We start from the raw sequence: 72,089 nt of genomic DNA on the forward strand, positions 1-72,089 counted from the left end.
TCCTCAGTTAGGTTACTAGTGCATTATAATCACATATCATAACCCGGTTCAGAGTCATAGAGACATATATACACACAGCACTTGTTGAGCCTCCCCTCAACTCCCTCTCTGCTCCTCCCTTTCCTGTTGATGACATTGAGGTTGGCATTGATAACTGGTATTTTTGTATATGTACATTGTGTCCTTTGAAGCATTTCCTTCACCAGCTCTCTCTTTCCACCAATTTCCCACCCCTAGGCACACTCCATCTTTCCATAAGACATAAATTCCTTCAGCTTCTGTTTGTCATGGAAGATTTTTATTTCCCCATCTAATTTGAGTAATAGTTTTGCTGGGTAGAAAATTTATGGCTGTATTTTTTTTCTTTCAGAGTTTGGAATATGCTACTCTAGGCCCTTCTGGCTTTCATGACTCGGTTTGGGAATTCTAGCATGATTCTAATTGGTTTGCCTCTGAATGTCACTTGGTCTTTTGTTTTTGTTTCCTTTAATATTGTCTTCTTGGCTTCTACATTGGTCAGTTTGACTATTATGTGGCATGGGGAACCTTTTCTCTGATCTTGTCTAAAGGGAGTTCTATAAGTTTCCTGTATCTGTGTATGAACCTTTTGCTCTGTTTGGAAAATTTTCTGATATTACTTTTTTTGGAAAGATTGTTGATCCTTTGCATTTCACCTTCTTTTCCCTCCTCTATTCCAATTATTCTTAGGTTAGCTCTTTTAAAATAGGCCCATATTTCTTCAGTTTCCAATTAATGCTGTCAAATTGTTTTTTCTAAGTTATATACTATGCGTTCATTTTTGGAGTGATCATCTTCTAGGAGCGAGATTCTATCTCCATGTGGTCTAATCGATGATTTATAGTTTGAGTTGATGCCTTCACTTCAATGATTGCATCCTTTATTTCTGTCAGATCCTCTCTAAATTGTTTTCAGAAGTCCTGTATTGTTTCTATAGTTACATTCCTGATTTGAACTTCTGGAGATCCCTGCAATTCTGTGTCATCAGGTTCCATAATTGTGGTTGTGTGGGTGCTCATTGCTTTGTTGTTATTCCTCCTCCTCATGATTTCAGAAGTTTGTATCTGTTGCTTTTGATAGATTTCTCTCAGTCTGTAGGTATCAACTAGTATATCCAAGAGCAAGTTGTATTTAACATTGAAGGTTGAGTGTGGAGGGAAGTAAAATCGTAAATGGAAGAATAGGGCAAAACCTCAGATAGCATTGAATAGAATAATATATTGGTATCATTGGTAAGGTAGTATATATAAGAGATTAGAGACCATGAAAATATAGTAGTGTTCTAGTAACCAATGTAGAGTTTCTGGTATAGTGATATGAAGTAGATTTAATATAAGACAAGTAAGAGAGAAGAAGAGAGAAGGAAAAGAGAAAAAGATAGAAAAGGGATAGAAGAGAGTAGGTATGTACAAGGGAAGAAGTTTGGAAAAGGGTTTGGGAAGAGGTTAAGAAACAAGCATACACAGTCACATTCAAAAAAAGAACAAAAAACTCCAAACAATTCTGACAACAAATTAATGCAACTGTACAGATAAATGACTATTCAGCAGACAGGACCTCTGCAGTCTCTCTGTGTATGCAGATACCAAGTGCCACTGGCACCTTTCCAGCTATAAGCCTGGTTCCCTGAGTATTTCTCAGTCTATGCAGATGGTTGGTATCACAATGGGGCTGGATCTAGTGTTAAGCACAGGTCACCCTCCATGCTATCCATAGATTTGGAATTTCAGTCTCTCCCTGTCTCCATAGGTTGTGTATGCATCTGAGACCAAAATCAATGTAGGAGTCTCTGTTCTCCACAGTTAGGGCTGGTGTGGTCTAACTTCTTCCCATTCATCATGATTGGGTGGTCTGTGGTGGTCCTGGAGATCCCAATAGTTAGGTCAAGTGTTAATTGTAGGTTCCACCTATATTTTCCACTGATCAGAGCCTGAATCTGTCTGAACCTCTGGTATCTCCAACAGCAGACTCTTCTTCCACCTTCTCCAGATTGAACCACAAAGTCTCAGACCCAGGGAATTTATTGTGGCTGCATGAGTTCCTGAGGGTGCCACACTGGGCATTCTCCCATGGGAACTATGACTTCACTTATGGTGTTACTGAGTGCCACTCTGGATCTCTGGAGGGTGTGGAAAGCTCAGCCTCTACTGCTGCAGATTGTAGACCCTACCCCCTCCTTCAATGAGTTGACCTGCAAAGTCTCAGACCCAGAAAGTTTATCATCACTGCGTGAGTCCCTGGGGGTGCCATGCCAGGTGCTCTCCCGTGGGTACAGTGGCTTCACTTAAGGTTTTCATGTGTACCAGTATAGATCTCTGGAGGGCATGGTGGGCTCCACCGCCACTGTTCCAAGTTGTAGCCAGTGCTTGCATAGGAGAAACTGATGACTTACAATTCTGATGATATATAGCTGCCTACTTCAGGTCCTTAGATGTTTTCCTGATTGTCCCTGGAGTCCGGCACAGTGAGGCAAGATGGCACTGCCATGGTACCCTTGGCACAAGATGGGTGGGTTTCTTTTCTGGTATTGAACTCTGCTCTGGATTCCAGGAGGATGGGGTGAGCTTAACTGCCACTGCTGGAAGTTGTAGCCGATGTTTGTGCAGGAGGAACTGGTGGCTTACAACCCCAGTGGTCTGCAGCTGCTCTCTCTCAGGTCCCCTGTTTTCCTTTTCATCTCTGGAGTCAGGTGTTATGAGGCAAGATGGCGCTGCCATGGTGCCTGCTGCAACAAGGTGGGTGGGTTTATTTTCTGTTCTCTGATCAGACTTCTAATCTTCTTTTTCCCTGTCCCTTGTGTTTATCATTTTTATTCCTCTGGCTTTTTAGAATGCTATTTTTGAGACAATGGAGATCAGGTGTCAGCAGGACTGGTATGTGCTGCTTTCCTTGATCACAATCTTTCTGGAAGTCATGAGTTTACTGTTCTTTGTGATGAAAATCTTATAAAGAAAAAAATCTTTTCTATAATTGTTACTATACATCTTTTATTTTTAAAATGTTCCCCTGTATTTAAAGGCGCTATATTTCATTAGCTGAAGTACTTATTTTCCAATTGGAATAGTAAGCCAGAGGAATTATTTTATACCAACAAAGTTTTTACTTTCTTTTCTTGCCTAGAGGTACTCTGGTATATTTCATTTATTTTATGTTTACAGATTTTAAACATATAATAGGTAAAACATACTCCAATGCATTTTTCCTGTGCTTTCCTCTTCTTTAGAGCAGTTTTCATTTTTTTTTATATTATTAAGCCAGTGCAAACTCAGTTTTGCTTTCATTTCTCCAAACCTTGGATAGTCAGTAACTTAAATGTTTCTCTAACAAAGTAAGGTGTGTGTGTGTGTGTGTGTGTGTGTGTGTGTGTGTGTGTGTGTGTCCTATATTATTTTGGATCATCCAGGAACTAGATGTTGGTTTGGGATTGGAGAGGCAGTATCTGATCTTTGCTGGTAAAAGCAGTTACAATTATCTCAATGTTTCCATCCTGTGGTGGAGAGCTGTCTGATAATATGTGTCAGGTGTTTGAACAGTATTTCTTTCCCATTTCTGCTTGTCCTGAGTTCATCATTTATTAGGATAAAGCTTAGGTATTATCTCTTTTACAAAATTTCCTCATTATGTCCAGGACATCTTTTTTCCATCTGCTGTATTCTCATACCTCCTGGTACACTTATCCTTATGGCATTTATCCTGACCTAAATTATAATACATTTGCCTGTGAACATGTTCAATTTCTTCCACTAGATTATTAAACTTCCTCAGCAATGTAAGGATCTCTAATCTGCCATGCGAACTCTCAAATCATTAATTATATATATATATATATATATATATATATATATATTAGTCACTTAGTATAGGCTTACTGAATGAGTAAAGGATGATCAAAGAATTTCAGGTAGAATTTTTATTTAATTAGCCTGTATTTGTAAATTTTTTAAGAATAAAAATAATAGCCAGGCATGGTGGTGCATACATGTAACCCCAGTACTTAGGAAGCTGATACAGGCTGATCATGCATTTGTGGCCAGCCTCAGCTACTTAGTGAGGCCCTCTACAACTTAGTGAGACCCTGTTTCAAAAAAAAAGAATAAAAAATAGGGCTGAGAGTATAGTTCAGAGGTAGAATGCCCCTGGGTTCAACCCGCAGTATGCCACAAAAAAAGAACAACAACAAAAAAAGATGACATTTCAATTACCCTTGTAGCAATTGTTCAAAACCTTATTATCATCCAAGCAATTGTAACCTACATGAACACCAGAACTCTAATGGCCCATTATCAGTATGTCCCTTTTTTCTTTTTCTTTTCTTTTCTTTTTTTTTCTTTTCTTTTTTTTGGTGGTACTGGGGTTCCTGGAAGCCCTTCTACCTCCGGGCTACACTCCCAGACCTATTTTTATATTTTTATTTGGAAACAGGGTCTCCTAAGCCAGCACGCGTGGCTGGCTTAGAACCTGCGCGATCCTCCTGTCTCTGCCTCCCAAGCGTGGGGATTACAAGCGTGCACCACCATGCCCAGCTCAGTATGTCCCTTTTAAAGAAGCATCTGTCTGATCCTGAAAGCTGTGAAATATCTGGTAGAATTTTAATGTATCCTGAAGTATGTAATGGGAGTTAAAAAGACTTTCTAATAAATAGTCTACATATCTCTTCCCCAAGATTTCTAATTCATGCGTTTAATAATCTTTCACAATTAGGATTGCCAGACTACTTAGTTTCATTTGTGCACATCATTAGTTACATGAAAAACTGCCTCTGGAACTATGTTAGGTTCTGCTTTGCTTTGCAATCCTTCAAGTCCCCACCCATTCATCCCTTTTCTACATCATGTTGCTTGCACACAAATCTTCTCACACTTGACTCAGCCCTCTGCAACCCCTGGGAAGTACAATTCCTTGCCTTGGCAGTTTTTCTTTTAAGAATTGATGTGCCCTACAATTCTGATGAATAAGAATCTCCACTGAATTAAAAAAAAAAGCAATTATGTGTAATAGTCAACAAAGCAATTCTCCAAAACACCATCCTCAATTTGCTTTCTTATTCTTAGCAGAAACAACTGACCATTCTTTTATACTTGATACTTGAAGACTTACTGGGTACTAAAAAATATGTTGCATCCTGGAAATAATAAAACATTATACTGCCCCTATTGTGTGTGTGTGTGTGTGTGTGTGTGTGTGTGTGTGTGAGTGTGTGTGTGTATTGCTGGGAACTGAACTGAGGAGTGTTCAACTACTGAGCTATGCTCTCACTTCTATATTATTTTGAAGCAGGGTCTTGATAAGTTCCTGAGGCTGACCTTGAACCTGTAATCCTCCTGTCTCAGCCTCCCAAGGACTGGGATTACAGGTGTGCCTCACCATACTCAGTTATTGCTTTTAAGAGACTTAAAGCCCAATTATGGAGGCCAAAAAAAAAAAAACCCAAACCCAAACAAACAACACACACACACACACACACACACACACACACACACACACACAAAACCAGTCATTTGTGATGAGTACTGTAATGAAAGTGTCAAGAGGCTTTTATCTACATATCATGAGTGGAAATACACATGAGCAAACTTACTCAGGTATGCAGAGAGAGAGCGAGAGAGAGAGAGAGAGAGAGAGAGTCAGTCAAAGCATTCCAAAGAAGTTATGAAAATTTACTTAAATGATTACACCAGCTATAGTTTTAGATGTCTTGCAAAGAAGTATGGATTTTAACCTGAAAGAAATTTCAAACTATTAATGACTTATGCTTGTACCTGGCATAATCAGTTTGCTATTTGAGAAAGATTATTCTGAGTAAGGCAGGAATAAAAAGGTCAAGGCTCAAATAAAAAAACATCTAATTAGGAGATACTAGTAGTTATTCCTATGTAGAATGCCCCTTACACTGGTGAAAAGAAAGAATTGCTAAGATTAGGTGCTCGGTATGAGAGGTGAGAGAGAAAAAGTCAAGATTATCCCCAGTTTTCTAGCTGTCTTCTACTGAGATGAACATTTGGAAAAAGCGATCCTCATTCTTCCCTCCCCTCCTTCCTCCCTAACCCTCTTCCACAATTTTATTGTTTTCTCTTCTCATTTAACTGAAGTATCTTTTGATTCCTATTTTTGTTTTACTTCTACATAGTAGAGAAACCACATGACTCAACTTTCTGAGACTGGTTGGTCTCACCTAGCTTAGATCCATCTATTTAATTTCAAATGACATAATTTTCTTCTTTATGAGTAGAATTCTATTTTGTGTATACACCACGTTTTTATTATCCATTCATCTGTTGATAGACATCTAGGTTGGTTTCATGATTTAGTTATTGTAAATTGTGCTGCTATAAACATGGGTTTGCATGTATAGCTATAATATTCTAACTTTAATTCCTTTGAAAATATACTGAGGAGTGGTATAGTGGCTGGGTCATATGGTAGTTCCCTTATCAGTCTTTTGAGGAACCTCTGTACTGATTTCCAAAGTGGCTGTACTAATTTACAATCCCACTAACAATATAAGAGTTCCAGTTTCTCCACATCCTCACCCTCATTTGTTGTTTGTATTCTGGATTATTTCCATTCTAATTGGAGTTAGAAGGAATTTCATGCTAGTTTTAATTTTTTTTTTTTTTTTGGCTTGGGGACTATTATCCCTAAGTAAGAAACTATATATCATGAGTCAGGAACAGGAACAGCTCATGAGTTTCTTGGTTTTCAATAGGCAGGATGTGATTTAACTGACTTAAACCTCTGCCAGGTTAAGATTTTTATAACTTTCCATTTACAAGCTGCAGAGTCTTTGGCCCAATACAATCAAACAGTACATGGTGAACTAAGAGTAAAAAATAACTCCAGCAATTCTAAAATAATTGAAATTACAAAAGTTGACAATACAACCTATCCCTCTGCTGACTCAAAGGTTGTATTTATCTGATTCACATGAAATCAAATTCATCTAATTCTCTTGACTTCATACCACTGCTGAATTCCAAAGTCTAAACACCTAGCATTCTTTCCTAGTTACCAATTCATTAAAATGGGGACTATGCTGCCTAACAAAATAGAATTGCCACTTGTTCTTTTTAAAAACATATTTAAAAAATATATAATTGTATCTTATTGGTGCACTTGTAATCACACATCATGATGAAGTTCAGAAAGATCAGATATTTTTCCTCATATGTGGAAGCTAGGGAGAAATTGGGACACCGATGGGACTCCAGAAAAAAGGAAAAGCCTTGGTGGAGGTGACCTATAGGAGAGCGGCAGGAGGGGGGAGGATGATTTGAAGAAGGAAACACTTCAATGGACATGGTGTACATATACATGTTTACATCCAAGTCAATCTCTAAGCCAAACAAGAGAAGGAGGGAGGGGGAGGGAATGGGTGGGAATTGGGGAAGGGCTAAATGAGTGATGTGTGCATGTCTGCCGCTACTGTCTTGTACCCCATTAAGATGTGTGCCTACAATACACCAACAAAAAATTAAAAAAATAGAATTCCCAGAGCAGAAACCCATCATTTGTCTAAAAGCTCTGCATAGTACTTGTCAAATACAGAGGAGGAGCTTGTTCAAATGCAAATTCAGTGAGCCCTCCCCCCAGTTCCCACCCCATCCTTTCCCCTCCCCACCTTCCCATGCATAACAGTGTGAAAAACATAATTTAGAGAAAAACTTAGTACTCCTGGTATTCTTAAAGATACTAAGAATAGAGATAACCAAAGTTATTATATAAAATTTATATTGGAAAAATACTTTTGAGAAAATATAAGGGACCATATCAGGTCAGCCGGTGAGAGACTCGGATTAGAGCAATTACTGACAACCATACATTTGAAATTCATGTCTAAAGCTATTTTTATGACTTAAGATGTTGACACAGTTGTTAGTGGCCCTAATATAATTATGTGTATGTGTGTTCATTGACTGAATTCTAGACTACCCCCACTTTTTTGCAAAATGCATTTTAAATATTCATACTGTTATTGGAGTATGAGAAAATCAACCTGGGAGGACATAAGATAGGGATAAGTAAAGACAGGTTGAAGATGTTCCATACCTGGAAAATAAAATAAACACCCCTAATTTGCTATGTTTGTAGAAAACAAAATAAAGAATATACTTATAGTATTGCATAGATGTTATCTAAATTTCTGTCACTGTCTGAAGTCCAGTGTGTCTCATATACCCAATGATATGACACATATAACAAGTTATGAACCATGCATAGTGGTGCATGCTCATAATCTCAGTATTTGGGAGACTGAAACAGGATAATTGCAGGTAAGTTACCATGGTAACTTAGACCCAATTTCAAACAAAATTTTAGTTACAAAAGGGCTAGGGGCATAGCTCACAGGAAGATATAAGGATGGAGCACATAGATAGAACACCCTTGGGTTCAATCCCCAGTGCCCCTAAAAAAATGGCATGCAGCCGGAGTGGTGGCACATGTTTGTAATCCCAGTACTTGAGAGGCTGAGACAGAAGGATCCGGGTTCACGGACAGCCTCAGCTACTTAGTGAGGCCCTTTGCAACTCAGTGAGACCCTGTTTCAAATTAAATAATAAAAAATAGGACTGAGGTATAGCTCAGAGGTAGAATGGCCCTGTGTTCCAACCCCAGTACTGCCAAAAATAATGGCATCCAGGGTTTTAATTTCCAGTATCAAACATTTAAAGTTTAGACTAATCATGCAAACTATTCATATAATTACACAAATATTAGTAAATGAACTAAAATGTTGAAGATTATGACTTTGACCTGTATGGAGATAATCCTTGCTATAATGGAAAGGCAAAATGTTTGTTTAGCCCCTGAGGATAAAAGTAAAGATGCAGCATATAAAAATATTTCATAAATACATCATAAAGAGCATAAATTATTTAAAAGTTAATTGAAAGTAAATACAAATTTTAAAAAGCTGTCCACAATCTCTCTTGAGTAACTCATATATTTTAATATATACTTTTGTTTAGTATTTCCCACTTTGTTGACATAGCTTTCCCAAGTGCCTTAATCCTTTTCATTTCAACATTTCTACCCTGTAATTCCTGGCATTAGAGATGCTTGTGTCTATGGTAGTTTTTTTTTTGTTTCATTACTCTGTGATAGTCAAGCCAATTATGGGTTTTACTGTAAGCTTAGGCTCACCATTTTGCTGAAATGTGACTTCGTGTTCTTCAGAGTTTGGGGCTTTATTCTCACTGTATTGTTATTTAGGCCTGCCATTAATTCCCTAACCTTTTTTCTTTCTTTAGCTTTAGTTCCTTTTGTAGCTTTCTTTCATTGTAAATATAGTTTTTGTAGGGTGTCTTCCAGGATTCTAGTAGAATTATAATCATGCTTGCTTTGTCTAACCTTTTGACTGTAATTCCTACTTGGGCCTCAAAACATGTCTACTGACTTTTCCTATCAGTATTATTGGATGTTACCTCTGAACTCTTTGGCTAGAGAATAAGTCCCCTCTATCTACATGAATGTCACCCTGATTTGTTCAGATAAGAAACTTTTCCAAGAGGGACAGATGTTACAGAGGTTCATCTATAGACTACACATTTTATGTAACAGCATACACAGGCAAATTACATTTATACTTTTATTTTTTTTTTTTTTTGCGGGTCTGGAGATGGAGCCCAGGGGCATTTGACATCCGAGCTACACCCCCTGCCCAATTTTGTATTCTTTATTTTGAAACAGGGTCTCACTGAGTTGCAGAGGGCCTCACTAAGTAGCTGAGGCTGTCTGCAAACCGCGATCCTCTGGTCTCAGCCTCCCAAATGCTGGGATTACAAGCGTGCACCACCATGCCCGGCTTATACTTTTTTTTTTTTTGAAACAGGATCTCTTAAGCCAGCACAGCTGGCTTCGAACCTGCGCGATCCTCCTGTCTCCGCCTCCCAAGCACGGGGATTACAAGCATGTGCCACCATGCCCGGCGGCAAATTACATTTAGACAAGTATGTATTTAATCCAGAGCTGACAGTGTGTACCACAAATATTTGTGTAGCCAACAGAGATCTAGCTATGCAAGTAGTTGCTTTGATAAAAGTGTCATCAATGATGATCATATCTATAAGAACTAATTGTTTTATATTTTTGAAGCTACAGTGTTTTTAGAAAAGAATGATTTTTGACAGGAAGAAGTGAAGCCATTCAGAAAGGTCTGGTAGTGAAGGGTGCTGGTTACCAGCATGAACACTAGAGTCCAACTGTGAAATCAACTGCCAAGACTTTAATTATAGACGCATCAAATTTAGAAAAGTTGCTTGATCTCAAAAATCATTCTTTTATCATCAAACTCAAAGAGGTCTTTCCAAATATTAACTAAAATAATAAATAAATAAATAAATAAATAAATAAATTTCTTAAAACTATAACCGGCACAGAGTAAATGTTCAGTTAACAATAAAACACCTGACATTTTCTGTGTGCCTAATCTGGACCAGATAGCACTCTATGCACTTTTAATAGTTAAATTCAACTGATCCTCACAATGATCCTATAAAATCAGAACTGTTATATTGGAAATGAAGCAGCTTAGTACAGAGAAGCTAAGCAAATAGTCTACATGGTAGAACTAGAATTTAGCTCTTAGCCTATGGCTATTGCTTTCACAGTCTTAAATGTTTCACAATGTTGAGTCATATTAATATTAACTGCAATTATTCCAATCTGGGGACTTATAATTTTTTGAAAATAAAATGTCTAGTTCGTTGGTCTTGAGTCTACATTCATTACATTTTGGGGTCTCCTGAGAATAGCTTTTTTTCCACTGGGGTTTGCTTGTCTCTTGCCTAAGTCATTGACTTCTTTTATATCCTGAGCAATATCCACACATACCCTCCTTGGTACTATACATGTCAAAGTCTGTGTGAGGATGATCAGTGCTTGTCCTAAGTGATATTCTGAGTGCCTTGATAGGAAATGTAGAAACCACCAGTGCTGTCCTGAGCTGAAAACACATTACACCACCACGATACTTACAGATAGATGCTTCTGTAACTAGTGACTTAAGATTACCTTATATACAATATAGCAAGTTTATAGACTTGCATGAATACATAAAATATTTCCAAATGCATTATTTAATACATCTTCTGACGAGGCTCACAGACATTCTAGCTTTTCCTAATTACAGTTCTCATTAAGCAATAAAGAACAAATTGATCTTTTTGTGTTTGGCATGAATATGAATTCAGCCATGCCTAGAATACTGTCCCGACTCTGGCTCTTATTTTATACCTAGCTGCCAAAGGAACCCGGAAAGTAGATTCTCCAGGAATCTGACAATCTAAATTATTTATGTTTCCCAGCATGCTCTGCTGGCACAGTGAGGGTGCAACAGCTTGAGCTGTGAACCTTGATGCACACTTATTAGACTATCTTTAATTTCCAGAAAAATCAGTAATGCGTGAAGGAACATTCAGCTGAGACTGAGACCTTTAGGCAGACCAAGTCAGAGTCTCTATAGTCTTAGCCTTGGCCTATTAACACCTCTTTAGAGTCTACACCAAAGACTTCTTTTATGCCCTGAGGTCCTTACTTTTATTTTTGTATTCATTTATTTACTTACTTATTTTTATTGGTGTATTGTATTCATACACCATGATGAAATTTGGGGTGATAGAGGCATACATGGATGCAGCACTTGTTGAAGCCTCCACTAGTTACCACCCCATTCCCTCTCCCTGCCCACTTTCCCATGCATGCCACTGTGATTGGCATTGTAAAGTTTAGGTGTGTACATCATGTCCATTGATGTGTTTCCCTCTTCAAGTCTTCCTGTCCCCCTTTCCTTAGTTAGGTCCCTTCCTTCACTGCACTAAAGTTTCTCCTCCTTTGTCTGGAATCCCTCCTGTGTCCTAGTTTATCCCTAGAATCGACATATGAGGGAAGCCATCTGACTTTTCACTTTTTGTGACTGGCTAATCTCACTTAGCCTAATATTTTCCAGTTTCATCTATTTTTCAGTTCAGTTGTGTATATATCCCACAATTTTATAATGCATTCATCTGTTGATGGACCTCTCAGCTGATTCCATTGCTTTCGATATCTCAGATTGGCAACTTTTATTCAGGCCAGAGGAATGGATCATCACATATGTTCAACAATATGGAGTTAATAATTTTAAGGCATTTTAGAGAATATCTATGTGTGCTGTCATATTAACAATGTTGTTAGGACTGAAATATCAGGTTTTTTTTTATTACTGGAGGAGGGTTCTTTTTTTTTTTGCTTTTTATTAAACCAAGAGATAGAGGGAGGTGTATATCCCCTGTAGATAAAGGAGGCATCCTTTCTAGATGAGAATATAGGAAGAAGACCATAAACAATTTTAATTCAGGAGGTCAATGAAGAAATTTGAAATGCCCCCTTTTTAAAAATATCACTTGTCCTGTTTTATATGTAGTAAAAGCAATGTTCAACAATATTAAAAGTCATATTAAAAGTCAGAATATATATACATTTACATATATATGTGTGTGTGTGTGTGTGTGTGTGTATGCAAAAGGAGTCACACAAAACCAAATATAGAATCCCTTTTTCTATTAGAAGAAAAATTTGTATAGGATTTATTATTAAATATCCAGTAATCCTCAAAATTCTATGAATTAGGAGGATTACTTTTTTATTTCTTATCCCCAAGTTGGTAGACACTCAGTGATAAATGTGTGGTCAGATTGTGTAAAATATAAATTGAAGTCATTATCCCAAAAGAGAGGTCATGGGGAAACAATTTCTCTATTCAGAAATCTTAAATAACAGAAAATTGTAGAGCCTTTGCTAATCCTGGTACATAAATCTCTTATAATCATTATCCATGTGAATGAATATCCAGAAAATAAATGATCAGGAGACTACAGACCTAGTCCTAGGCCTCATGGCATATACAAGTAGGACTTGGTAACTTCATTAAGACACAGAATGATCTGAGCTTCACTAATTTGAAGAAAATATTTACCATTTGGACAAACCAGAATTGAAATTTGCCTTTTGAAATGAATTTGAAAAAACAACCAGGGCAGCTTTTTACTACTATCAAAACTAGTCTTTTAAGAGCTTATAGTAAAAAAAAAATCTGAAACATTGAACACAATGTCATTAATTTCCAGAGGAGAGCATCTTATAAATACAGAATTTAGGAGCCAGGAGAATTAAAAAATTATCCTGTTTATATATGTTTCCTCCATTTGAGCTTTGGAACTAGATAGTAAGGGAAGTAATCTCGATTTTATTACTTACTATCTATGAAGAAAATTACCCAGTCCCTTTAAGCCTCAAATTTTCTTATCTGAACTGTGGGGAAAATCACCCAACTTTCTTCTATTCTTGCCAAGTGTGAGAAGCAAATAATGTGATGCCTGTTGACCACAGTAGATGGCATATTATCAACTATGCAGTGAGAGCCCTATAAATGTTAACCACCTTATACTTCTGGTTGCCAGCCTTTACCTGTATTAGGTAGAACCTCCTCCTTATAGTGACAAAAACCAGGACTGGGATTCAGTCACAATGCATAGGTTTCTGTAGGACAGGCTTTCTCCTAGCAGTTTCTTTTCTGACTGGTTAGTGTTTTGATTATTTGGTGCCCCCTGTACTGGTTGTCAAATATTTTCAATATTTTTCTTGAAATTTGAATTGGATAATTTCAACTAGCCTAAGCAGAAGAATAAATGTTTTGATTTTCACAGTAGTACTAGAGAGAAGTAGAGTGGAGTTGGTTCCAGGGGCTCCAATGTTCTCACCTGGCTGCCTTTCCTCTCCATCAGTGCTGCCTTCTCTGTCTTGGAGGTGCAGTGGACTACCTACTACCCATGTCCATACACCCAAAGTAGCTTAAAAGTATGTTGGAAAGGAAACATGTCTACCTGTCTTCCATGCTTGCTATCAATATTAGGGCAGAAATGGCAGATGGGAAGAGGGAAATGTCCTCTTTGGCCCTATTGTTCAGTTCAGATTTATTTGCTAATCCTCATAAAGTCTGGAGGTTTGGTTATTAGACTATGTTGATTCGAAACAAAATAACCCAATCAAGAAATGAGCAACTTAACTGAATAGACACTTCACAAAAAAAAGAGATACAAATGACCAATAGATACATGAAAAGATGTTCAACATCACTAGCCATCAGGGAGATGCAAATCAAAACTATGCTGAGATTCCTTCTGACCCCAATCAGAGTGGCAAACATAAAGAAATCAAAGAACAACAATTGCTGGTGAGGATGTGGTGAAAGAGGAACTCTTTTACACTGTAGGTGGGAGTGCAAAGTAGTTCAGCCACTATGGAGATCAGTATGGAGATTCCTTAGAAAATTGGGAATAGATCCACCGTTTTGTCCAGCTATACCACTCCTGGGTATCTTTCCATAGGGGTTGAAATCAGAGAACTATGTTAACATATGGATACCCATGTTTGTAGCAGCATAGTTTGTAATAGCCAAAATATGGAACCAACCTAGATCTCCATCAACAGATGAATGGATTGCAAATTTATGGGAAACACACACAATGGAATTCTATTCAGCTATAAAGAAAAATAAAATAATAGCATTTGCAAGAGGATGGAAGGAATTAGAGAACATTATGTTAAGTGAGATTAGTCAAACACAGAAAGAGAAGGGATATATGTTTTCTCTAATAATGTTCAAGCTAGGGAGCAGTGGTAATACCAGAGGGATTCCAGATGATGGAGGAGAAATCTCAGCAAAGCTTGAATGGAAGGATAGGAGATGAAGAAAGCTGAGGTTGTTCAATGGAGGAGCTACATACGAATATGTGTAATAGCATAAATACAACATGACTAACCTGGACACTCTACTGGGGGGTGGGGGAGGGAAAGGGAGGGGGAAGGGCATGAAGCACAATGTAAATGTACACCACTCTCAATATGTTCCACTTATAAAAAAATAAAAATTAGATGAAAAACTAAATATATTGGTTTATAAATATATGTAAAATATATAAATGTAATTAATTATGTAAATAAATAAATCACAAACTCATTTGAGAACATAGATACTCAAGTAGGTGTGTGTGTTCCAGAGTACCTAACATACGTGAGTTTCACAGATTTTACTAAATAATGACCCTTGAATTAAAAAAATAAAGGTCATTGAAAGATTAATGATATTGATTGGTTGCAAAAAATATCACTGACGCCCAAAACAGCACAGATATGAATATATAAAGACTCTGAAAAGAAGCCATAGCATGTATTTAAAAATTTGGCTTAGATGGGAAGCATTTTCTAGCAAAAAGTAATGTATTTACTACTGATAAGAATCACAATACTAAATAATGATGAATACTGTCAGAACATCTGGATGTCTTTATGTACTTCTATTTTATTCTTCCAAGGGTCATTTTTATGGCAAATGAAATAAGATAGTGACAGTCAGTGCAAATATTACACTTATTTAAACATTTAGAAAATGACTAGAAACTCGCCCCTAGTTCTTGATTACTTAATTACCACAGTGTGAAACTGTAATGAAGTGCTGGTAAGCCTCATATTGATTATAAATTTCACTTATTATTCTACTGTATCTGTTAGGAAGAACATAACGTACCCAAACCTGTCTCAGTGTTTTAATGAAGAATTATATTTGGTCAGATTCCAGAAGAATAGAAATTATGTTGAACATTCTTCTTGCTAATAAAACTTGTGCACCCTAAGAAGGGCAAAAGACAGAACCTGAATGGAGGGGGTATGAAGAACATGTAAAAACACATATTTATTAATTTCTGTATCTACTTCCTAAGGTGTGTGGGTAATTGTAATCAAGACATAAGAATAATGGACGTTATTTTACTTATCGTAATTTTACAGATTAGTGATTTGTGGGTGGAAGTTCTCATGGCATTCAAAGCAAAAGGAAAATACAGCAAAAATAATAACTCCTGATGTGCTGCAGTAGAATTGCATAATTGTGTACTGGTGCAGCTCCATGGGTTTATAGCATCTACATCGTGGAAACCATAGCAACAGCAGCAGCCTCCTCTGTAGCAGTGAGAATGCAAGTCCCTGGTGCCACAGCTTCATTAGAACCAATGAGATGACTCATTTTATTTTTTAAAATAGATACATAAATCTTTTAAATAACCCACAGCCCAAATAACGATAATGTTCCTCATTAGAGGTCCTTCAGTATTATTCCATGGTATCTGTGTCTGTTTGAGACTCATCGGATTTAGTGTTGCATGCCCATTTCAACCCCTCCAAGTTCTTCCCATTCCTCTAGGTGCTGGGTCCAGGTTCGAGGTGGAGTTCATAGAAATGGGCACTGTCATTCAAATGCAAGCTATGTGAAGTCTTTGCCCACATCATCATCATCATCATCAACATCATTTTTTATTATTCATATTTGTAGCCTTTTGTTACTTGTTGAGCTTGAAAATCTCTCTTGGTCTTCTACCTGTCTGTAATCAAGGAAGAATGATTCCAACAGAGACAAGAAAAGATAGCAAATGAGTTCATTTGAGAAAGTCTCATTGTTCAAGTTCACCACAGGCAACCAAATGAACAGAGATTCATGAATTTTTAGTTTGAATTTTTTTATTGATTAGAGACAGAATATTTGAAGCCCTTGAGAGAAGTTGGTTTTACTATCTGATTTATTGCCCTATGAAAAAGTATAATTTTTTTAGCCAGGTCTTGTGGCATATGCTTGTATTATAGTACTCAGGGGGTAGAAACAGGAAAATTCTAGGTCTAGGGTACCTCAGCAACATAGCAAAACCCTCAAAAATTTAGTGAATTTAATGATAGTGTTTCAAAATAAAAATAAAAAGTTCTGAGGTAATAGCTTAAAGATAGAATGCCCCTGGGTTCAATTCACTGTATCCAAAAGACATACTTACATATATAGATATAGATATAAATATGTAGATATATAGATATGCATATATATGCATGTACATATATATGTGTACATATATATGAATGTATATGTGCATATACATATGTATAATTTTTAAAATCATGTTTAATGTTTAAATTATGTTTAAGATAAAATTATATATTTTATAATATTTAGATTAATATATAAAAATCATATTTTTGTATTTTTTGAAAGTACTGGGGATTGAACCCAGGGGCATTCTACTTCTGCGCTACACCCTAAACCCTATTTTTTATTCTTGATTTTGAAACAGGCTTTCACTAAGTTGTGCAGGTCCTCACTTAGTTGAGGCTGGGCATGAACCTGCAACCCTCTTGGGTCAGTCTCACAAGTACTGGGATTACAAGCATATGCAATCATGCCTGGTAAAAATTTTATTATTTAATTTTATTTAATTTTATATGTATTTTAAGTATGTATATAACATATAATTGTTAACTATTATATTTTAATAATGTTTCTAGTGTATGGAAAATCAACTTCTCCCAGTTCTCCTTGGCTCACTCAACCAACCCTGATGCTAATTTACCCTTCAGGATTCATCAGGTGCTGCCTGCCTCCTCTATATGGCCACCCTTGACTCTGTCTCTTCCTTAGCCCTCTCCTTTTCTAGGCTTCTATTTGTCATCACCTGTATAAGTAGGAAGTTAACTTATCCTATACATCTTTGCTAGTTGGTCTTTCAGGCTGACAATATTATCTGCTTTCTTTATATAGCCCCTAACTAGCACTGATCCTGACTCTTAAAATACATTCAGTAAATATTTGCTCAGTTAGGTGAAAATCAGTAGAACTATTCTGAGCTCATTAGCTCCTCCAGAATTACAAACTTTTTTTAAAAGATGGATCTCGATCTGTGATTCCCAAATAACTATTTTCTATGTAGTACTGAATGATAGGAAATACTTGAAGTTATTTTTAATAGCATTTTAGGTCCTGTCTTAAGATATTCCAATTTTGATGGTTAGAAGTATATATAGAAGTCTGTGAATTTAAAAGGTATCTCAACTTCCAATGTCTTTGAAATGATATTGGTAAAACAGATGTCCTGAAGATTTCTTTATTCAGAATGTCCTAAATATTCTATATTCAAACTCAAAATCAACTCTATGTGCTTAGCGGTAGTTAAGTTATACGGGAAGTTGTCCAGTAGGAGCTGTTTTAGAAAGCCCTGTCTTCTAAACTTCCTCTATCCTTAAATACTTCTGAACAAGTGTAACTAGAATTGAGATGGTTGTTGCCAATAGAGAAGACTTAGTTCTTGCTCAAAATACAGTGTGTGTGTGTGTGTGTGTGTGTGTGTGTGTGTGTGTGATATGTGCTGGGGATTGAACTCAAGGGCATTCTACCCCTGAGTTACACTCCTAGCTAGATTTTTTTTTTTAAAACAGGTTCTCACTAAGTTACCAAGACTGGCCTCAAACCTGTGATCCTCCTATATCACCCTCCCAAGTACTGGGATTACAGGCATACACCACAATGCCTGTCCTTAAAATACTTTTATTGTCAATAATTCATACATTTCTAACTGCACAGTTCTTATTTCCAAAATTCCTAAGTAAATAGGATATTCAAATGCTTAATGTTTAAATATAAATTATTTTTAGTTTTATTTTATGCAATAAAATTTGTCTATAATTCATCATATCTCCAATTTATTAATAATTCAGATTTTTATTCACAGAAGTAAAATTTTCTAGTTGTCTAGTTTAGCAGAGTTTTCATTTGGGATCATTTTCTTTCTTCCTGATAAACATCTTAAGAATTTCTTTTAGTTTGGTTCTGCTGATGAAACCGATCTCAGTTTGTTGGTTTTTAAGTCTTAAAATATCTATATCTCATCTTCCTTCTTTAAGGGTATTTTCATCAACTAGAAAAATTCTAGCTCTTCAGTGACTTTCTGTCAGATTGAAGGCTGTCTCCTGGCTAGCAGAGAGAAGGCAAGTGTCAGTCATACACTCCTTGGAGGGCAGCTTATATTTCGTTTTGGTTCCATTTAAGCCTTCTCACTGTCTTGGGTTTTCTGAAGTTTTACTATATTATATCTTCATGTACCTTAAAATCATACGTTTTATCTTTAATGCTGGCATAACTTGGCGAGTCAGTGGGTTTGGTTCTGTATCGCTGTAATAAAACAAATACTTCATTGAAGTGAGTGATATTAATTTTTATTTTTGTTACTCAGTGCATGTAAAAGTTATGTTTACACTATACTGTAGCCTATTAAGTGTGCGATGGCATTATGTCTTAAACAATGCGCTTACCTAAATTAAACAAGACTTTTTGATTTAAAATATTAGTGTTCATCTGAGTTTTTGGAAAAACAGTGCCAGTGGACTGACTTGATGGCATAAACCTTCAATTTATCAAAGTAGTTTCTGCAAAGCACAATAAAGTGAAGCACAATCAAATGAGGTAGGCCTGTGGATATTCATCACATCTGTGAACTAATTCCTTAGCTACTGGACATCCAGAGACATATCCTTCACATATTGCTTTCGTACTCTTTCTCCTATACTCAGGGCCTCCTCTCAAATGCACTATAGGCTTTCTAACACTTTCACTTATGTCTGTTATTGTTGTTCTGTATTTTTTATTTTTTATTTGAAGACTGAATTTTGAATCATTTCTGTGAAACTCTCTTTGAATATACAAATCTATCTTTATCTTGTCACACCTGCTGTTAACCCTACGCCTTTGGTCTTCATCTCAGTTAGTCATGCCTATAAGTTTTACCTGATTATTGTCCAGTGTTTTAATGTTATTTTAACAGTATACAGTTCCTGGCTAACTTTTCATAAGTGTGACTGTTATCTCTGAAATAAACAGACTGCTGCTGTTTTGCCTTCAACCTGTGTCTGGTAATTATATTATCTGTAGTTCCAATCCATTTCCTCTTGGTTCTGGCAAATCATTACGTGTGACTTATAATATTTTAAGCCATTATAAATATTTTCTTGTTACCATGTGAGATTAATAATAATCTCTGAATATAGTATTAGAAAAAACGTCAGAAATAATTTCAAATTGAAGATATTGTTTGTACCTTCGAGAGAGAGTTTTCCCTTTTTTTGCAATTCTTCTTAGGGTAGTATCAAGTTCAGAACTAAGAGTTGAGATTTTTTTTGGTTCAATTAAATAACTAACCACAACATAGTCTATACCATCATTTTAGGAAAAAAGCTCTCCAGGGTCTTAATCTAGACCAGTCCTGTCACACTGCTGTCTCTGCCTTTCTTGGGTACTAAACTACAAACATCATTACCTTTGCCCCACAAAAGCATCTAGCAGTTAACATTCTAGTAACATCTGGTAGTTAATACTTCTTTCTGAAGTGGTCTTCAGAAATATAGAAAATGGTCTTAGAGCAAAACCATCAGTCTGTGGGGTACATGGGAGGTAGAAATTGTTATACACTATAATCATTCTCTTCTCTCATAGACTTAAGAGTCAAACATATGCACCCTATACTCTGGCCTTGGACCAGAACCTGTCCCTGAGCTACCTTTGTGCCTCAGCATATGCCTCTGGGAAGAAACAAAAATGAAAGCAAAGCAGTTCTGGCTTAACTGTGAGCTGTACTCTTCTTCCTGTCCAGAGCTTAGCAATTCTTCAGTAGGCTGGCTGCAAACCCTTGAGGAACACAGACTTTCTGTTATAGTAAACTTTGAAAGGGATGAATAAATGGTATCTTTAGTGAGGGAGGGACATTTAGGGGCTTCTGAGGTAGGGTGGGCGTCTCAGGAATTTTCAAACTCTCTTCCCCATTGGTGAGGGCTACTCTCTTCCATTTCAAGCTATTTGCAGCCTTGAGCTAGTTCTGTTCCTTAAGGAGCCTCTCCCATTTAATATGCAAAATTCCTTCACCTTTGATGTATAATGTAACCTAGTGAAAATAGGAACAAGCTCGTCATCTTCACAGTCATACAAGCATTCAAGGAATGGGGAAATACACAGGACAGCAATCATTCTCAGCATTCTGCCCATTACATAGACTCTTTTACACCTTGATTTCCTTCTTTAGTATATTAAAAAATAGCCCGAAATGTAATTATTCTACTTTCTTAAGTAACAGTTGGGTAAGAGTTTTATGCTTATCTTTTAGCTCTTGGACATATAGGATGTTTTCATTTCCATTTTATTTAGTTCTAATTATACTATATTATAAATACCTCATCAACTTAATCCATATAATATTGAACTTAAAGTACTTACCAAAGATTTTCTTATGGCCTTGTACTTGGTCAACATTTTAGAATATTCTAGATGTGTTAAAAATGAATGTTTTCTGTTTGTTGGTAGTATGTTACATATGTGTGTACTTTGCAAAACAAAACTTTTCTAAATTAAGCCACTGACATGTTTGGTTAATTTACTATCACTGCAGAGTCTGGTCAATCCTGTATAATATGGGGAGGTTTACTTATGTAGACAACAGTAAGTTTCACTAACTTACGCATTTGGCTTTTTTTTTAATGCACTCAGTATAGACTCATGAATATATCTCTCCCTTTCTGAAAAATTGCCTAAAAAAGGGCCTCTATGATCTAAATTTTTGAATATTTGGCTGTGATAACTCTACTGTATTTGAATTCGTTTGGCTACAATATAGATTTAGTATTAAATTTATTTTATTTTAGCACTTATGAAATTAAATATGTGTAACTTTAGCACCATTTTACTTTGTTCTCTTGATATCATTGTTACTATTGGGTTATGTAGAAGAAATTTCTCTTTGTTATTTTAGAATAATGTAATTAAATGTTCCTATATTCTATTATATAATACTGTGCAGAGACATAGCTGTGTAGAAATGCATCAGTAGAAGTAATTTAGTTCATTAATTCAGAGATGTTATTCAACAACTAGGTGAGAAACTCAAGCCTTAGATTTCATAAAGGATCAGGGTAGTGGGAGAAAACAGTGTCAGGGTCAGCTCCTAGAGTAGCCACTCATTTAAGAGCTGGATGAGGATGAAGGAAAGACAGAAACCAAATGGAGAAAAAACACTTATGGTAATAGGACAAGAAAGAGAGCAAGAAAAAGTTAATTATTAGCTAGAGATAGACTAACAGTAAAAATCACTAATATAGAGGGGTTTAGAGAAATTGATAACCCATCAGAATGAACACACTCCAGTGGTCAGATGAGGGTATGTGGGCCATAGGTATGCAAGACTGGTAGGTAGTAATGTCTTAGATACAAACAGGCACATCCTAACTGAAATAGAAACAGAAGGGTCTGTTCCCAGGAAGATAGAGTAAGGAACAGGCCTCTCTGCATGATGTGTGAGGACTCTGTTCCATTTGGGAATTGAATTGGGGATGTGAGATAGGGAATAAAGGGTAACCCCACACAGGACAATTAGTTAGGGATAGAGTCTGCCGTTTTGTAAGTGGAAGTCTCTGTTAGTTCCTAGTATGATTGTCTCTTACTGAAGAAGATATCTTCTGTGCCTTAATTACTAAGGCGGATGAAGTACCCAATATGCCATAATGACCCAGATCCTCTATGCCCCGTGTTATGAGTTAAACCATGCACCCTCATAGAAATATATGCAAAAGTTAAGTTCTAACTACCAGTACTTCAAAATGTGAGTTTATTTGGAAATAGGATTGTAGTAAATGTGATGAATGTTAAAATGAGGTCAGATGAGGATACAGTGGACTCCTAATCTTTATAAAAATAAAGCTATGTAAAGACACAGGCAGTTAGGAAGAACATTATATGATAAGAATGGCCAAGATCAGAATTATGCATCTCCAAGCTTGGAACACCAATACTTTTGAACAGACCACCAGAAGCTAGATGAAGGCAAGGAAGGTTACCCTATAGGGTTTTATTTTTATTCTGGTATGGGGAGTGAACCCTGAGTCTTTATACATCTTAGCTATACACTGGCCCTATTTTATATTTTATTTGAAGTAGGGCTTCACTAAATTGCCAAGCACTGGCCTCAAGTCTGTCTTAGCCTCTCAAGTGTAGGGATTACAGGCATGGGTCATGGCACCCAGTTACTCTACATTTTCCAGAGGGAATATGGCTCTGCTAATACCTTGATTTCAGGCTTCTATACTGCACAACCATGATGCAATATCTTTTAATTTTTAAATCTAATTTTTATTTATGATACTGGAGATTGAACTCAGAGGCATTCTATCTCTGAAGGTATTCTAACACCAAGCTACACCCCCCCTGCCCTATTTTATTTTATTTTTCATTTTGAAGCAGGGTCCCACTAAGTTGCAGAGAATCTTATGAGATTGCTCAGGTTGCCTGTGAACCTGTGATCCTCCTGTCTCAGCCTACCAAGTACTAGGATTATAGGCATGTGCCACTGTGCCTGGCTTAATTTTTATTTTAAAATAAAAATAAACAAATGATTTTTCATATAGTGATAATACTCATCATAAATCTTAAAAAAAAACTCTAAAAACTTCTTTTCAGCCAGGCATGGTGGTGCAGTAATAATCCTAGTACTTGGGAGATGGAGAAAGGAAGATGACAGGATGAAGGCCAGCCTCAGAAACTTAACAAGTCCCTCAAAAACTCAGTGAGACCCTGTTTCAAAATGAAAAATGAAGTAGGGCTTGGAGTATATAACACAGAAGTAACTGCCCCTAGGTTCGATCCCCAGTAATAAAATAATAAAAATAAATTCTTTTTAAATAAGTGTAAGGAAGGAGGAAGGAGGAAGGAGGGAGGGGGACAAAATGGGATGGGAATTGGGTAAGGGCTAAGTGGGTGATGTGTGCATGTATGCCTCTACCATCTTGTACTTTATTAAGGTGTATGACTATAATGTACCAATAAAAAATTTAAAAATAATGCAAAAAACCATAAAAAATGAAAAAAGGTGTTAGATAATACTCATTTGAAGGATAAAAATAAGTGTGCCAATTCAAAATGTTTTCAAGTATAAAGTATACTTGAAAAATATACTTTTGTAAAAATAATATAAAATATACAAAATATAATTTTGTTCATTCAATGTATATACAAAAAAGAGAAAGAGAAAGAAAGGTAAAATGGAGTATTCTGAAAAATTCTGAGAAACTACAAAATGCTAATTTGTTTGTTTACTCAAATCACATAGTTTGCAGTACTTTGTGGTAGCAGCCCTAAGAAACGAGTGCACTTTGGAGCCAAAAGTGAATACAGGGGGAAGGGAGCCCATGCTCAATGGACTTGGGTAGCCTGGGAACAAATGGAGACTTTTCTTCTGAATGATTGATTTCCTTGCATGCTTGTTGACACTTCCTTCACTGCAGTGTTGTCAAATTGTTCTCTCAGTGTTTTCCACAGTGATTGCACTTGAAGTAACTTAGGGCTTCTGTTTGCATTATGTTCCACTAGTCTAGCTGAGATGACAACCAAAAATATTTTTTATTAGTTTAAGTGGCTCTAACCAGCTTTGGCAATAATCTTTTTTGTGTGTCTCTCTTACTTCCCTCTGAAAACTAAATATTTTGTTTCAAAATAAATTTGTTTAATATGAATATATCAATGGGCTCATTGAGTTATACACATTTATTTTTATGAGTTATAGTTTACATGTAGTGAAATTCACACATTCTACATAGATCTCTAAAGTTTGATCAACTTTCACTGTTATGCATCACCACAATCAACATAAAGAATACTTATCCCCTTAAGTCTCCTCTTCCCCTACCACGGCTTACAGAAAGCTCCTGAATATCGCTGATCTGAGTCTTTATAATTTTGCCTTTTCTAAAATGTTGTATAAATGGAATCATACAGTAAGTAGTCTTTTCAGATTTTTTTCACTTAAGATCATGCTTTCATTTTTAATTTTTTTTAATATTTTTAAACATGTATGCATTGTAATCATGCATCGTGTTGAAGTTCAGGGGGATAGCGGCATACAAGCACACATCACTCATGGACCCTCCCCCAGCTCCCACCTATTCCCTCCCCGCCCCTCCTTCCCATGCTGGGCACAGTGACTGGCTTTGGGAAGTTTGCGCATGTCCATCCAGTCCATTGAGGTGTTTCCCTCTTCAAGTCTTCCTGCCCTCTCCCATCTCCTTCAGTATTTTGCCTCATTCACTCATCTAAGATTTCTCCTCCTTTGTCTTGACGTCCCTCTTATGTTACAGTTTCTCCCTCTCTACTGAATATTAGGGAGAATATGCAACTTTTCACTTTTTGTGACTAACCAATCTCAGAGTACTATCCTACAGTCCCATTCATTTCCCTGCAAATGACATAATTATGTTCTACTTTATTGGCTGAGTAAAATTCCATTGTGTACATATATCCCATAGCTTTGTAGTCTATTCATCTTGGCTGGTTCTGTAGTTTTGCAATTGTGAATTGTGCGGCTATAAACATAGATATGGATGTATTACTCTTTGGAGTTTGGTTTCCATTCTTCTGGGTCCACACCCAGGAGTGGTTTAGCTGGGTCATATGGTAGGTTCATTCTCATTTTTCTGAGGGTCCTTTACACTGTTTTCCAAAGTGGTTTCACTAATTTTCAATCCCACCATAGTGTATTTGAGTTTCTACTTCTTCACATCCTCAACAGCATTTATTGTTGCCTGTGTTTTTAATGATTGCCATTCTAATTGAAGTTAGGTAAAATCACAGGGTAGTTTGACTTGCATCTTCTAATAGATTTTTTCACAGATTATTATGCTGTTTTCTTCATAGACGATGTCATCACTTATAAACTAAAATGGTTATTTTTTCTTTTTGACTTAGTGCATTGTTTAGGTTCCCACTGTGATGTTGACTTGGAGGGATGAAACAGCATCTTGATTTTTTTCTCTGATATGAATGTGACAGCATTTACTGTTTAATAATTAGTATGATATTATTTCTCATTTATTAAAATGAGAAAATTTTAAAATATTTCTAGTATGTTGAGAAAATGTATCATCAATGAGTTTTAGATTTTCATCCAATGCCTTTTTTCTTTAAAAATGATCACAATAGTCAGCTTTTTATTTTAATAAAATGGATATAGGATCAATTATTTTTAAATTCATTGCTGCACTGTAATCATATATCATTATGAGGTACAGGATTGTTGTTAAACAAGCCCTACATTCCTGAGCTAAATTGCGTGTGATCGTGGCACAAGTTTTAATATTACTAGGTTTGATTTAACATTTTTTAGAGCTTGGGCATCTATAATTATGAAAATGTTGGTTTCAAATTTCTTTTCTTGTGACATCTTTGGGTGAATTCAACATCAGAGTGAAAAGTATTTGTTTTCCTCTTTTCTGGAAAAAATGTGTAAGGTCATTTTTTTATTTTAATGTCATGTTTCTAGTTCTATCAATTACTGACAAAGTCTCCTAACTATTATTGTGGAGTTTTCTATTTCTCTTTTAGTCTTGCTTTGGCTTCATGTATTTTGAAAATTCACTGTTCGATACATACATACTTACTTGGTTGCGTCTTGATCAATTGACCCCTTCATCATTATGTAAGGCTCCTATTTATCCCTGGTAATATTCTGTGCTATTAAGCCTACATCATTTGATGTTAATATCTGAAATAAAATTATGTAGCATTAGTAATAATTTTTGGTATATTCTATCCTTTTATTTTTAAACCATCTATGTGATTTAAAATAATTTTTATAGTTTATTTTTAACCTGTCTGAGAGCATATTGTTCAGGTTCTTGATGTTTTTATCCAAGCTGATCATTTCTGTCTTTTAATTAATGTGTTTTGACTATATGCACTTATAATAAATATTAAAGTGTTTGGATTTGCTTTTTAGGTTTTCTAGTTGTTCTCTATTTTTCCCATAGAGGTGATGTTGTTTTGTTTTTTTCCTGTTTTTGACCTGTGTTTTTGGTTAATTCAGCATTTTTATTTATTCCAGTTTTGTCACCACAATTTGATTATTAGTTATATATTTTTGAAGTTATTCTAGTGTTTTCCACAGTGTTATGATATTCTTTGATTGTTGCTACTTTAAAATATGCTACTTCATGTATAAGTATTCACAATATTGCATATTTAATGACTCCCTCTATTTTTCACAAAATTTACCTTTATTGCTTTTAGCTGTATAATACCTTATCACTATTACTGATTTATTTTTTAGTGAATAAGAAAAATGGAATTTTTATATTTGTTAGCATTTATATTTTTTGTCTGTGTGAATCAAGTTTATGAATATCATCATATTATTTACACGTGAGTACATTTAAGATTTTTTTTAATAGTACAATCTGCTAGTAATGATTTCTCTTAGCTTTTGCTTATCTGAAAACCATGTTTATTTAATATTTACTTTTAGTAGGTAGTTTCACTAAATATAGGTTTCTAGATTGATGCTTCCTTTGTAACAATCTTAAGCATATCACCAAGGGTATTCTATGAAGGTTCAACTGTTACTCTGAGTGCCCAGATCAGCCTTCTGCAAAGCATTTTGCACGTGACAGTAGGCTTATCTTTTGTTAAGTGTCTCCTCCTCTTGTTCTTAGTCATAGGTGAGACAGTTTATGGGTACTGTGTTAATTTTGGAAGTGTTTGTTCCATTTTGAACTCAGAATAGTTGGTTTTCTTGTGACATTACCTCTTCAATGAACTAAATAAATTTATGCTTGTATTGTTTCTCAAGATTTTCTTCATTGTTCCTTAGGGAGAACATTCTTTGCAACTTCACACCTCCTGAGTGGAAGCCAAACTTGGACTCACTGATTTTAACCTTGGTGCAAAATTGTTCTCCTTAGAGTCATAAAAGCAACAGAGGCAAACTGATATTTTTATGTGTAGAAGTTGAATGTCCTATATTGCTTTCTGACTCTTATAGTCCATTTCTTTATGCTGGTTAATTTTCCATTATGCATTCCCTTTCTTTATCATCCCTGTCCATTATTCCTTTATGCTGTTTTCTTTCTCAATGTCCTTTCATCTTTCAGTCTCTTTCTTATCTTCTTCTTATGTCTTGATGTTGTTCTAATATCCATATCCTTCATACTCCTAGTTTTCTCCGTGTTTAACCCCAAATTTCTCATTTATCACAACTCTACCCTTTGAAGCCACTTTCCTATCCAGCTTGGGTAAGAGTTCACTTATACATACCATTAGATAATGTGAACCTCTTGGACATCAGGTGATCTAGTTTACAAGACAATTCATGCAATACACATATTATTTAATGCACTCATTATCCTTCATTCTTTTCTCCTGACACTGGCTGATAATGTTCACCTGCCATGAGCAACAACCTGACTTCCATTAGAATAGTAGATCAGAAAGTTGCTAGAAGCCGGGTGTGGTGGTGCACGCTTGTCATCCCCACAGTTGGGAGGCTGAGAAAGAGGATCATGCAGGTTCGAAGCCAGCCTCCACTGGCTTGAGACTCTGTTTCCAAATATAAAATATTAAAAAAATAGGTCTAGGAGTGTAGCCCGGAGGTAGAAAAAGCCCCTGGGTTCCACCCACAGTACCACCAAAAAAAAAAAAAAAAAGTTGCTAGAATTTGAATCTTATGACTCCTCATTTAAAAAAATTCCTTCACTATTTTCCTTTTTAGAGCATCTATCAGCTATAATATAATTAATGTATATTGCATAAGAGCGACAATAATTTCATCGTGGGGCTTTTATAGTTTAGCAGCTTGATTTCCTAAAGCTTCATCTTTACTCTTATCTATGAGCCACCAGGGAATCATATCATTATTTTTAAATACCAGGTTCCTTAAGTTTCAGCATGTGAATAATTTCTGTTCTTTCTCAAGAGGGTTGTTTCATGTTGATCCAATTTCTCTTTTCTAATTCTTCTTGTCTTTAATATTTCTTCTACATCCCAAATCTATTAAGTATATTTTCCCTGAGACTGCTTCTTTATATTTTCTTTTTTAACTTCTAGTTAATACTCTGCCTACTCCACATGTTCCTTTTATCTATCTTCCAAATCATTTGAGTTTGTAGTGATAGCCTTAAAGTTTGACTTCCAATAGAGGCAAATTCAGTTTCAATGCCTAAAGAGAACCAGTCAAAACAAGACATTGGGTGTTTATAATTAAGGAAATAATGACAATGTCTAAACTTACCTGTTGTTTGCTCCCAACACACCCAAGATCTCCCTACACATTATACTTAGGGTGATCTTCAATTATCCAAACTGGAATTTAATCAATGTAAATAGAGGCACTATCGATAATTTTTCAAGAGTTGAATTACTGTTAAATTATGATATGGTCACCAGGCATGGTGGCACACACTTGTAATCCCAGCATTTGGGAGGCTGAGACAGGAGGATCCGGGTTTTCAGCCAGGCTCAGCTACTTAATTAGGCCTTTCGCAACTCAGATAGACCCTATTTAAAAATAATGAATAAAAAATAGGGCTAGAGGATTTATCTTAGACATAGAATGCCCCTGGGTTCCATCCCCGGTACTATAAAAATATTATGATATAGTCATCCTGTTGTACTCATGGATGTAATCTTTACCAGTGAGTTTATAAAAATTACCTGTAACTCCATTTTCTTCATTTAACAAACTTTATAGCTAGATATAACTTCAATTTAAAATGCACATTTATTTCTTAAATGAGTGTTACATGCTAGTGTTCCTTCCAGTTCTGGGGATAAGATGAGAAATAAATTATCCACCCTCATATAACTTGTATTATCTTCATGAATAAACAAGTAGATATGATGTAATATCCCAGGGATAAGATCTATGATGAAAATGAGACACAGGAAGGACTAGAAACCGCAATGTTCTATTTCACATAGCATTGCTAGGACAGACCTCTCTGAGGAGGTGATATTGGAAAAGAGGTTTTGGGAAAGTGAATGATGCAGATGTCTAGAGAAATGCTTTTGGAAGCAGGATCAAATGAGAATATCCTGAGACTGCTTGCCATCTTCAAAGAAATTCCAGTAGTCCAATAATGCTACCACAGACAGCGAAATGAAATATGTATTAAACAATGATGCCAAAGAATGAACTTGTTCAAATAAGTAGACATAAGAATGGACCTTGGTCGATCTCCTGACCCGCCCCCCCCAAAATGATAAAAGGATTCAAAGATCAAAACACCATTTGGGTTATGCCAGCAGTTTGGGCATTGGTTTCCTTAAGTGATGTTCTCTGGGTTTGACTTCTGGACTTCGTGTCTTCTTCTACATTGCCTGATGCTCCAGGCAACTGACGCCCTTCTAGACTTCTGGCTCTTTTCTGACAGTTGCTTCCTGTGTTAGTCAGCTTTTCACTACTGTAACAATACCTGAGATAAATCAACTTGCAAAAAGGAAAGGTTTATTTTGACTCATGAGTTCAGAGATTTTAGTCCATGATCACATTGCCCAGGTACTTTGGGCCTCTGGCAGCACACAGCATCATGGCAGTAGCACATGGAAGAGAAAGTCTATTGGCCTCATGGTGGCCAGGAAGGAAAGAGAGGCAAACAGGAAGGAGCCCATCTCTCAGCATCCCCTTTCAGGACACAGCCCTAACAACCTAACTCCCTTTCACTAGGCCCTACCTTCTAAAGGTTCCACCATTTGCCAATAGTGATACAGGCTGTGGACAAGCCTTCAACATATGGGCCTTGAGAGATATTCAGATACAAGCTATGGAAGCTTGTATGTAGCTAAGATAGGCTCCCTGATCTCTGAGTTAAATCTTTGCCCTTCTAATAAATAATTGGGTCCTACTGTTTTGTCTTGCATTGTTTCACACAGCTTGACCTCTACTTAAATAAGACATCCAATTTCTCTGGTTCTTCAGTCTCTGGCTTCTCCTTCTCCACCTTGCATTTCCCCTTCTACACAGGTTCAGTGTACACTGGTTATCAATCCTGGGTTGGGAGGACTTCCAGTGCATGGAGGACAGAAAAGGTAATCACTAAGGTATCCACCAGAAATAGGAACTGACACTTCAATCCATTGCATTGTATGCCACAATGTCTATCATTTGCATGATCTTTATGAGACAAAATAGGGAAACAGCAAGTGAAGCAACATTTAATACACATTTCAAGGCAAGGAGCAGTAGAAACCTGGCATCCATGAAGAGGAGATGCCCTCAGGCCCTGTAAAGCTGCCTGAGGCTTGTGCTGGTCCCACTTGAACTGTAGCCAAAGAACCCTGGAAGTAGTCTTCTTAGGCTTTTATACCACAAGGAAATAAGGTCTACTGGGCTAAAGCATTAAAGGACATCCCATTCTAAGAAGGACAGGACTGGAGCCTGGGCTCCTGCAGCTAGTTCCTTCTCATCTCAAGTTGTTGCATGCCAACACATTCTACAGCTGTTTTCTAAAAGTGAAAAGTCCAGTGCCACTCAGAGAACTTTCTTGCATACATCCTCTGCCCTTCTTAATACTAATCTTGAAATAACATTTCTACACCTGCTATTTGGCTGTTATCCTGATTCCACAGTTCAATCTTTCATTCTTGCAGCTCCTGTTGGGTAATCAATTTCATGAAAATAGATAACTAAGTAAAAATACACAGGTACATTTCTAAGGCCTTTATTCGTAAAGATGGAAAATGTAACTTAGTTTTTATTAAATGTTTTGCTAAGCCGGGCGTGGTGGCGCACGCTTGTAATCCCAGCATTTGGGAGGCTGAGACCTGGAGGATCATGGTTCGCATACAGCCTCAGCTACTTAGTGAGGCCCTCTGCAACTCAGTGAGACCCTGTTTCAAAATAAAGAATAAAAAATAGGGCAGGGGATATAGCTCAAATGCCCCTGGGTTCCATCCCCAGACTCACACAAAAAAATGTTTTGCTATTCATACAAACATATTTTAGGTAAATGTTGAGTCACCTTTATGCAACAAGGAGTATTTCTTAACCATTCTCATGACTTGTCTTACATGGAAATAGTTGTATATCCCAATAAAATAAATGAATACATGTACTCAAGGGCCCGTGGAGTTAACATCTCAGAGCTTCTGTAAGCCTTCCAAGTCATACTATTTGGGAGTTCTTTTGTGTATGATGTTTTTTGTTAGCAGATTGGCTCAATTATTTTTTTAAATAAAATTCTAGTTCTTTTATGTATAATAAAAATGACACATTTAGCTTCATTTTGCTTACATTTATGAAACATTAAAGACCCAAAGTAGAAGAAAATATGTTACTGTATTTAAAATTTTGTTTTCGTGGGGCGTGGTGGCGCACACTTGTAATCCCCGCACTTGGTAGGCAGAGACAGGAGGATTGCGCAGGTTCAAAGCCAGCCACGGTGGCTTAAGAGACCCTGTTTCCAAAAATAGAAAAGTATAAAATAGGTCTGGGAGTAGCCCGAAGGTAGAAGGGCTTCCAGAAACCCCAGTAACACCAAACATGAACAGTAATATATTTCAAAATACACTCATAGCCGGGTGTGGTATCGCACACTTGTAATCCCCGCGCTTGGGAGGTGGAGACAGGAGGATCGCGCTGGTTCGGAGCCAGCCTTGCTGGCTTAAGAGACCCTGTTTCCAAATAAAAAAAAATATATAAAACAGGTCTGGGAGTGTAGCCCAGAGGTAGAAGGGCTTCCAGGAACCCCAGTACCACCAAAAACCAACCAACCAACCAAACAAACAAAAAATACACTCATATTTCTGAGCATTGAAAATGTATTATTTTCTCGCTGTTACATTTGTTACAAATAGTATCATATGTAATCTTTTCATAAAGTTCATTCCAAAACACTTTTGCTTTCAGTTGTATACCTTCAAGATTAAAACACATGTTTAATTTTCTTTTCAACAAACACCTACTAACCAACTATTGTATACTAGGTTCTATATTCTAGTGATCAAAAGTTAAGGGCATAATTCCTTCTCTACGCTGTTCACAGTATACGGGGTGGCACAGAAAAGGAGATGATTAGTTGTAATGTGGAAGCTACCTACAATATCAATAGTGCAGGGAAAAAAACAGAGGAAGGAGAGGTTAACTTTAGTAGAGGGTAGGAGATAAGGCTAGTGAGATAATAAAGCTAGAGATCTGGAAGAGGCAAAGCACTTAAGTTTCTAAAATATTTGCAAATTTTGTGGTTTTAAAAGGAAGTGTCAAATCTTTAGTGTGCAAAGTTCTTCAAACTTGGTATTAATAATCCCAGATGTATTTCCACACCTATGCTAGATGGAATAATTGTGGCTTTTAATTCTCATTTTTTTCAGCATAGAGAATATTTCTTAATATAAAGTGAGCAACATGTACATCTATAGTGTGGAGAGAAATCCTGACCACTTCTGTCACTCTAAAAACAAGTATTTATTCTAAAGCATGGATGTGGTATCCAGGTAACAATGGTCTTCCTAATAATGTTATAGAAGAAATGAAGCTAATGCTATTGGTACTGACATATCTTTATCCATTTCTGAAACTTAGCATTATAAAAACATCAATTACATGCCTGAACAAAAATGTATTCTACCTTTTAGCAGCCTCCTCTGCATTTAACTCATGCCCTCGCCTCTCTGCAGGTGGCATGAATGAGTACATTGGCAGCAATACCAAAGATGCCTAAATTAGTTTGCAGCTTTTATCCATGCTGATATGAATGATTCCTTTGAATCCCTGGAAGGAATGTTAATTTTAGTGGCCTGGTAAAATTCCAGACCTGGTAATTGTAGTCTAATTTCTGCCTATCAAAAACCCCCTAGTAATTTAAACTAAATGCAAACATATTTCACTGTTTTTTTTCCCAAAGCCATTTTGCATGGCTGTAAAAGATCGGTAAAAGAGTACCACATCTAGTTCTGAAATCAATCATTTCTTATGTCACAATACATGGAAGGGTAACACTACTTTAATTCATTTCATCATCATATATTTATAAAGAATCTGTTTCATTTTGAAACACATCAGCAATTACAACAAACCAAAAATTAATAATATGTTGACCACAAAGGAATAATGAAACATTCTGAATTTTTATTCATCACCTTTTCTCTTGTTACATGTAACAAGAGGTTCTCATAAAAGAGTGTAATATCTTCCATGACCATGGTTTCAACTAAAGCCCAAAAGTCTCTGTCTTAGATTTTAGATCCCTAGTTTTATTCCTTTACACACACATACACACACACATAACACACACACGTGTATGTGTATGTGTGTGTCTATATGATATGTATATGTGTGTATATACATATGGATGTACATATATATCAACACACACATGTATGTGTATGTGTGTGTCTATTTGATATATATGTGTGTATATATATGGATGTACATATATAAATTATATATTATACATAAATTTTTTTACATGGAGGTCCTCAAAACACCATCAACCCCAATTCTGGAAGTGGTATCTATTATCTATGCTGTCTTCTTGAATAGTCTCCTTTCCCCATTTTCCCTCTTCCTGTTCAGTCAGAAACCTATCCTCTATCACAGACTGATCTATCTCATTCAGCATAAAAGAATTTACAGTGTCACAAGACTTCAATCTCATGAACATCTCCCTCATTCACATCCTCTTTCCCATCCTTGCTGCTATTTATCTGGTTCTGCTGCCGAGCATCTCTCTCTAGACCATTGGATTGATTCCTAGCTGAAGTCTTCTATTCCAAGTTCCAGACCACTTTATTCTCATGTGTTCTGTGCCAGAAATATCCATGTGTTCAGCAGATGGTCTAAAGTTGATGGTACAAGTTGTATTTTGAAGTAAAAGATTTTGAACTTTTTGTAACATGAAACTCTAAGGATAAATTAGATCATGAGAGAAAATGGCCGAGTAAACATGAGAATTTAAAGAAGGATTGTCAAAACAAGAAATTTTAAAAATGTAAGATAGTAAAATGTTAGAACACAGACTTTTACATCACATTAAAGTTTTAAATGCAGTTGAATTCATACTGGGTACTTAGTAGGTTATTTTTTTCCAAAAATGAGTACTTGGCTGTGTTCATCCAAGGTTTGATCATCTATTCTAACAGATCGCCATTTACTCTAAAACACACCCAAAATCATTAGGACAAAATGAAATGTTTGACCACCTGTTCATCGAAGTCTCTTGTAATCGCCTGACCGTGTGTAGCTTGTCCCACCTGATAAGTTGGCCTCACTAATGCTATCCATTCCCGATTTAGATTGGGTAGTGTTCAGCTGGTGAAATATAATGGTAAAAGAGAACAGTGAGGTTGCTAGATACACATATTTTCTTGGTGAATGCTATAATGATAAAACATCTGTACAATTTGGTTTCCAGTCTCATGAGAAAACTGAAATTCTACTACTAAGGCTATTATGGAGAAAAAGCAGAAATACAAGTGTGTCAAGTACTTAAGGTGGACACCATTTTTCTTTAAAATAATGAGAGTTATTAAATGTAACAGTCTCACATTACAGTATGCAAAGGATTAGAAAATTGAACTTTATTGTTAAAGTTAATCGTTGAACCAAACTTCTGGGTTCCCTTCATATTTAAGAGCTACATATTGTACTTCACAGTACTCAGGATTACACTTAATTTACAAAGGTAGTTAAATTGAACAGCAACTGCTGATCAGCACATATGTAAAAGAACCATTTCTCTCTCCCCTTAGATAATGCATACTTCAATAAGAGAAACCAATAGTGTATGGATGCATTGTTTTGCAAGAAAGCAGATTTTCCCTAAAGCAATAAACAATGTGTTCCCTGACTTTAATGCTTATTTTATATTAAGGTATCAGTCTAAAATGAAAAGCCCCTTCAAAACTTTCAGTTGTGATATTGCTAGAACTCCTCCCCCCTAAATATATAAAGGAAGAAACTATTAATGATGTTGAAATTATATAGGAAAATACAATTAAAGTTAAATTAAATCTAATATAAAATCTCAGCAATGTACAAGGACCTAAGTACTTAACAAGTCATTTTCAGTATCAAATAAAGGTATATATAGATTTTTCCTAAGTCAAAGCTCTTTACTGTTTACTTGATTTTTTTTTAAGTTGAAGCATCTCTAGTTTCATATTGAGTAAATAGTGTGGCTTGCAGGAGTATAAACAACTTTCAAGATAGATCAATCAACTCCACATTTTAAATCATTCTGGTAACAGTAACTAGCACCATTTTTAGTCTTCAACATGTGTTTGGCTGTTATGATCCCACAATGTTTTCCTGTTTTTTAAAAATTTGTTTTATTATGGTAAAATTACAGAACCAGATTTACAGTCTAAACCATTTTTGAAGTATCCAGTTCAGTGTTATTACATAGAGTCATACTGTCATAACCATCATCAACATCCATCTCCAAAATGTTTCTATCTTGTTAAACTAAAAATATATCCTGATTCGGTAATATTATTCTTTCTTTCATTATTTCAGGCCCTAGAAACAACCATTCTACCTTTTTTCTCAATTATTTGACCACTCTAATTATCTCATACAAGTGGAATCATTTATCTTTTGTGACTAGGTTATTTCATTTACTGGAATATCTTCAAGTTCTACACATATTATAAACAAACCAGAATTCACTTCCTTTTAAAGGATAAATAATATTCTATTGTGCATACAAGCCACATTTGCTTTTTCTTTCATTCATTGACATATGCTGGGGATGCTTCCATGTTTTACCTATTGTGAGTAACACTGTTGGGAACAAGGGAGTAGAAATAGCTCTTCAAGAGCTCAAAAGACTCTACACTAGCAAAACAAACAACCCAATCAAGAAATGGGCAAATGAACTAAATAGACACTTCACAAAAGAAGAGATACAAAGGGCTAATAGATACATGAAAAGATGTTCTTCATCACTGGCCATCAGGGAGATGCAAATCAAAACTACACTGAGATTCCATCTAACCCCAGTCAGAGTAGCAAGCATAAAGAAACCAAACAACAACAAATGCTGGCGAGGATGTGGGGAAAGAGGAACTCTTTTACACTGTTGGTGGGAATGCAAGCTAGTTCAACCACTATGGATATCTGTGTAGAGATTCCTAAGAAAGGTGGGAATAGATCCACCATATGATCCAGCTATACCACTCCTGGGTATCTTTCCAAAGGGGTTGAATTCAGAGAACTACAGCAACATATGCATACCTATGTTCATAGCAGCACAATTTGTAATAGCCAAAATATGGAACCAACCCAGATCACCATCAACAGATGAATGGATAGCAAAACTGTGGGAAATACACACAATGGAATTCTATTCAGCCATAAAGAAGAACAAAATTATATCATTTGCAAGAAGATGGAAAGCCCTGGAGAACATTATGTTAAGTGAGATCAGCCAAGCACAGAAGGAGAAGATACATATGTTTCCTCTAATATGCCCAAACTAGGAAACACAAAGGATACCAGTGGGACTCCAGATATTGAAGGGGAAATACTAGCTAAGTTTGGATGGTAAGATAGGAGAGGAGGAAGGCCGATCTTGATTAATGAGGGTCTATACCTGAACATGTGTAAAATTATGAATAAGACATGGTTAACCTGGACAACCATTGGTGGGAGGGGGGAAGGGAAAACGAGGGCGGGGGGGAGAGGGCACCAAATATAGTGTAAATGTATACTATTTATGTTCAATAAAAAATTGTTAAAAAAATAAAAAAATAATAAAAAAATAATAAAAAAATTAAAAATTTTAAAAAAATTTAAAAATTAAAAAAATTTAAAAAAAGAAATAGCTCTTCAAGATTCTGCCTTCAGTACGGGCATTTCTCTTATCCCAGTACTTAGAAGGCCGAGATAGGAAGATTGCAGGTTCAAAGACAGCTTCAGCAATGTAGTGAGACTCTCAGTAACCTACAAGACCCTCTTTTAAAATGATAAATTAAAAACAAGAGCTAGGGATGTTTTCAGACATATGGTAATACTATTTTTAACTTTTAAATACTGAAACACTGATTTTAATAGTTTCAATACTGTTTTTTACAGTCTTTACACCATTTTAAATCTCTTCCAACAGTATGCAAGAATTCTTATTTATCTACATTCTCATGAAACTTTTATTTTTTCTCTTTTGTATAGTAGCCATCCTAATGGGCATGCCATGGTATTTCACTTTAGTTTTATTTATTTTTTGCTTCTTTCTTTTTTATATCTCTCTTTTTCAGTGCTGAGGATTGGACACAGGGCTTTGTGCACATTAGGCAGGTGATCTAATACTGAACTATGCCAGTACCATAACTGTAGTTTTGATTTGTATTTCTTTAATGACAAAAGATGTTGAGCATCTTTGGATGTATTTATTGGCCATTTGTATATCTTGGGAGAAATGGTTAAGTCCTTTGCTCATTTTTAACAGGATAATTTCTTTTGTGTTACTGTTGAGTTTGGGAAGTTATCTAGATATTCTCAATATCAATCCCTTATTAGGTATGTGATTTACAAATATTTTATCCCATTTTATGGTCTTCTTTTTTACTCTGTTAATATCTTTTGATGACCCTAATTATTAAATTTTCATGAATTCCAATTTACTTTTTCTTTTGTTACCTGTGCCTTTGGTCTCCCATCTGTGAAAATGTTGCTGAGTCCCAATGCACCTGTGTTTTCTTCTAAGAGATTTAAAGCTTTAGTTCTCACTCCATTTTGAATTAGTCTTTGTATAGAGAGTTAGATTCAGTCTGACTTTATTGTTTGGAATGTGGATATTCAGTTTTGTTAAAAAGGCTGTCCTTGCCTCATTGACTGGTCTTAGTACCTCTATAAAAATCCCATATTCCCAGTGGCCCATCTCAACCAGTGCTGCCCCAAAGTGTCACCTCTGCTTTGGGGACAGGTTTTCAACACATGAGCTTTTGGTGGGGACATCCAACTGAAAATATATCCATTTTGTCAATATCTGTGTTTTTATTGGAGAGTTTAATGATTTACATTTAAAGTAATTACTAGTAAGAAAAGACTAACTGTTGTCATTTTGCTTCCTTATTATATACTTTATAACCTTTACCCTCTTTTTCTAGCATGGCTGTGTTCTTTTGTATTTGGTTTTTACAGTAAAAGGTTGAAATTCATTTCTTTTTTCCTTTTGTGTATATTTAATGTCTGTTTTCTTTCTGGTTGTCATGGGGATCACATTTGACATTATAAAGTTACAACCTTTTAATTTGAATTTATAACAGCTTAACTACAATTATATAAAAGACTGCTCCCTTACAGTTCCATCCCCATCACTTTCAGTTGTGACAAAATTGCATTTTTTACATTGGGCCCTCAAAGACTTGAACTAATAATTATTTTAAAATGCATTTAACCTCTTAAATTATGGGGAAAATGAAATCTGGAGTTATAAACAAAAGTTAAAATAATATTAGACTTTAGACTAATAATTGTTTTTGAAATGTATTAGTCTCTTAAATGTAGAAAACAAAAACAGAGTTATAAGCCATTTGCTATAATAATGCTAAGATTTAATCATTCCCCATGTATTCACATTTTTTTGATATTTATTTGTTCATACAGATTTTAATCATGGTGCAATGTTTTAACATTTTACCAAGTAGTACTTGGTTAAATAATTTTAAGGGGAAAGTCTAGTTGTGACAATATTTAAAATTTTTGGTTTTTGGGAATTTAATTTCAGCCACACTTTGAAGCACATTTTTGCCAGATACAGGATTCTCAGTTGATAGTTTTTCTTTCTGTACTTCGAAAACAGCTGTTTCTGATGAGAACTAATTTTATTGATAACCCTTGCATGTGATGAGTTGTTTCTTGTGACTTTCAGGAGTTTGCTCTGTCTTTCAAGTGTGATTAGACTGTGTACTGGTGTGGATTTATACTTGGAGTTTCTTGAGCCTCTGGGATGTTTATATTCATGTCTTTCATCAAGTAGTTTTTTTCATCATATCTTTATATAATCTTGCTTTTGCTTCATTCTTTTCTTTTTTTTTTGGGGGGGGGTGGCTGTGGGGATTCCCATAGTACAAAGAAGCACCTGATTTATGTTTTCCATATATCCCTTTTTTTCTGTTCAGGTTTCTTCAGAAATAAGGGAGAAGTAAAAGTTTTGTGGGACAAATGAAAGCTAATGTAGTTCATCTCCAGTAAGTCAGCCGTGTAGAAATTACTAAAAAGTGTTCTTGATATATATATATATATATATATATATATATATATATATATATAGTATTACCAATATCACCAAGTTACGGGGAGAGGAGCGATGCAAAGGGAAACACACCAAGTGATGTGTGCATGTGCCTTTGTATCACTCTAACTCTCACTATGATAATGCTCCTATAAAGGCCAGGCGTGGTGGCACACATTTGTAATCCCCGCGCTTGGGAGGCTGAGATGGGAGGATTGCACAGGTTCGAAGCCAGCCTCAGCTACTTAGTGAGGCTCTCAGCAACTTAGTGAGACCCTGTTTCCAAACAAAATATATTAAAATAGACCTGGGAGTGTAGCCTGGAGGTAGAAAATCTCCTGGATTCTACTCCCAATACCACAAAAAAGTATAAAAAAGTTATTTGAGCTGAAATAAAAGACTGTTGATCAATAGGATAAAATATATGAGGACAAAATCAATGGTATAAATAATATATTCAGAATACCATAAGTGTAATGGTGGTGTATGAAGCAATTTTATCTCCAGAAGAAATAGTTAAAAGCAAAACTATTAAAAATAACTACAGCTAAAATAAATTATCAAGAAATAAAAATTAAGAAATGAAGCAAATTTTGACATGCTCGCCATAGAATGTGGAGATGCAGGGAGTAAGAGTGTGGATTTCTTGATAATAGTCAGAATTTAATTGTTACCAACTTGAAATAGCCTGTTTTATTTTATATAAACTTCTTGGTGACCACAAGCAAAAAAAAAATACAGTAGATGTACAAAACATAAATATAAATTATTCAAAACATGCCACTACAGAAAATCATCAAAGCACAGAGGAAGACAGCAATAAAGAGACAACCCACAGATTTGGAGAATGTATGTGTAAGCTCTAAATCTGATAAGGAGTTAATATCAGATGTATATATAGAACTCAAGCAACTCAACAGGGAGAAAACAAATAATTAAAATAAGCAAAAACCTAAATAGGCATTTCCCAAAAGAAGACATACCAATGGGCAACATATACATGAGAATTAAAAGCTCAATATTATTAATAAATACAGAAATGCAAATTTAAATCATAACAGGATGCTACTCACGTATTCCAGAATAGCTATAAAAACAAAAAAATAGCTGGGCATGTTGGCGCACACTTGTAATCCCAGCATTTGGAAGGCTGAGACAGGAGGATTGTGGTTCAAGGATAGCCTTAGCTACTTAATGAGGCCCTTTGGAACTCAGTGAGACCCTGTTTCAAAATAAAGAATAAAAAGTAGGGCTGGGGATGTAGCTCAGAGGCAGACTGCTCCTGGGTTTCCTCCCCAGTACCGCAAAATACATACATACATACATAAAACAAAAATATTGGCAAATATATATAGAAATAGGAACATTTTACACTATTGGTGGAAATATAAATCAGTATAGCAGTTCTGAAAAACTGTATAGAAGTTCTTCAAAAATCTAAAAATCAAATTACTGTATGAGCCAGCAATCTTACTTCTGGGTACTATATCCTTATAATTTGAAATCAGCATGTCGAGGAGATATCGATTCTCTCATATTTATTGCAGAATTGTTTACAAAAGAAAAGTTGTAAAATCAACCAAATGTTCACCAGTGTAAAAATGGGTACAAACTTGATACATACATGCATACACACATATATACTTATATATGTAAAATGGAGCATTATACAGCCTTTGAAAACAATGCAATTCTGTTGTTTGCAACAAAAGAAAACTGGGAAAATATGCTAAGTGACATAAATCAGGCACAGTAGTGATGGGTCCCGCCCATCAGCGGTGGGGCTGAGAAGGAAGGAGAGTGCCGACGGCCCGAACAGAAGCACACAACGAGCCGGGAGTCGAGGCAAGCAGGATCATTTATTTCTCTTGGGCAACCCAATTTAAAGCAAAAAACCGCAAGGGGGATTTCCAACAGGAAACTATTCTAACCTATCAAGCTAAAGGTTACTCTTGTATGTGCAAAGCACATAACTTGCAGCCAATCATTATCCAATGCACGAGGGGTTCACGAGCACGGAAGCATTATATGAGCCAATAAGGCTCAACATTGCCAAATTGGGCTAGTGGGGGCAAGGGGAGTAGTTATGCCCTCCATATCTGCTCAGCGCTACATGTTACAGATTCATCGGAAGTTCTGTCAGGCAGTTGAACAGACCCCAACACAGTAGGACAAGAATTAAATATTTTTGCATATGTAAATATGAATATAAGACAATTAAATGTGTAGAAGCATGGAGTAGAATAGTGGTTAGGAGAATCTGGGAAAGGGATGGAGAAAATGGAGAGATATTGGCCAAAAGATACAAAATTTTAATTAGATAGGAATAACAAATGATGAGTATTTCAGATGATTGCCCTATTAATTAGCATGTTTCAATAAGTCTACACTGCATATGTGTACTATAACATCATGTTGTACTTCATAAAATATATGATGACAGTTTCTCAAAAAACAAATTTAAAATCTTGGTCTAATTTGTCTGCCATCAGTTCTTTTTCAGGAAAGATTCTCGACTTTTTTCCTGTGAATGGGTCACACTTCCCTGTTTGTTTTTATGCCTTATGATTCTTTTGCTGAAAACTGGTTATTGGATCTAATAACAGGGTACCTCTGTAAATCATATTCTGGACCTTCTTAGACATTGCTTTTTTCATTTAATGAGAACCTTAATTTACCTATTTTGTGAAATTCTTATGCCAGTGCTGCAGCGTAGGTCTCATTATTGGTTACTTTCCAGATGAGGAGACTGAGACTCATGCAGGGTATATTGCATGACTGAGTGCATTGAGACAGTGAGAACTGAGGCTGGCTTTCATGCCTAATTTCCAATTAAACTTAATCATGTGCTCCCTGAGCAAAGAATTACTACTGTGATTATTCTCTGGAGCTTCTACTGTATCTCTTTTTATTTATTTTTATTGTGCCAAGGATTGTCATGAGGTATCTTAAGTGGACTGGGACTTACTTTTGCATCTAGATGAATCCACTTCAAATCTAGGTAGAACTTCTGGGTCCCATTTAATTTTCTGGTTAGGATGACTGTGAATTTCCACCTTCAAGTCCAGAACCGGGAATCCCTTGTGATAGTCCCTATGGCTCGTTCTCCTTGGGTAGTTGAAGGATATACTGCTTACAATAAATGAGTTGAATGCCTGGATTTCAGGTTTTTAGATTTCTGCTTAACTTTTATTAAACTAGGAGAGTCCGGGATACTGCCTAGAATAGTGGCCTGGATAGTGGGTGCTGGTCATAAGGCAGGAACAGCAATAGCACTTTTGGTTAATTTGCCTCCTGGGACAGCTGGCTGGTAATAGGACTAAGGAAGCACCAGGAAGGCTGGAGATTAATGCAGGGAATAGTTTATACGTTCTCTTACATTCCTAAGCATGAGGTCAAAGCCAAAGCTAAAAGGAGAGTAGATGAGAATTATAGGGCAAAGTTCACAGGGAAGAAGAGTCAGTAAATGAGATTTAGATGTAGAGAGTTAAATGTACCAATCCCAGGAAGAGAGAACAGCACAGACAATATCTTGAACCTGCTTAAGAAATGTTAACTTTATCTTCAGGTTTTTCAAATGGCCTCGACCCTTTTAGGAGCTGATTATTAAAATGGGCAGGCCTTTTATGGACAGCATTTTCATGGAAGTAAGATATAGGTGTTATTTCAACAGGAATTTTGATTATTGGGACAGTCCATGACATTTAAAATAAATCAATATAAGCCGGGCATGGTGGTACATGCTTGTAATCCCCGTGCTTGGGAGGTGGAGATAGGAGGATTGCGCAGGTTCGAAGCCAATCTCGCTGGCTTAAGAGACCCTGTTTCCAAAAATAAATAAATAAAATAAAATAGGTCTGGGAGTGTAACCCAGAGGTAGAATGGTTTCCAGGAACCCCAGTACCACCAAAATAAATAAATAAGTAAATCAATCAATCAATACAGCTTGCATGATGGAGAGGTAGTCTATTCTACCTATTAGTAGTTCATGTGGTAGAAAATTTTTTTCTTATTACTGAATTAGACCCTCGGCCAAGACCATACCATGACAAATCATAATTTCTGGAATAAATATCTAATGTATTGCCATATGATTGAAGTTCCACATTTATTACTCAGAACTTCTCTGTAGAGTTTTGGAAAATTAAGTTAGCCTCAATATGTTAGTATCAACATAAGAACTGTAGTGAGCAGTCGTAGTGAGTTCTTAAAGGAAATGCCCATGAGACAGAAAACAGACTACATGGCAATGAGTATGAACTATAAATGTGATTGAAAAAGTATGTGCTCAGATCTTTTCAGTGGCAGGCGATTGTGTTGGAGAGGTTCTTTTGAGAGGTGTACAGTGAGTAGGTTTTTTTGTTTCTGACATGCTGAAATTTTGGAAAATAATTGGAACAGCCACCAAATCACTAGTATAGCATTTGTCTTTGTTTACAGGTAGATACTATCAATCTCACTGAATTCAAAACAGCAAAGTTTATAGACAATTAGCCTGCAAGCTAAGCATATTTTGCTCAAAGACAAATGCTTACAGATTTGTACTTGCAATTCTGTCCTAGCTAATACCAGCCATTTAGAGAGGCTGCTCCTTTTAAGAGAGGCTTTAAGTGCACCGTCCAGATTGCACAGATTGCAATGAGTATGGCAGGGAAACAAAAGCATGTTTAAATTGAATTGGAAGACTCATAGCAAAATAGAATGAAAGGTGTAACAGAAGGAGCAGGCACACGTGAATATGACCCTCACCCACAATCTCTTAGGACCCTGGCATTTCATTATTTTTCCAATGCCTGATGGTTCTATTCTTATAAAACAGGGGCATTTGGCCCCTTTTTTTTGCAGCTAATCACTTAGAAATGTCTCTCCATGGGTCTGAAGTTGTTACTCCTGAAGACAATTATCAGCATGCAAATATATAGGTGAAGATGAAGGAGACAGGTTTTTTTTTTCATATATACACTATGGGAGAGTTGGGATTTTTAATTCATGAACTCAGTAATCAAGCCATGGCTTATTTGACAAACCTGAATTTAAGGATACAAAAGGTCTTAGGCTAGATAAGTACCATAAACCTCTCTTACTTTTATTATCTGTGTTTCCAAGGTGATGAAGATATAGGAAGAATTAGGAGGCGGTTAGAAGGAAAAATATAATATTGTGGCTAATCATTTTTATAAAAATATTTTTGGGGCATTGTCTGATTCTCCCAGGTCAGACTGGCATCTGCTTTAGAATATCAAAGCTGCAGCTACTTGAGATGTTATGATATAAATAAATAGTAAAACACATAAAAGGTAGAAATTTGAGTTTTATATATCCCAGATTCAACCACTGGTTAGGGGGCATCAAGAGGTGGGAAAGGTGATATAAGAAATAGCTAAGAAAGAAATAGACATAATAATGAAGCAAAAAGCTTCTAAAATATTTAAAGTAGGTAACTTTCTTCTTTAGAACTCTGTAAACAATATTGTTCCTAATTTTGGGCAAGAACAAGGGAATATTGAGGAAGAGAACAGTCCAAATAAGGTCATATTCAAACATGAAGGAATCACTATCAATCTAACTAATATGCATGGAGAGAGAGGAGTGGAGGACCAGAATGGGACGTGGTAGAAAATAGACTGAGTGGCTTGTGTGTATGGCCGTATCACTTTGGACCTTGCTATGAGACATCATTACAAAACACCAAAAAAGTTAAAAACACCTGGAAAGATTTCTAATCCCTCCAAATGCATGACAGATAAAAGACATGTATCAAGTAGCAGAGAGGCTTATAACCTGAAGTTGGCATATTCTCAAGTAGAAATAAAAACGATTTAAATTGTTAACATAGTATGTCTTTATGGGTAGAGTTGTGTAGATGTAGACTATCTATGGGGGCAGTTGGGACCAGAGGGAAACAAAGGAATGACGTGGGCATGTTCCTGTCACTCTAAGCCTCACCATAATGTATAAATACAACGCACCAATAAAAACCAAGAGATTTCCAAAAAAGAAGTATGTCTTTCAAAAGTCTAAACCTTAATCATGTAGGGACATAGACTAACCAGTCCTAAAGATATATATATATATATATATATATATATATATATATATATATATATGTTCAAATGCCAGTAAGTTTTGGATCTTATTTGGACTCCTTTTGGATACAGAGAAAAATAAATACCAAAACTAGGATAATGAGATAAAAAGTAATTCCCTTCACCCAGTCACTATGTAGGGATTTATCAATGCAATCATGAAAATAGATGTGTGATTAACTCTGAATTCCTGTGTTGCATGTTTATTGTATGAGTGTAGGTGTATGTGTACATACCCAGACATTCTTTGTATTCTCTAATAATGTGTCCATGGTGGATCCCATTGTACGGATTCAGTTGTTCTCAAATGAAAACATAGTCCCTGAAGAAATGCTAAATTAGATAGGCCCCATCAAAATTAGTTTGGACAAGCCTATTCCTCAGAATCAACTTCTTGTAAGTGGTAATACCTGTGCACATTCACAGAAAAAAATGTGATGATTAGTGACTTCATGTTTAGGTGGTAAAGAGTATAACATACCGGGTATGGTGGTACACACCTGTATTTTCCAGGACTTAGGAAGCTGAGACAAGAAGATCACGAGTTTGAGGCCAGCTTAAGAAACTCAGCAAGACCCTATTTCAAAATTAAAAAAATGAAAAGGGGGTATAAGTGAGAGGCAGAATGTCCCTGAGTTAAATCCCTAGTACCAAAATGTTTTTTAAAAAAATAAAAGAAGTATAACATATAAATTCATAATCCTAAAGAAACCTTTAAGTGTGATAAAGGCACAATTCCCAAAGAGCCACATTGCTTATAGTTCATGAAATAAAATACATTCTGCATCAGCAAGTGGTATGTGCATGCATGTCACTATCACTCTGAATTACATTATAAAACTACAATGCATCAACAAAAGTATATATACAAATGCATTCTACATGATGTAAAACATGGCGGTTTTGTTAACTGTGTATTGTGCTTTATGCTCCAGCCATTTTTCCATACTCTATATCACTCAGATAAGCTCCAGAGCTTTGCATGGGAGAACATGAATACATATAAAATTTTATACTCTAAAAAGCATGTATTTGAAAACAGATTCCTGTGGTTACATCCAGTAGATCCATCCTCACAAAGAGGTAGTGTCTAAAATGAAGTGCAGGTTTAAGGCTTATTATAGGTGGCTGTTTACTGGAAGGTCCATTAGATACAGCAAAGATCCAATCAGGACACATTTTGTATTTTGGGAGACTTGGATGCAGAAGAAAAGGTAAACAATGCACCGATCTAAAGCAGATGCAAAACTCACTACATATTTGCAGCATTTTTTTTTTTTTTGAGGAAAGACTGAGAATGACCTTGGGCGGTGGCCTTGCCCAGCATAAGCGCTAGCCAGATAGCACCAGCTACTGAAAATGGAATTCCATCGTTGCTCCTTTTGCTCAGGTCTAAATGTCTGAGCCAGCACCATCCACGCCATACGCTTACTTCTCATATGCCTAAACAAGAATGACAGGTCTAATTTTATTATCCTTACTCTAGCAAAATGCCACTATTATCTGTAAGGACAATATGATCAAGTCTCTTGCCTGAAGAATCCATTTCATCAGCCATAATGTTCCTAAGGCTGCGAAATAAAATGGAAATTCAAACTTTACTTTTAGAAAGAAAAAAATCACTATGTTGCATTTCTAAAAATAAGTTTTGTTCAGAAAGAGCTTTCTGTAATGCTGGAGGGAGAGGCATTGTAGCTGATGTTTATAGACAGGGGTAATAGAATCCCCTAATTGAGGTACAGTCAACAATTTAGCATTAACTCTAGTCATGGGTAAAATAAAGGTAAGGGATGGATGGTCTGCAGTCCACTGAGGAAACAGAGAGAGCAGCAGTGATTGAAGGTGGATGGGGCTCCTGGGCACTATTCAGATACCTTCAGGGACGAGAGTGGTGATGCACACTTGTAAAGCAGCAGCGGATGTAATTTAAGAAGAGTTTTAGGGGACCATGACACATCACATGCACTCATCTGGGGGCTACTGCTGGCTCTGCACCATCAGTTTGTAATTCTGGATCCAAAATCTAGAACGGAGAAAAATGGTCTCACTAATTGGTATTGTTTTCTTCCTAAAGTATTTAGGACTAGAGAGAAGAAAGCATTCATATTATGAGGCTGAATAATCCTGGGGTTTTGTTTTCTCTGCCTAATGGATTTGTTAAATCTTGCTGAGACAAAGACAAAAAAAGTTCCTGTCAATGCAAATCCTAGTTTGCACCAAAGCAAAGGATCACAAAATTGGTGAACGACTGAAGCCTGAGAGCCGCCCTAGCTCCTCAAGTGGAGCCTGAAATGGCCAGTGCTCATCTAATAGGGCTCCCTTTCTTCCTTCTGCCATGAACTGTAAACCAGAGGAACACAGTCCATCACCTTTTGTACAGAGCAGGGACTACTTACACAGCCCTGAGAGAATTACTTTTCCTTGCTGAGCCTCTGGTTTTTATCAGTAAAATAGGAATTGCCATTTTCTGTAGAGATAAAATTAGACTTAAAAAGTTTTCAAGAAGTAAAATAACTTTATTTTTAAAAATTTATGTATGAGACCATAAATGATGATTTTTTTACAATTAACTAAATTTTCATTTTAACCAGCTTCTTATTCAACCCTACATGTGATCTATCATCTCCTTTCATATAATTTTTTACAAGTGAATATATATATATATATATATATATATCACTTGTCTTGGCATATATATATATATATATATATATATATATATATATATATATATATATATGCCAAGACAAAACTGTTTCTTATTCTGAGAATTCTGTGAGCAGCAAGTTGCTTATGTTTTCTCCTGTGATCACTTTTTTGTTGTTGTTGGTCCTGGGGTTCCTGGAAGCCCTTCTACCTCCGGGCTACACTCCCAGACCTATTTTTACATTTTTATTTGGAAACAGGGTCTCCTAAGCCAGCGCGCATGGCTAGCTTCGAACCTGGGCGATCCTCCTATCTCTGCCTCCCAAGCGCGGGGATTACAAGCCTGCGCCACCACGTCCAGCTCTCCTGTGATCACTGTTATTGAGACCACTTCGATGTGAGATACAGCAAAGCCTTCCATTAGGATGGAAGAACTGTATCATTCTTTGCCCAGAGAAATCCTAAAGTGTCTTGGTAAATTTTCTAAAAGTAAGTTTGAAGAAGATTTTTATTAATCAAAAATATATTATTCAAACCAAATGTTCTATAAATTATAAGACCCAAATTTAAAGAACATTTTGGAAATTTAAAAAAATGAAATCAGGGTGATAAGGTTGGATTTTCCACAGCAAGAAAAATTAATCATCATTCTCAACTTGCCAATCAAGAATATGTCTGACTTTCATGTGTGCCACTGATTGAATGCTTTATTGTGTTACCACTGGAACATCTCTTTTGGAAGAAAAAGAACCATTTTGTCCTTATCAAAACATTAAGAAATAACTAAAAATTATATTCATCTTTACTTCCTGGAATATTCAGTAGTGTAATTCTTTAGTTGGAAGACATTTTCCTTTCTTTAGTATCAAGAAGAAAGTTTTTCTGTGTTGTAATTTGAATTGTTTTATATCCTTTAATTCTCCTCTAAACAGTAAAAGACATGTTTATATAAGGCTTAACTCACTTATATCTTTCAAGAATGCTTGAGAAATACTTGGAAAAATGCTTTTGCATACAACATGAAAAGTTACTTGGTATTCAGAACTCCCTTTGTAGTAGTCACTCTGTTCAATGTCCTGGGTCAGAAGTGTCTGTAACTTTAGGACTTTATTAATTTGCTACTCAACAAATACTTATTGAGGGCTGTGGCAATGGGTATGCAAGAGATTTCTATGAGAAGATAAAACTTGACCTGGGAACAGGAGGAAATGAGGTAGTGGACGATCTCAGGAGAGAGTGCTCTGAGGGATCCATGGTGGCACATGCCTGTAATTCTAGTACTTGGGAGACTGAGACAGGAGAATCACAGGTTCAAGACCACCCTCAGCAACTTAGTGAGGCTCCCAGCAACCTAACATGACCCCGTTACAAAACTTTTAAAAAGATGTTGGGCATGTAGCTCTAAGGAAGAATACCCCTAGACTCAAGCCCCATCACTAAAAAAAAAAAAAAAAAAAAAAAAAAGTAGAGTGCCCTGCAAAGAAATAAGAGCAAGTTCTAGAAGTCAAAGACAGGAGTGCACTGTCTGAAGAGAAACAGAAGTTCACTGTAGACGGACTAGAAAAGTGGTGAAGTGGTGAGCCGGGCGTGGTGGCGCATGCTTATAATCCCCGCACTTGGGAGGCTCAGACAGGAGGATCGCATGGGTTCGAAGCCAGCCTCAGCTACTTAGTGAGGCTCTCAGCAACTTAGTGAGACCCTGTTTCCAAATAAAATATAAAAAAGGTCTGGGAGTATAGCCCAGAGGTAGAAAGCCTCTGGGTTCCAACTCCAGTACCACCAAAAAAAAAAAAAAAAAATGGTGGCAGTTCTAGACACACTGGTCATGAAGGTTTTTGAAGATCAAAGCAGTGACTATGTCTTTATATGAGTTGGATATAAAGAACGGCAGCATTTTAACTAGAGGAATAATACAATCCAGTTCAGATTTGAAATTTAAAATTTGGAACCCATGGGAAAGATAAAATGTAGGGAGTTAGAAGTCTGAGCAGAAATGCTGCTAGAGAATCCTCTCAGTTTCCTGGGTAAGAGATGATAAAAAGTAGAATGGAAGCAAGTATAAGTAGTGAGAATACATGACATCTGAATAATTGGGCATGTGAAAAAAATTACCAGTAATAGTGCTAAGGAATCAGAAAGAGATATGAGTCTTGAAACAGTGGGCTCAGGCACTGGGGTGCATTATGAGTTCCATTTGGGGAATCCTAAGTTTGAGATGCCTTCTCCATGTAAATTTTGAGTAGGTAGTTGGGTATACACATATAGAGGGCTAGAGTTATAAGTAGAAATAAAGCTACGAGACTTGAGGAAGTCACCTGGGGGATGAACATACAGAGAGCAGATATCCTAGTACTAAGCCCCAGGGGACTGGAACATTCAGAGACAGAGAATATGAAGATGATTCAGTGAAAGACACTAAGAGTTAGCTGTGTCAGGAAATCCAGGAGAATTGTATCCTGCTCGCCAAGTGGAAAAACAAAGTATTTCAAAGAAAATTAGTTAGCAACTGTTAACTATGTCTGTTTGGTAAATTCAAATGAAATGAAAGAACTCACTTTTATATTTTGAAGTGAAGCCCATGAGCTTTTGATGGTAGGTTTTGATGAGGGCGCTTTTAGATAAGAGGTAGGGACAAAGACCTGATAGAGTGGAAAGAAGAGAGAATGAGTTTTGCTTCCAGCCAAGGTGAAGTATGATTTACTGTGATGTTTTAGACATAGACTGCCCCCTAGAAAATCTTATATTGGTGATGCAATAATGTTTAGAGCTGAAATAATTTGAACGGAATAATAATTTGAATTGTGGTAACATACACAGGTTGAGTGTGACTGATGGAGATAGTTCCCTGAGGTATGGCCTTCAGAAATGTATATGCCCCTCACTCTCTCCCTATTTCCCTTGTTTTTTTTTTCTCTGCTGAAAGCAGAGAGAAACTAAAAATAATAATAGGAGGAAAAAAGATAACATGAATGAGTATGGTTTTTAAGATGCTGGGTATCAGGCAGTGAAGGACAGTGATACCCAAGACAGTAGAAGCAAACAGGTGAGCCCTGTATTTGATTCAGTGGACTGTCTAGGAGAGTTTACAGCCTGTAGCCCACAAAGAAGGTGAAACAAGGCAGAGCCTGGCAGTAGGGTCCTGAGCTTATTTCAGTTTGTTAAGACTTTTCCAGTTTTATGACTGAAAGTCCTACATTCCAAAATCCCCTTTTACCAATATCCTAGTATAATAGAGATATTGGTTATTTTTTTTCTAAAGAACTTGAAGTAAAATAAAGGTGAAAAAATTTAAAACTAAAGTGGGAAAGAAGAATAAAGAGGAAAGAAGAGTACACATAAAACTCCAATCAGCAGGGCATGGTGGCACACTTGTAATCCCAGTACTTGGGAGGCTGAGACAGGAGGATCTGGGTTCGAGGACAGCCTCGGCTACTTACTGAGGCCCTCCACAACTTAGTGAGACTCTGTTTCAAAATTAAAGGATAAAAAATTGGACTGGGGATGTAGCTCAGAGGGAGTATGCCCCTGGGTTCAATCTATAATACTACAAATATATATAATCTCCAGTCAGTATGAAGGTTCCTCAAAAGACCAGAAATGAAACCATCATATGACACAGCTATACCACTTCTGGGTATCTTTACAAAGTCATTAAAGTCAGTCAATTATAACATTATAGGTTATAGCAACACAATTATAGCAACACAATTCTCAATAGCTAAAATATGGGGCCATCCTAGCTATCAACAGATGAGAGATTTATGAAATTGTGGTGTACAAACAATAGAATTTGACTCAGCCCTAAAGAAGAACAAACTATGTTATTCCTAGGAAAATGGATAGAACTACATAATATTGTGCTAAGTGGAAATAACCATTTCTGGAAGTGAAGGGCCATATATTTTTGATAGTGTATGGAAGCTGGAGATAAATTGGGAAACAACAATACTTCAGATAAATAAAGGGAGATGCTAATAGAATTTTGGAAGGGAGTTTGGGGGGAGGTGGTAAGTGAAAGTGAAGATTTTATGAAGGAAATATTTCTTTATTTTAATTTTTTTTATTGGTGCATTATATTCATACAACTTATTGGGGTAAAAAATTTGTGTGTACAAACATGTACTCATCGCTGATTTAACCCCTACCCAAATCCCACCCCATTCCCTCCCCATCCCTCCCTCCCTTGCTTGGCTTAGTGATTGACTTTGATATGCTTAAGTACATTGTGTGCTTTAGAGATTTTCCTCTTCCCCCCTCCTTTCTCCTCCTTTAGGTTGTCTTGTTTGCTCCTCTTTTCTCCCTAAGTCTCACATATTAGAGAAAGCATCTGATTTCTTATTTTTTGTGCCTGACTAATCTCACTTAGCATAATGTCCTCCAGTTCCATCCATTTCCCTGAAAATGACGTAATTGAGTTTTTTTGATGGCTGAGTAAAACTCCATTGTGTACATATCCCACAGTTTTGTAATCCATTCATCTGTTGATGGACATTTTGGCTGTTTCCATAGTTTGGCTATGGTAAATTGTGCAGCTATGAACATAGATACACATGCATTAGTTTGGTAGTTTGGTTTCTTTTCTTTTGGGTAGATACCCAACAGTGGTATTGCTGGATCAAATGGTAGATTTGTTCCCATTCTTCTGAGGATTCTCCATACTGTTTTCCAAAGTGGTTGCACTAATTTGCAAATCCCACCAATAATGTCTTAGAGTTTCCACTTCTCCACATCCTCACCAGCATCTGTTGTTGTTTGTGTTTTGAATGATGGCCATTCTAGTTGGAGTTAGGTGAAATCTCAGGGTAGTTTTGATTTGCATCTCTGATTGCCCGTGATGTTGAGCATTTTTTCATGCATTTATTGGCCATTTGAATTTCTTCTTTTGTGAAGTGTCTATTTAGTTCATTTGCCCATTTTGTTATTGGATGCTTTTTTTTCTTAGTGTTGAGTTTCTTGAGTTCTCTGTATATTCTAGATATTAGTCCTCTATCAGTGGTGTAGGTGGCAAAAATCTTCTCCCATTCTGTTGGCTCTCGATTGAGGTTTTTGATAGTTTCCTTTGCTGAACAGAAACTCTTCAGTTTCATGCAATCCCATGTATTGATTCTCCTTTTAATTTGTTGTGCCTTTGGGGTCTTGTTGAGGAAATGTTTGTCTGTTCCTATGTGTTGTAGTGTTGGACCTATGCCCTCTTCAAGGAGCTTCAAAGTCTCTGGTTTAATTTCCAAGTCTTTGATCCATCGTGAGTTGACTTTTGTACAGGGTGAAAAAGTGGGATTAACATCCAATTTTCTGCATATGGTTAACCAGTTTTGCCAACACCATTTGTTGAAGAGGCTTTTTCCAGTGTATGTTTTTGGCCCCTTTGTCAAAAATCAATTGGCTGAAAGTGTGTGGACTTGTTTCTGGGTCTTCTATTCTGCTCCATTGGTCTATATATCTGTTCTTTTGCCAGTACCATGCTGTTTTTATTACAATGGCTTTGTAGTATAGTTTAAAGTCAGGTATTGTGATTCCTCCTGCGTGGTTTTTGTTGCTGAGAACTACCTTGGCTATTCTGGGCTTTTTGTTATTCCAGATAAATTTAAGGACTGATTTTTCTATGTCTGTGAGGAATGATCTTGGTAGTTTAATGGGCATTGCATTAAATCTGTAGATCACTTTTGGGAGGATGGCCATTTTAATGATATTTATTCTGCCAATCCATGAACATGGAAGATCTTTCCATCTTCTAAGATCTTCTTCGATTTCTTTTTTCAGTGTTTTATAATTTTCTTTGTAGAGATCTTTTACCTCCTTGGTCAAGTTTATTCCTAGGTATTTTATTTTTTTGTGGGAGATCCTGAGTGGAAGTGTTTTCTGAATTTCTTTTTCAGTGGATTTATGGTTGGTGTACAGGAAAGCTTCTGATTTTTTAAGATTGATTTTGTATCCAGATACCTTGCTGAATTTGTTGATCAGTTCTATAAGCCTTTTGGTTGAGTTTGTTGGGTTTTCTAAATATAGTATCATGTCATCTGCAAATAGTGAAAGCTTAAGTTCTTCTTTTCCTATTTGTACTCCTTTGATTTCCTTTTCTTGCCTTATTGCTCTGGCTAGAGTCTCTAGTACTATATTGGAGAGAAGTGGTGATAGTGGACATCCTTGTCTCGTTCCAGTTTTTAGAGGGAATTCTTGAAGTTTTTCCCCATTTAATATGATGTTGGCAGTGGGCTTATTGTAGATTGCCTTAATAATGTTGAGATATGTTCCTTCTATTCCAATTCTCTGCAGTGTTTTTTATCATAAATGGATGTTGAGTTTTATCAAATGCTTTTTCAGCATCTATAGAGATGATCATGTGGTTTTTGTCTTTGATTCTGTTTATATGATGAATTACATGGATTGATTTTCGTATATTGAACCAGCCTTGCATCCCTGGGATGAACCCTACCTGGTCATGGTGAATGATTTTCTTGATGTGGTTTTGAATGCGTGTTGCTAGTATTTTGTTTAATAGTTTTGCATCCAAGTTCATCAGAGATATAGGCCTGTAGTTTTCCTTCCTTGAACTGTCTTTATTCGGTTTTGGTATTACTGTGATGTTGGCTTCATAGAATGTATTTGGGAGAGTCCCGGTTTTTTCTATTTCCCGAAATAGTTTGAGTAGTATTGGGATTAGCTCTTCTATAAAGGTTTTATAGAATTCACTTGGGAAACCATCTGGTCCTGGGCTTTTCTTTGATGGTAAGCTCTTTATTGGTGTTTCAATCTCTTTGATTGCTATTGGTCGGTTTAAGTGTTCTATATCTTCTTGACTAAGTTTAGGAAGGTTGTATTTATCTAGGAAGTTGTTGATTTCCTCCAGATTTTCCATTTTGTTGGAGTATAGTTTTTCAAAGTAGTTTCTGATAATCCTCTGGATTTCTACGCTGTCGGTAGTAATGTCTCCTTTTTCATCCCTTATCTTCATAATTTGGGTTGATTCTCTCTTTTTTTAGTTAGGTTGGCTAGTGGTTTATCAATCTTGTTAATTTTTTCAAGAAACCAGCTTTTGGTTTTGTTGATTTTCTGTATTGTTTTTTTATTCTCTATTTCGTTAATTTCTGCTCTAATTTTAATAATTTCCCATCTTCTGCTGGCTTTGGGGTTCAATTGTTCCTGCTTTTCAAGGGCTTTGAGGTGTGTCATAAGGCTATTTATTTGAAGATTTTCTGTTTTTCTTATGTGAGCACTCAGTGCTATAAATTTTACTCTTAATACTGCTTTCAAAGGTTTTGATATGTTGTTTCCCAGAGGTTTTGATATGTTGTTTCTTTATTTTCATTTGTTTCTAGAAATTTCTTGATTTCACCTCTTACATCTTCTATGACCCATTCTTCATTCAGAAGTGTGGTGTTCAGTCTCTACATGTTAATGTTGTTTCTCTGGGTCTTCTTAGTTGATTTCTAGTTTCATTCCATTATGGTCTGAAATGACACAGGGAAGTATGTAACATTTTTTAAATTTGCTAGTGCTCATTTTGTGTCCCAGGATGTGATCTATTTTGGAGAAGGTTCCATGAGCAGCTGAGAAAAATGTAAACTCTGCTGTAGTTGGGTGAAATATTCTATATGTGTCCAACAGGTCCATTTGGTTAATGGTGTTCTTTAGTTCTGAGACATCTTTACTGACCCTTTGTCTGGAAGATCGGTCTAGTATTGTGAGAGGTGTGTTGAAGTCTCCCAGTATTATTGTGTTGGGATTTATGTGTGACTTCATGTCACAAAGAGTTTGATTTATGAAAGTAGCTGCCCCTATGTTTGGGGCATAGATGTTGATTATTGTTATTTCCTCTTGCTGGACTATTCCTTTTACCAGTAAAATGTGACCTTCTTTGTCTCTTCAAATAAGTTTGGGTTTTGAAGTCTAACTTGTCTGATATCATAGTTGCTACTCCTGCTTGTCTTCGAGTACCATTAGCATGGATTACCTTGCTCCAGCCCTTTACCTTGAGTTTGTTCCTATCTTTACTTGTAAGGTGTGTTTTTTGTAAGCAGCAGATGGATGGATTCTGGCTTTTAATCCATTTTGCCACTTTATGTCTTTTTATTGGGGAATTGAGGCTGTTTACATTCAGTATGATTATAGAGAGATAATTTTTAATTCCCAACATGTTAAGATCTTATTTCTGTTTGTTTATTCTTCTTTGCTTAGTTGTCTGCTGGATGGGAATTCTTGTTTCTTTGGTTCTGGCGTGTATTACCCATTTCCTCTTTGGAGTTAATCTCCTTGAGTATTTTCTCTAGCGCTGGTTTTGAAGACATAAATTCCTTCAGTTGCTGTTTGTCATGGAAACTTCTTATTTCCCTATCTAATTTGATGGATAGTTTTGCTGGGTAGGAAATTTTTGGCTGGAAGTTGTTTTCTTTCAGAGTTTGGAATATGTTACTCCATGCCCTTCTGGCTTTCATAACTTGGTTTGGGAAGTCTGGAGTGATTCTAATTGGTTTGCCTCTGTATGTCACGTGGCCTTTTGTTTTTGTTGCCTTTAAGATTCTCTCCTTGGCTTCCACATTAGTCATTTTGACAATTATGTGGTGTGGGGATCCTCTTCTCTGATCCTGTCTAAAGGGAGTTCTATAAGTTTCCTGGACCTGTGTATCGACCTCTTGCTGTATGTGTGGAAAATTTTCTGCTATTACTTCCTTGAAGAGATTGTTGATCCCTTTGGTTTCACCTTCTTTTCCCTCCTCTATTCCAATTATTCTTAGGTTAGCTTTCTTGAAATGGGCCCATATTTCTTCAATGTCAGATTTCTGCTGTCGGGTTTTTTTTTTTTCTAAATTAGAAACTATGCGTTCATTTTTCAAATGATCATCTTCAAGAAACGAGATTCTATTCTCCATGTGGTCTAATCTGTTGTTTATACTTTGAATTGAGGCCTTTACTTCATTAATTGCATCCTTTATCTCTTTTTGACTCTTCCTAAATTCTTTTCGAAAGTCCTCTATTATTTCTAAAGTTATTTTCCTAATTTGATCTTCTAGAGATCTTTGGATTTCTGTGTTATCAGATTCTGATGTTGTGGGGTTTTTGGCATTCACTGCTCCATTGTTATTTCTCTTTCCCATGATTTTGGAAGTTTGTGCCTTCTCTAGGTTCTTCCCTGAGTCACTACGAGTTCACTTAAGATGCTCTGGATCTCGAGTCTGTGGTATCTCAGTCACCACTACTCCTTTACTGGGTTGTATCACAAAGTCTCAGACCCAGGGAGTCAATTGAGGCTGCTTAGACTGTGGGGGGTGCCAAGTTGGGCGTTCTCCAGCGGGGAGTTGTGACTATGGTATGATATCTCTGCCACTGCCACTCCCCCACTGGGCTGCACTGCTAAAATCTCTGACCCAGGGAGACTATCTGCGCAAGTCCCTGGGAGTGCAGTACTGGGATTTCTCCCCTAGGGGCCGCAATTTGACTCACGGTTGTTCAGTGTGCTGATGGAGCTGTAGAGGACTCGGTGGATTCGCTGCTGCCGCCACTGGCAATATGGCACCACTGCCACGCCCTCGGCCGTGATGCGGCGTATTTCTTTTCTGGTTTTGAGCTCTGCTCTGAGTCCCTGCCAGGTGTGCTGTGCCCGGCCCTTGGGAGCTTTACATGTTCCCTGCGCCAACAAAACTGCTGACTGCTGCCCAGCTGTTCAGTACCTGCTCACCTCAGCTCGCTGTCCACCCTCCTCTCTGGGGCCTGGTAGCTGGTTGAGTGCGTTGGTCTTCAGCTGTCCGGTGAACTCGCTGCTGCTGCTGGCAGTAAGACGCTGCTGTCACATCCTCGGCTGTGAGGTTGGTATAGTTCTTCTCTGGTTTTTTTGAACTCCGCTGAGTCCCTGCGGGGTGTGCTGATTTCGGCCCTTGGGAGCTTTAGACTCTCCTTGCACCAGAGAAACTACTGACTGCCGTCCAGCTGTTCAGCAGCGGCTCACCTCGGCTCGCTGTCCACCCCTCCTCTCAGGCGCCTGGTGGCTGGTTGAGTGGATTGGTCTAGGGCCGTCCAGTGAACTCGCCGCTGCCGCCAGCAGTAAGATGCTGCTTCTGCATCCTAGGCCGTGAGGCCAGAGTACCTCCTCTCTGCATTTGAGCTCTGTTTTGAGTCTCCCTCCTTTCTGGAGCCTGGTGCTGATAGGGGAGATGTTGGCTGCCCCGCTCCAGCTGCTCTGTGCCGCGGCTCCGGCTGCTCCGCACCAGGGCTCTGGCCACTGCGGCCGCTCTGCACCGTGGGTCTGGCCACTCCGGCTGCTCTGGCCGTTCCACGATGTGGCTCTGGCTGCTCCGGCTGTTCTGGCCGCTCCACTCCGGCTGCTCTAATTGCTCCACTCCAGAAATATTTCAAATATGTTTGCCGGGTGTGGTGGTGCGCTCTTGTAATCCCAGCATTTGGGAGGCTAAGACAGGAAGATTGCGATTCGTGAACAGTCTCAGCTACTTAGTCAGACTCTTTGCAACTCAGTGGGACCCTGTTTCAAAATGAATAAAAAATAGACTCTGTTTCAAAATTAAAAATCAAAAGGAATAAAAAATAAAAAAGAATAAAAATAAATTCACAATAAATATTACCCTGTCAAAAATTGTACCTCAGAGGTAGAACAACTCTCGGTTCCATTCCCAGTACTGTAAAAAAATAATAATAATAATCCTATGTTCATATATGAAGTTACCAATGCCAATTTTAATATTATGTATGGGGAGGGAGAGAGAGTAAGGTTAGACCCAAAGAAAAATACAAAAGTGCAATGTATATGTGTGTTTCTATCATTCTGAGCCTCATTATAGTGTTTAATTACAGTGCACAAATAAGGAGTTCAGAGATCTGAAGAAGGTCACCCTTGACTTTTCTGCTACAAATGGATTGAAGTGTACATCTGAGGAAACTTTATGAGACTGGGGAACAAACCATCCCAAAGAGTTAAGGTGAACAGCATGCAGTGCTCCAAAAAGGCCAGGAGCAGTGCCCATTCCCACCAGTTGGACAGGAAAATACCACATTTCACAGGGCAGCGGGTGAAGTAGTCAGAACTGTCTTGTCCCCATTGTGGACATTAATAACATGGGGTCAAGCCCTATATTAAACGAAACTTAAATGAGGGCCTAAAAAATCAATGTGTCCAAGTAACCTAATGGCATTCTAGGCTAAAGATCAAGATTTGTAAGAATACAGTAGTATGCAGCACCCATAACAGTAAAGGTCACAATAAATGTCACCCTGTCAAAAATTGTCAGACATGGGGAAAAGCATACAAATATAACCCATAATTAGGAGAAAAGATCAAAACAGACTCAGATCCGATATAACTGCTAGAATAATCAGATTAAAATGTTGAAAGTTATTATAACTTCATTCCAGATATTCAAAAAATTAAGTACAGGCATAAAAGTTATAAAAGAAGCTGCAAACAATAATAAATATCAGGTAAAATGCAGGTCATATAAAAGAAGATCAGATTTTGCAGAAGAAAAGAATTAGTGAACTTGAAGATGTGGCAACTTAGTGAGACTCTGTTTCAAAATTTAAAAATTAAAAATAAGTTAAGACTGTGGGTATAGCTCAGATGTAGAATGGCCCTGGGTTTAACCTCCAATATCACAAAACAACAACAGCAGAAACATACACGGATGAAAAAAAAAGAGTTAACATTGTAAATAAAATTATTCTATCAGTATCAAACAGCTGAGTATTCAGAGTAGAAGAGAATAAGAGACAAGACAGGAAATTGTAATAAAAGTAGTTGAAATCATTGGCCTTAGAGTATACATGTCCATGGGACTAAACTCTAGATGAGAGGTGAAAATGGAAGCCTTGACTAAACTTTGATGTTTCATTTTTAAAACATAGAAGAGATTTTATTTTCCCACTTCATTATTTATTTAGGGGTTTCAGCCCTTCTACTATGCTTTTACGAACTGGAACTACACTGGTCAATTATACCTTCTACAGAACTAAGCCATATTTTCTCAGGCAGAATTAATATGCTGTTGAATTAACATTAATGCACATTTTCTTTTTATAAATTAAAAATAAAACAAATACTGTTACACGGCTCATGAGGCATATAAAATATTAAATGCTCCATTATTAGCAGAAGCTCATTTTTTTACAAATGAAATTGAAAAGAGAAGAAAAATCACAACACAATAAAATAGTTGCTAAATAATGTCTAATATGTATAAATATGACAGAAACTAATAATTTTATAGTTAAAATTATTTTTATATAACAAACCATCTCTACCTTTTAAAAATATTTGCTAAGTCAAAAGGTATATTCCACACTTCTATACAAGACAAAGGCAAGATTTTAAAAAAATAAAATTTACTAAACTCTCCTATTCCTTTTTCAGTGCCTCCCTGTAAAACATTTCAAAGTACAAATATTAAACGAAATGTATATCTTTTGTGTCCAGAGAATAAAAGGTGTTTTTCTCTATACATAAATATTTTCAAATTGGGGGTGGTCCACAACAACTCAAAATGAGATTTCTATGAAGATATTAAATAATCACCATATTATTTGATAAAAAAACAACAAAAAAATCAATAATTTTGCAAATTTGATGTATACTAAACAAGCATGAAATATGTAAGTATAAAGTGAGTGGTAAAATAACCATATAAAACTTACTTTCAGCCGGGCATGGTGGTGCACGCTTGTAATCCCCACACTTGGGAGGTGGAGACAGGAGGATTGCGCTGGTTCGGAGCCAGCCTCGCTAGCTTAAGAGACCCTGTTTTCACATTAAAAAGTTAAAAAAATAGGTCTGGGAATGTAGCCCTTGGGAGTGCATCCCAGAGGTAGAAGGGCTTCCAGGAACCCCAGTACCACAAAAACAAAAAACTTACTTTCATTGTATAAAATACCTCAAGGGATGAAACAGTAAGTTTTAGTGTTCATAGTTCATAGAATTTTTGTTCTTTGATACTAAAAATATGCAAGTATTACACTGAATATATAATAACAAAGTATGACTTGAGTTTATCTATGTTGTTGTAAATAGGAGAATATCTTTCTTTTTATGACTGGATAAAGCTGGGCATGGTGGTGCATATCTGTAATCCCAGTACTTGGGAGACTGAGACAAGAAGATCACAGCTTCAAAGCTAGCATCAGGAATTTAGTGAGGCTCTCAGCAACTTAGTGAGACCCTGATTCCAAATAAAAATTAAAATATGGCTGGGGCGTAGCTCAGAGGTAGAATGCCCTGGGTTTAACTCCCAATATGAAAAATAAATAAACAATTAATAACATAAAAAGAACTGATAATATTTCATTGTGTGTACATACCGTAGTGTCTTATTCATTGACATATGGATGAAATTATAGGTTGTTTTCATGTCTTAACTATTGTGAATGATGCTGCAATGAACATAGGATTGCAGAAAAGACCCTGGTTTCAATTCTTGGGGATGTATACCAGAAGTAGGATTGTGAGTTACATAGATCTATTTCTAATTTTTTTGAGGAACTTCTATAGCAGATGTCTTTAACAGCTGAACCACCAATAGTGTGTAGGGTTTCTCTTTTTCTGTACCCATACAAACTTGTCTTTTTCTTGTTTTGTATTTTCTTAAAAACCATCTTGACATGTGATATCTTGGTGTGGTTTTGATTTGCTTTTACTTAGGGATAAGTGATACTGAGAAGCTCTTCATATTCCTATTGGCCATTTGCATATTATCTTTAGAGAAATATTTATTCAAGTCTTTTGCCCATTTTTGTTATTTTTACTTATTTTTTTAACATTACATCTATTTTATTTTGTACTTTTTTTTTTTTTTTGGTGGTACTGGGGTTCCTGGAAGCCCTTCTACCTCCGGGCTACATTCCCAGACCTATTTTTACATTTTATATTTGGAAACAGGGTCTCCTAAGCCAGCACGCGCAGCTGGCTTCGAACCTGCGCAATCCTCCTGTCTCTGCCTCCCAAGCGCAGGGATTACAAGCGTGCGCCACCACGCCTGGATATTTTGTACTTTTATTGATGCATTATAGTCTCACCTTATAATGTAGTTGACAGTGATAGTGATCTACATGCACAGAGTACTTGGTGGCTTTCCCCTGGCTCCCTCCCTATTCACCCCCCTTCTCCATTCAGGATTTTGAAATTGGCATTGGTATTCTCACACGTATGGATAATGTCAATGGAAGTGATTCCTTCATTGAATCTTCCTCCCTCTTCCCCTAAACCACCTCCCTTGGCTCCACTGAGGTTTCTCCTTCATTATCTGAAGTCCCTCTAGTATCCTGATTATGTCCTATCTTCCACATATGAGAGAAAAGATATGACCCTTCACTTTCTGTGACTGGCCAATCTCATTTAACATAATGTTGTTTAGGCTCATCCATTTTCCTGTAAGTGACATAATTTTGTTCTTTATTGCTGAGTAGAATTCCACTCTGTGTATATCCCATAATTTTGTAATCCACTCCTCTATTGGTGAATACTTGGGTTATTTCCATAAATTTTTTATTGTGAATTGTGCTGCTATAAACATGGATATGCATTTGTTACTATAATGTTCTAAATTTAGTCCCTTTGGAAAGATACACAGGAGTGGCATAGCTAGATCATATGGTGAATCCGTTCTCAATTTATTGAGAAACTTCCACATTGATCTCCATAGTGACTATACTAATTTGAAATCCCACCAATAAATGCAGAAGTCTCTATTTTCCCACATCCTCACTAGCATTTATTATTGTTTCCCTTCTTAATGACTGACATTCTGATTGGAGTTAGATATAATCTCAGTGTGCTTTTGATTTGCATCTCCCCAATTGTTAATAATGTTGAACTTTTTTCATGTATTTATTGACTATTTGTATTTCTCCTTTTGTGAAGTCTTTATTTAGTTCAACTGCCCATTTATTTATTGGGTTATTTGTTTTTTTTAGTTTTAAATCTTTTAAGTACTTTGTATATTCTAAAAATTAGTCCTCTATCAGAAGAAAAGCTGGGAAAAGATCTTTTCCCATTCTGTAGGCTCTCTCTTTAGACTCTCAATGGTTTCATTTGATGAGCAGAAACTTTTTAGTTTAACATTATATTATTCATTAATTCTTATCTTAATTTCCTGAGCTTTGGAACCTTATTGGGGGGAGTTTCTACCTGTACCTGTATGTTATGTTATATTTATCCCCTCCTTTGGTAATTTCAAAGTCTCTGGTCTAATTTACAAGTCTTTGATATCTCTTGAATTGACTTTTGTGCCTTTGCCCTTTTTAATTGTTATTTTGAGTGTTATGCTATTGTGTCATGAGAGTTACTTATATATTTTGAATATTAACCCATTGGATATAGGATTTGTAAATGTATTCTCACATTTCACAAGTTGTATTTTTATTCTTTGCTTGTTGACTTGTAGAAGTTTTTTTTTATGTAATCACTCATATTTTTATACTTTTATTTCTGTGGATTTGGTATTGTATCCAAAAAATCATTGCCAAGACCAATGCCAAGAAGATTTTAGACCTGAAACTGTAAAACTTCTAGGAAAAAAACATAAGGGATAAGTACATTTTAAATGCTAAACAGCAAAAATCTTTTGCTAAGTATTCAAATATGTTGATTGTAAGCCAGTCATAAAGATTGTGAGACAATTATGTGAAAAATGTGACCCAATAAAACTGGTTTTAAAGACTCCTATGAAAAGTTATTAGGTACAATCCCAAAGCTACCATGATGGCCAATATGAATGACAAGTGAGATCCTGTTTCAGATTTTATTCCTAAGGTAAATAGCAACAGGAACCCCAGTCTCATTGACCAGGAGAGCTATTTATATGGCTACTGAAGTCTTTGAAATGCAGCCACATTTTAGGAGGAGACTTTGCAAAATATAAAGTTGTGTGGAAAGTTGAGACGGGAGAATTATAGGTTTGAGAACAGCCTCAGCAACTTACCAGGGCCCTGAGCAAGTTAGTAAGACCTTTCAAAACAAAAAATAAAATAGGGCTTGGGGTATAGTTCAGAGGTAGAATGCCCCTGGATATGATCTCCAACACTACAATAAACAAACAACAAAAAACAGTGCCATATATCACAACTTCATAGGTAATTTCACCTTTATTTAGTATAACAAGCACTGAAACTCTACTGTCACCCATAACACAACCATCTTCATAAAACTTAATTCTTTAAAGCCTTAACCAGACTTCCGGGAAGATGGCGACCGAGAAAAGCGGGGCTTAAGAGTCCCGCTAACAACCAATCTCCATTACCACAAAAAGAGCGCCTTTCATAGCCAGAAAACACCATCACCAGAAAAACAAAAAAACCACCAGGCTCCAGAGAGAAAGTGGACTGAGAACAGAGCTCAGGGCCACAGAGGAGACACATGCGCCCGAGGACGCGGCAGCAGCGCCATACTGCCCGCGGCAGCGGCGAACTCAACAGATGGCTACAGCAAGCTGAGGTGAGCCGCTGCGGAACAGACAGGCGGGATCTTTCCGCGCAGACAGCATTTAAAGCTCCCAGTGGCTGAGCTCAGCACACGCTGCAGGGATTCAGAGTGGAAATCAAAACCAGAGAAGAAAAAATACGCCAGCCTCATGGCCGAGGGCGTGGCAGAGGCGCCATATTGCCACCGGCGGCGGCAGCAGCAGTGAATTCACCGAGTCCAGTACAGCTACATCTGCGTACTCAAGAACAGTGAGTCAAATTGCGGGCCACAGAGGAGAAATCCCAGTATTGTGCCTCCTGGGACTTGACCCAGTGGGGGAGTGGTGGTGGCAGAGATATCACACCATAGGAGAACGTGCAACCTGGCACCCCCCATAGTTTAAAGCAGCCTCTATCGACTCCCTGGGTCGGAGACTCTGTGATACAACCCAGTAAAGGAGTAGTGGGGTCTGAGATAATACAGACTCGAGATCCAGAGCACCTTAAGTGAAGCCATAGTGACCCAAGGGAAGAACCCAGAGAAGGCACAAACCTCCGAAATCATGGGAAAGAGGAATAACACTGGAGTAATGAATGCACACAACCCCACAACATCAGAACCCGATAAAACAGAAAATCAGAGATTTCTAAAAGATCAAATCAGGAAAATAACTGTACAAATAATAGAGGTGCTTTGAAAAGAACTCAGAGAGAGCCAAAAAGAGATAAAGGATGCAATTAATGAAGTAAAGGCCTTAATTCAAAGCACAAACAACCGATTATACCACATGGAGAACAGAATCTCGCTCTTAGAAGATGAGCAATCCAAAAATGAATGCATAGTTTCTAATCTAGAAAAAAATATCCAACAGCAGGAATCTGACATTGAAGAAATATGGGCCCATCTTAAGAGAGCTAACCTAAGAATAATTGGAATAGAGGAGGGAAAAGAAAGTGATACCAAAGGGATCAACAATCTCTTCAAGGAAGTAATAGCAGAAAACTTTCCAAATATAGAGCAAGAGGTTGATACACAGATCCAGGAAACTTATAGAACTCCCTTTAGACAGGATCGGAGAAGAGGATCCCCACGCCATATAATTGTCAAAATGACCAATGTGGAAGCCAAGCAGAGAATCTTAAAGGCAACAAAAACAAAGGGCCAACTGACATTCAGAGGCAAACCAATTAGAATCACTCCAGACTTCCCAAACCAAGTCATGAGAGCCAGAAGGGCTTGGAGTAACATATTCCAAACTCTGAAAGAAAACAACTTCCAGCCAAAAATTTCCTACCCAGCAAAACTTTCTATCAAATTAGATGGAGAAATAAGAAGCTTCCATGACAAACAGAAACTGAAGGAATTTATGTCTTCAAAACCAGCGCTAGAGAAAATACTCAATGAGATTAACTACAAAGAAGAAATAGGTAACACTCACCAGAACCAGAGAAACAAGAGTTTCCATCCAACAGACAACTAAGATTGGTTATCTGTGGAGATTCATTATTTATGTTAGTCTTTTACCTATCTCTAAATTGTATTGTTTGCCTTTATTGTTGTTAATTTTTAGGATTTCTAGTTGGAATATTAATATACCTTCAGATATAGCATTTGGAAATATTTTATCCAATTCTATTAGTAACTTTTAACTCTGTTTACATTGTCTTTGGATATACAATATTTTCTTTTATTTTTTAGGGAGTTTGTATATTCTTCTGTTGCCTGTGCCATTGAAATCATATCCAAGAAATCACTGCCAATTTCAATGTTGTGAGGTTTTATGACCCAGATTTTCTCCTAAAAGTTTATAGTCTTAAGATTTATATTTAGGTCTTTTATCTATTTTGAGTTAATACTTGTATGTGGGATTAGGTAAGGGTCCAATTTTATTCTTCTCCATGTAATTATTATTTTTCAACAATATTTAGTTAAAAGATTATTATTTCCACCACCAAATGTTCGTGGAAACCTTGTCAAAAATAACTTGACAATATAGGGAAGAATTTAGCTCTAGGCTTTTATTTAACTCCAATGGTCTATATATCTGCCTTTAGAACAGTACTACACTGTTTCAATTATTGTAGCTTTATATGGTTTGAAATCAGAAAATATATATCTGCTAGCTTTGTTCTTTTTCAAGATCGTTTTGGGTATCTAGAATTCATATTCCATATTAGGATAGATTTTTTTCTGAAAAATAAATATATAAATATATGATAGTTTCACCTAAAAAAACAGAAAAAATATGCTCTGGTAAGAAAGAAAGCAAAAAGAAATATTGAAATGTTATCTTTAAATCATCAAACGCTTGGTGTCAGACAAATGAAACTGTTATGTGAGATTATCGTTTTTAATTTTGGATAAATTGCTATAATACTAGATGTCAACCACTAAGCAAGCATGGGAAGGAGGGTTGGGGAGAGAATGGGGTGGGGATCGGGTGGGGGCTGACTGGGCGATGTGTGCATGTATGTCTACAAAAGTTTGTATCCCACTATGATGTATGAATATAGTGCACCAATAAAATAAAATTAAAAAAAAAGCCTTAACCATTCAATTCATCTGAATCTTTGTTTCTTCACAAAGATAGTGCTATAATATGTTCCCATATTCTTCCTATTGGGGTAACTCAATATTTCTTAAGGTCCTCTATAAATTTGTTAAAGTTCAAATTGGTCAGCTAGTATGCAACAAAAAAATATATATCACATTCTTGAATGTGACTTCCACAAGGGTTGAGCAGTGTTTTCAAGCCATGACAATTTAGTGTAAAAGATAGCAAGAGAGTTATAAATAAGTGTTTAACACTGAATACAGAAATTATGTACACAAACTGAAGTCTATGTCAATACACTCCACTTGAAATTCACAGTGCTTTAAGTATTAAGAGTGACAGGAAATAGTGATTCTCCTAACAAAAAGCAGAAATCCTTTAATCCAGTAATACTGTAATAATAGAAAGGAAACACATAGGGATACATTTCATTTAGGTTTGAACTCTTGTAAGATGTTCTGCAAATTTTACTTCAATACACGTTAGTCATGTCCATGTTAGTCACTTTTGTGTGGGATTCTTGGTGAAGTAGTGATAAATTTCAGTGGTTCATTTTTTTCCCCAAGTAATGCCTAACAAATGCATGTCCGGCACCCATCTGTACTGCCCTTCAGTAATTCCACAAATGTGACCAAGAATGCAACAGAAAAGGCTATGCTTACTCACTGAAGATTGTTCCCAGTACAGCTAGGAATGGGGAACAAGTCTCTACTATGTAAAGAGCAACTTGGAGAACATGGCCCCAAGCCAGCCCACCACAGCAGACACCAATATCCATGCTGAAAGTCAAAGATGATGATGATGATGATGATGATGATGATGATGATGATGATGATTGCAATACTGGGGATTGAACCCAGGGACATTCTACCTCTAAGCTATACCCCAAGCCCTATATTTTTATTCTTTATTTTTGAAATGGGGTCTCAATAAATTGTGAAGGGCCTCACTCAGTAGTTCAACCTGCGATCCTCCTGTCTCAGTTTCTCAAGTACTGAGGAACTCTAGATGAAGAAAGAGAAATCATAGATGAGCAAATAAGGTGACTTAACTGGGGTGATGAGAGGTTGGAAGAGGTAAATTTCTTAATGTACATGATAAACATTCACAAACATCAATCAATCACTAGACCAAACCTGAGAAGGAGGAAGGGGGAAGGCAGTGGAGTGGGAAGTGAGGAAGGGCTAAATAAGTGAAGAGTGCTTGTATGCCTCTATCATCTTGTACTCCATTAAGATGAATGACTACAATGCACGAGTAAAAAAAAAAAAAAAGTCAAAGATTAGTTTTTATTCTGAGAAGTAACATCTAAGACATCAGGGAATTCAAAACTATGTCAATGAAGAAAACTGTTGTGAAGATGTACAATATGGCTGGGCGTGGTGGCGCACGCTTGTAATCCCCGCGCTTGGGAGGCAGAGACAGGAGGATCGTGCAGGTTCAAAGCCAGCTGTGCTGGCTTAGGAGACCCTTTTTCCAAATAAAAATGTAAAAATAGGTCTAGTAGTGTAGCCCGGAGGTTGAAGGGCTTCCAGGAACCCCAGTAACACCAAAAAAAAAAAAAAAAAAGGTACAATATGATTGGACAAATGTGTCTGCTAGTTGTCTTTTAGGTTTATTATAATCTGTTTCCAAGGGATAGACCAGAACCTCCTGGCTGAAAACTCTTTGATAATTTTCCCTGTTTTTTTAGAAAAAATTGATATGTTTTACCATGTCACACATGGTCTGGCCACGACCTACCTTCCTATCTTCTTCTTCCCCACATCCCACATTATGTCCTTATTTACCTTACCTTATGCTCTAGCATTTCAGGTTTCTGGCATAACTCCTAGGTGCATAATTTCCTACCTCTTTAACTTTATTATAAAGCGCTTATAAGAGTTACTATCAAATTCTCCCTCTGGCCCAAATATTTCCAATAATATCTAGCTTTCTTCTTACTTATGGGAATATGATTATGATGTATGGCTAGTTGTAGAGGTTATCCTAAAAGACTCAAAGCTACTTCTTTCTAATATTAGTATTAAAAAATAGGTCAGAATCTATCTTTAACTTTGGAGCCATCTGCCCCACTTATTGACTCCCAGGAGAAAAATGTCAATCCTCACATCACTGTGCGGCCATTCCATTCATGGAATATAAAGTTCCTGCTGATAACTTCTGCTCCAAAGACTCTGTCAGCAAAGCAGGGGGCTCTGGGTCATGGAAATCTTACTTTTAGAAATGTTGCTTTCTCTTCAATCTAAAAATAGTCCCTCAAAGTTCTCATCATCTAAAACCTTTATGGGTCAATTCACACAAGTGCATGTCTTTCTGTTTATGGAATCTGCCTAGGAAGTTTCACCATGGATATACAACTCCAGGGGTTAAAGACATATTAAATGCTTTGTATGTTATTTTGAGCTCTGTGGATATAAATTTCTCTATACATCCAAGTCACAGTAGAATAAGAGTAAAAAGGAAAAAAGAAAGTAGTAAAGACAAAGCAGGGGATTTAAAAAAAAGTCTACCCAACAAGTAGAAAAGCAAGTTACTTCACTCGTTTTCCATTAGGTTGGTAAGGGACAAATGAATTTTTATTTCCCAAGCTTCTCCTTGTGCCCATGGACATTCTTTTCAATCCTCTAGTATAAATAGCACACCTATAACAACCTGATCTTTGACAAAGGGGCCAATAACACACAAGAGGAAAAATAGCCTTTTCAACAAATCTGGCTAGAAAAACTGGTTGTCTATATGTAGAAGAAAGGAGTTAAACCTCAAACACTTTCCGTGCACAAGAGTCAACCCAGGATGGAAAAAATACCTAGAAATTAGACCAGAGACCTTTCAACTACTAGAAGAGGGCATAGGACCAACTCTCCAACACATGGGCACTGGCAGAGACTTTCTCAATAACACCCCCAAAGTTCAGGAAATAAAAACAAAAATTAAAAAGTGGGATTGGATCAGATTAAGAAGCTTCTGTGCAGCAAAGGAACTATCAAGAACCTAAAATGAGAGTCTAGAGAATGGAAGAAAATCTTCACCAGCTACTCCTCTGGTAGAGGATTAATATCTAGAATATAAAAAGAACTTAACACAATACTAAAAAATAAACAAAGAATCCACTGGGCATGATGGTACATGCTTATAATCCTAGTACTTGTGAGGATGAGACAGGAGAATCACAGGTTTAAGGCCAGCCTCAGCAACTTCACAAGACCCTGTTTCCAAATAAAAAATAGAAATTGGGTTGGGGGTGTAGCTCAGAGGTAAAATGCCTCTGATTCCAATCTCCAGTAACACACACACACACACACACACACACACACACACACACACACACCTTTAAAAACATTTTAATAACAACAAGCATATGAAAAAATGCTCAAAATCATTAGCAATCAAAGAAATGCAAATACACCGAGATTCCATCTGACTCCAGTTGAAATGACAATCATCAATAATACAAACAATAATAAATGTAATAAATGCTGGCAAGGATGTAAGAAATAGGAACTGTTATATTCTGTGATTGCAAATTAGTATAGCCACTGTGAATATCAATATGGAGGCTTCTTAAAAGTATGAGAATGGAACCATCAAAAGGCCCAGCCATATCCTTTCTGGGGATCCTCCCAAAGGAATTGAAATCAGGTTACTCTAGGGATACATGCATTTTCAATTTTATAGCATCATAATTCACAATAGCCAAACTATAGAACCAGCCTAGATATCCATCAACAGATGAATAGATTATGAAATATGGTATATACACACAATTAAATTGTACTCAGGCATAAAAAGAACACAATTATTTTATTTGTAGAAAAATGGATGGAATTTGAGAATATTATGTTTAATGAGATTATCCAGGCGCAGAAAGCAAAAAGCTATATGTTTTCATTCATTTATGGAAGCTAGAAAGAAACATGGAATCAAAGAAATTCTCAGACAAATGAGGGGAGATGCTATTGGAATGGGCGATGGGGATCTGGAAAGAGAGGTGGGGAGGACAAAGGGAAAATCCAATGATAGAAAATATTCAAATATTTATATAAGAAGTTATTTGTATTAATGTAAAGACTATCCATGAGTAAGGATGAAGTTGGATGGTAAATAAAGGGAATCACACAATGAATTCTTCATGCATGTAAGTATCTGTCACTCTAAATCTCACTATGATGTATGATTACAATGCACCAATTAAAAACATAACGAAAGAGAAGAAATGAGAAAAGGAGAAAAGAAACAAAGAAAGGAAAAAGAAAAACATATATTTTCTCCCTGTAGTTTGTATTCTAGTCAACAAGAATGCCAAAAGGTTTAAGTAATCCTTCTTTGGCAAGCCTGTTTATTCTCCCTCATCAGTTGTCTTCTTCATCTTCAGTCATTTTCTTCAGCACCATCTTCATCAGCAACATCTTCTTTAAAGTAGTGTTTAGATTCAGTGCTGGAACCCCAGGGCTTCTTTACTTTTACTTACCCCCAAACATTCTTCTGCTCAATGGCGACAACTTGGGTGTGAAAGATT

This window comes from Muscardinus avellanarius (assembly GCF_963383645.1).
Source record: "Muscardinus avellanarius genome assembly, chromosome: 12".
Taxonomy (NCBI): domain Eukaryota; kingdom Metazoa; phylum Chordata; class Mammalia; order Rodentia; family Gliridae; genus Muscardinus; species Muscardinus avellanarius.